We start from the raw sequence: 70,415 nt of genomic DNA on the forward strand, positions 1-70,415 counted from the left end.
CCAACTTGATTAACCTTAATATTGATCAACTTAGATGTAAAGTGTAATTATCCATAGTTGAGATTGTGATTAGGTCAGTGTTAATTAAAAGTTCACTATATAACTTATAAATACATGTTTAAAATACAGATGATTTTATATATTAATATAATTAATTTAGACATCATTTTATAAACTAAAATTTATTGATATCTAAAATAATCATTATTGATTAAAAAAATTATAATTAATTTTATAATTAGAGTCTAAATTAATTTTTAACATTACCAATGTTTTAGTTACTTGGTTTCTATTTTTAAATTATAGTCTAACTTAGAATCAATAATAAATAATAAGTAGTTAAAACTTTAGTTGGAGACTAATATTTAAATTTTAATTCATAAATTAATTATAATTTTTATTAATAATAAATAAATAGATAATAATAATTTTTAGTTTATAAAATAGTATCTAACTTAATCAATATAATATGACTAATTATTTTTTGTTTCTAAATTTAGTTGCTATTTAATTATTTTATTGTAATGATTTAAATTAGTTTTTATTTTCTAGTAAATATTTCGTTAATACTTTTGAAAGTGAATAAATTCAATTAAAGTGTATACTTTTACTTCTCTACAATAATGTTAGTCAAACAAACTTCCAAAGTCAACTTTACGCATGTATGGACCAAATACAGTATTTAATGAAATTAATGGTAGGATTTTCCGAATGAAATTCTAAGCTAGGGATAATCACCTAACCATTAATCGATAATAAGAATCACATAGAGAAAGCCTGAAATAATAATATAAGAGTCAATCATGATTATCTTAAAAAATTAAAACTTATTCCATTAATATATTTTATTCGATCATCGTCTCATTAATTAAGAAATATTGTTAATTTAACTATTTTTATTTTACGAAGATGTTGAATGGTATGTTATCGTGGCATTTTCTTTTAATTTATGCTTCATATTAATTTGAATTATCATGAATGTTTTGAATATATAAGTTAACTTCAATAAACCAATTTTGAATATATTTTTTATTTTATATATTTAACCTCCTCCAATGAAAATCATTGACTCCATTACTAGATAATGAAATAAATTTCAAAATTCCAGCTTGAAAGTGAAGGAATGACAATCGAGAGTCTTCCAAAAGTGCAAAGCACATACATAGGTTGACAATTCTTAGTCCTAAAATTCCACTATGAAATGATTATTAGTTCTATTTCTAACTATATCTTTATCTTTATTATTTTAAATTATTATTATATGGATGTATTATATTATAACTTTTTATTTAAAAATAAATAAATAAGTCAACTATGCATATCCTATCCACGAAACAACCTTTAAAGTTCTAAATTTCTCATGTACAAATGTTGGCTATCCTAAATCTTAAATAAATCTTATCATGTAATCAACTTGGCAATAATAATTACAATAATAGTAATAATATTGCTCACATACAATATCTAAACTATTATTTATATCAATTATCAGTACGATATATTTTTTTAAAATTATTCAATATTACACATGTTAATTATTAGGTTTATATACTGATTGACAAGCAATTACAATATTTAATCAAATTATTTTCAAACTAAGAATAATTTTAATATTTAATCTAAACACAAACTACTAACAGTGATATCTGTCTTTTTTTATCACGAAAGATATATTACAATTTGTAAATCTGACAATAAAATTAGGAAAATCGAAGCTACAGTGTCTCTATTAAATTAAAATCCAACCCTTTTAACCATTATTATCTCAACGAATTTAAAACTTATTACATACGTGTATATTTATATTTTATTTTGTCATATTGTAGTTACTTGAGAAAAAACTATTTGATTTAAGTAATTTATTTCAATACTCATTTTTTTCCCTTTAATTTAAGCTTTATATTATTTTGGATCATTATAAATATTTTAAATACTATTTAAATCCAGTATAATTAGAATTTTTAATATATTTTTCATCTTATACATTGAACATCAGATGAAAATTACTACCTACACACCCCTAGACAGTTCATGTGGATGTAAATTTGCAATGAAATAATGGTGTCAAAGCAGAAAATTGAGAGCCTTCCAAAGTGCAAAGCATAGGATTAAAATATAAATCTATATTAAAATATCTTTGTATTAATAGAGATTTCTCGTAGAAGAAAAATTATGATTATAATTATATTCATTTAAATTTTAAAATAACATTATTTATCATTTAAAGTATATCTTTACATTTATAGATTTATTTAATTTTAAATTAGTTAAGACATTTGTTGTACTTTAATTTTTTTTCTTATATTTTAAAGTCAAAAAAGAGAAAACTTAATAAGTCAACGATGCCATGAAGCTTATGTCCTTTTAAGGCTCCAAAATTTCCATGGACATCATATAATACAGACCAGAAAGACATCCTAAGTTCTAACATGTAATCATGGTTTCCATTAACAATAATAATAATAATAAATAAACAAAGTCAACAAAATTATATTAACTTTGAACTTAAGGAATTTTTGTAACTGGAATTATGAATCATATTTAAATTTCATTTTACAAAGTTTTCATATGCAAAATGTCTTTGGTCCATTATTTTCTCAAACTTCCATGTCACTCTAATAACAGAGTGCAAATGCAATAATCACTTTAAATAAATAGCATAGGCATGTTTGCAAGAATAATGAAATTAATATGTAATATAAATTATATTGTAAAAATAATTATACGTAGCATTGTAGTTACATAATGGCAGCTGTCCTAATTTTTATAAAAAGGTATTTTAATCAATAAAAGGAAAATTAATTGATATTTTAATATGATTATGAATAATCCAAAACTAGATATTTTGCTTGGTTGAATTCGAAAACTAAAACAACAACAGGTGTCTTATGTTTAAGATTGAATTAGATTTTTGTTTATTTTTCTAATAAGAAATTAGGGTTTACTCTTTCTAATTTCTGCTTTGCTTTGGGTTATATATTTTTTTAAGATAACTCGTTCATATGTGAAGTAAAATTAATCAAAAAGAAGGATCAATACTCTAAAATTGATAGTAATTTGCATATTTTAATAAATACAAATTACAATTACAATACATCCTACTCTTTTAACGAATTAAATAATAATAATCATACAGAGTTTCTCTCTTATCATTGTTTAATCTCTCTAACAACTAAAAAATAAAAACTCACCGAAAATCATTAATTAGGATAAAAATTACAAATCCCAAAAAAAGAGTAGTTAGTGAACAATGAATATTGTATTTTCAGGACCGAGTCAACTCAGCAGATCAGTTCATCACGAAGCAACGGCCACGATTCAGAGTTGCCACTCGAGACATCCACGTGGCACCGTCTCCTCAAATCCTCGAGCGTGTACAATCCGGGTACGGGTCGGTCCACGACCCGAAGAAGCTCTTCGAACAGAGACTCGTCACAAGGAATAGCGAGAGGACCGTGGTTGCAGAAACCATATTCCTCTTCCGCTTTCGCGAGAAGCGTCTTGAAGATCGGATGATTAAGGTATGTGGCGCGGACGATGAATCTCCTCCGGCTGGGCCCCACGCACACCGCCACGTGTCCCGCCGGAACGTCCGACGCCGCCAACCGCGCCTTCCTCCGCCACCGGAGAAGCATTTGCCGCACGCGCACAATGCGCCGGATTTTGCTGCAGTTCCCAGTCGTCGACGGCGACATTCTCTAAAAGTCTGAACAAAGAAAGTAACGGAGTTTGAGTGCGTTTTGTTTTGGAGTTCGGATTTTGAAAGTGTGAAAGTGGGTAGAGTGGAAGATGCGAACGGGCGCGTGGGGTATATATGGGTTGGGCAATTCGAAATGGCACTAAAGTTGGAGATAATTACGAGATTGTGCCTGTTGCCTCCATCGTAGTCAAGCCCATGTGGAACCCAGTGGGGTGACTCATGTGGGCTTGGCCTTAGCCCACTAGCCCTGCTTTCTTATCTTGCATTGCAATTTTTCTATGCATTGTACTAGGTCTCCTTTTAGAAAGCTAAATCTATATCTCCACTTTTTATCCCTAACACCACCTTTTTCTCTTCTCATCAACCTTTTACATATCTCTTTATTTTAATCTCATACCTTTTTTTCTCCAAATCAATTTTTAATTCGCTCACTTCAAACAATTTTGGAAACTAAGATTTTTAAAAAATATATATATAATGTTGAGGTCTAAAAAGTAATGTACCTATCTAGAGACTAATCAAATAATGAAAATTATTTTTTGAGTTGTCTTGTTTTAGTGGGGTTCAAGCCACTGCGTTAAAAGTGAAGATGACTGTGATGAGATGAGTCGGAGCTGAGCAATGCTTCAAAAGACAATGCAACTGTCGTGGAGATTTTTTGAAGAGCTGATTTTGTCAACAATTTTTAATTGTACGTGTTCTGTCTATCGAAAGAGATGTTTAAAAAGAGATACAAACACTAATAAGATTTGAATTCAACTACATAAGGTGTTAGAAGTGGAGTATACATTTCGAGTGTAGGATTAGACTTTTTAATGGGTGGTCCGATAGTGGTCTGAGACTTGTAAGATGAAGTTTGCTACTCACTTATATACACTTAAATGTCCTCATCTCTGATCAATGTGGGACTTCCAACATAAGAAATTGACGTCACTTTCTATCTAAAACCTTAAAGTAATAGATTAATGAATCTTTTATTTTTATATAATATTCTATATTTTTATTTTTATTTAATATGAAACTTAGAGTCACATTTAAATTTCCAATCTAATCGTATAGAGTTGAATTCATGTGAGAAACCGAAAAAGCAAGAAGTGCCTCTTACTGAGTCATGTGTTGTTTCTTTAATGAAAGAAATGGCAGAAACGTAGATGTTGTGAATCAAAATGTGTCTTATTTTTTTATTTTGAAGTTGGAATAACAAGTAAGAACAATTAAGGCTTAACTTTGTTTGTAGTTTGAGTTACTGAACATGCTCACGTTACATGTGCTTGTCTTAATTAATTATTATGTTTCCCTCATATCTAACATTGAGATTATGGGAACTGAAAACCTGATCTTTGTCTTCTAACTGCATTAGATCCCAACTACATAATCCTGTTACAAAGTTCGTAGCTTTCATTATCGTGCGAATCAGTCATATATTTTACTCATAATGTTGTCCATTACCAATCAAGTGCACAAAAAAATGGAACTCAATGCGAATCTATATCGTTACATTAATAATGCGAGACACAACACAACATCGACCAACAAGAAAACTCGTTTTTTTCTTTGATATAATAAATTATTTGCTTTTAGAAACCATGATTTTGATTCCAAATGATAAGAGGGAGGTTTATAGTGTAATTAACAAAAATAATGTAATTAACTTCTCATGAAATGGAGAGATGAAAAGAAGAATGGTAGGAGGCAAAAGAAGACAAAAGATATATAGGCGATGAGATTCGGTGATAGGAGTGAGGTCAAATCAAATCAAATTAATAGATAGTTAGTTTTTTATTAGTAATATTAACAAAGGATTTTGAAGAAAGAGACAAACATTAAGGGACAGAATCACTGCGTTTCACTTTGTAATGTTTCATTTTCTTAATCCCATGATTTTCCTGTCCCCAGAATCGTTTAAACATAGTAATCCTGATTAGAACGCCGGCATGACTGATTATTTTCGAATATATATGCTGCCTCTTGCATTAACAATGAACAGAAAAAAAGAAAGGGAGCAACAGTGGAGAGAGAACGTTCACGTTTTGCATTTCTTTTTCTGCTAAATGTCACACACAGGATCCAAATTCTCCGGCCTTTTTTTATCGATTTTGTAAATTTCTTTTTCGAAATACCACTTAGTATTATTATTTTGTTAGTTGGGATTGGGAGGAACGAGTAGTTAGTTACTGGTAAAAAAATAGTTAAACAAACATTAAATGAAATATTACACTTCCTTATCATAAGAGACTGTAAGTTGAACCATGAAAAAAAAAATAATAAAAGAAAATAATTACAATTAACCTTATGTTAGGATTATTGTCATAGTTAAGTCACATTAATCACAAATTCATATATATTTATAAATATATATATATATATATATATATATATATATATATATATATATATATTTTGATAATTTATTATCTTTTTATTACGCATTTATTATTATAATTGAACAAACACTAATTTAGCCATTAGTGCTTTTTTGTAGATAATACTCGATTTGACCAAACGGTAGAGAGAGGATTGAAGATAAAACTCTAATGTAAGCTTGAAAATTTGAGAATCTTTGTAAAAGAAGACTTAATCTCCACCCGTATAAAATAAAATAATAATAATCATTTTAACAATAATAAAAATAAGATTAGTATTGTCATTAGAATAGTACTTTTATTATTATCATAGTATTATGATTATTATTGCAAGACTGAAGTTCAAATTTGTTGTAATAATTATAATAATAAAACTAAAAAGTATTTTGAACTATGAGTTCAATTTAATTTATATAATAATATAATTATTGTAAAATTTATTTTTATATTTTTTTAAAAAGTTAATATAAAAAGTTTCAAACTACACCAATTTAGTAAAAGAAGGAATTCATCCTTAATTTCTTTATCTTTTACCGAGTAAATATTTTGAGTTAAATTTTGTAGTCGGAGAAAACCCATTTAGACATGTACAAGTTCGTGTGGTGTTGACAACATTAATCTCTCACCAAAATCAAATCATGGGCTTCGTAATAACGACAAATATGAATCACGGGCCTGGCTAACTATAGTAAAAAACAAATAAGAGTCCCTTATTCTGGTTCCTCCTGTTCTTACAAGAAAAGAGTGTTATTTCTTTGAGGTGGAAAAATAGTTTGAGAATTGTTCATTGAGTACAAAGAGAAATTCATCTAAAGAACATTCTTTAATATTCAAGTGGTTACAAAAGTTATGAAATATTTAGCTATTAAATAAGTGAGAGAATTGAGTAAGTACTACAGATAATAAAATATAAATAAGGTAATTGTCCAGTTTTGAATTTAGAACTCAATTTATAATTTTGTTATTAGAAAACGTCTCAAAGAGTCATAGAATAATGTATATTTAAATTATCATTAACCTTGAGTTTTAAAATAATATGGAATTATTGAATATACTTTAACAAGATAGTATAAAGAGAATAAGAGTTTATCTTTGAAATCATTATAAGGATTTGTCTTCATAATCTCATAAGAAGTCATCTTTAAATTAAATTTTCATTTCCCCCTAATTGATTTAGGACTAAGATAACAATGATTCTTGGTATCAATGTTCTAACTTCTGGTCAACAAAAATAACTATCAAAATCAATTACCATATCTGAATTATCGTCAATTGTAGAACTCAAAGTTTCATTACAAATCTGTTATTAAAAAACATTGTCTATTGTAGAACTCAAAATTTCATCACAAATTTATTCTTAAAAAACATTTCGGATAATTATGAAGTATTATCCATCATAAAATTCAAAGCTTTATCACAAATTTGTTCTTAAAAAGTATTCCGGATAATTCCAAATAAATGTATATTTAAATTGTCTTTCAGGGTCCCTAAATGATCTATACATACATCCATAAAAGGTACATAAAGAAGAAAAGGTGGTTTTTGAACTAATCACTCGTGATACGTTTTAGATCTAAATTATGAAACCCGAAATCATTTCAAATTTACCAAAACGAAATGATTCAAAGTAGATTTAAGATTTCAGATAGAACTACCCAAAAACATATTAAGAATTAGGTAATCCCAAAATATATTTTAACTAAGAATATTTTATAAATTATTTACATTTTAATATTATAAGATTTAAAATACAATTTTGGATATAACAACAAATACATAAACAAGCTGATTAACTAGAATAAAAAAATTAAAATATATGATAATAAATGGCTTCTGGATATTAGTAAGCATTCTCCAACCGAATAATATGATGTCCCCAATGCTCCCCCACTCTTGTAGTCAAACACATACCAAAATAATACAAATATCTTAACAAATTGAGGATTGCCTAAAGAAATCAATTTCAAAGTCAAAATTGATATGATCAATCACAGATTAAACGCATACTAAGTGTTTTATAATTGCTTAAACGGAATCCCTCAATCGTTCCCGCTATACAACAGCCCATTGGAGAAGAATGGAGAAGTTCTTACAAATAAAAGAGATTGAGGCAGCATGGTAATTTTAAAATTAGGGGCCGCATGGTAGATCACGCGGGTGAAGGAAGAGCATAAAGAAGAACGGGCATTTCAGGCAGCTGAGAAATAAATAGAGGTTAGCAGAAGTGTGTGAAAGACTTTCATAATAAAAGTAATTCTGTACTGATGCTTTTGGCTATACCCAACAAGCATATTAAATAGAAATGATGAGATAATCCATTCAGTTACCTTTCATTCATTCATTTGTAAAAGCAATTCAGCGGAAATTTATTTGAGGAATCCGCAAATTCACACCCCTAGTGTCAACAAAACGATGGCACTTCCAATTTTAACTTCTAAATCACTCAAATATTGGTCAAGCCTACTTCCGATTGTATTAGCAAATGAACAACTGTGGAGAAAGATAACGGCTATACAAACCACCATTAATAAAGCACGTGGTTCAAATCAACTACTTTGTAATAAATATACTAGGCTAGCCACCTAAATAAAAGTGGAACGTTTCACATAAGACTGCTATAACTTATCGTTCCAGAAGAACACTATTCAAACTCGAACTTGAACACAAGAGCATGATCGGAAGTAGATAAACTATTTTACTCTTTTCAACTGTATAAATTATAGAAACATACCATGTAATTACAATACCAAACACGGTATGACTTAATGTGTGATACATCCCAAAAACAAGTACACTTATATATATATATATATATATATATATATATATATATATATATATATATATATCCGAGAAGGAAGGAGAGAAGTAACTTTTCGGAACACATTAAGTGTTCTGGAACAAGATCTAACAAAAGACCCAAGCTCATTTCCCTCGCACCCATTTCAATCAATCACACCAATCAAAGAAAAGCGAGATGGAAGAATACACTTTAAACTTCCATACACAGCACATGAAAACAATGAGCGACTTAATTTAAGAATAAATTGGAAAATTTTTCAAAATGCATAACTATTAAGCAAATAAGACATTGTAAGCATTTTGCAATCTTGCAATATAAACATGTAAAAAAAGACATCGTATTTATTATAACAAGGCAAAATCTTGAATATTTTCATAATGCATTAAACTCAATGCTTCAAGATTGTCAAAGCTTGAACCAGAAAAAAAATAAATGGGAGAAGACATGGTACAGTTTCTTGTCATGAATTATTTCAGTTATCTACTCCATCCTCAGAAAGATAACAACCCAGGAATCTCTCTCCTTTTCAGTGATGAGCCTTCTCCTGAGCTTTTTTATGAGACTTGGCTTTTGCCTGAAAGTAAAACAAATATGACTAAAGACCATTGCCGACAAAGAAGTTCTACAGAGCACAGTATAATCATAAAACCTAGATGTCGGAGCAAGATAAAGCATCCCAAATTCAAGAAATGGAAAATGTAAAAATGGGCGGCATTCAGCGAATAGAAGGCAATAGAAATACAACGCAAGGCACAGCACAACAATGCATGCCACTGAAATTGCACAAATATTACAAAATTATATAACAAAACCAGAACAGATTTCAACCATTAAGAATATAAAGCCTTTTCGAAACATGGGGAGACTGTTCACAATTTATCAAGATCTTTACCAAAACATCAGCAAGCCGCTTAACAAATTGACTCGGTAAAAGGGCTTAATTCAAGTTAAGGCTGTAGATCTGGACTGAAACTAGAACTGGTCAGGAAAGGATCAGTAAGCTGAGGCTTTGATTAATCAAATCAACAACAACAAATCTATAATCTTCAGTCCAAAAAATTAAAACCACTTAAACAGTATAGTTTTTAAAATCACACAAACAACTGGTTAACCCCACTGAACATGAATGTAGTGTTTAAAATCAACACGTGGACGGCAATCCAGAATTTCAGATAAACCCATATTAATAAATATTTTTAATGAAAATCCAGTCACGGATTTCTCTGGATCGCCAAATTACGGTTTCGGAAATGCATATCAACTCACAAAAAGAGGAGTCAATGATCGGATGAATTAAAAAATAAAATAGAGATTCGTTAAAATACCTTAAGGTACTTGAGCTTGATGCTTCCATAAACAACACCGAAGGAGAAAGCTGAAGCTCTAGCGACCTACCAATGCATTAGATTTTAGAGAAAAACAGAAAAATTGTTGTCACTGACTTTAGTACCTCGTTTTCACGAGAAAATAAGAGAAAAGGGTAATTAGCGGCATACCAAAGCTAGGGTGCTGGCACCGGAATAAGGTCCTGGAGGAGGTGCCATTAGATTGAGTGATGTCGGCGCAGTTGTGGTGGAAGAGAGATACGAACGATGGAAGGTTACAACTCCAAATGCAGATGATGAACAAAATAGTGCTTCACAATTGTCGATTATGGAGCCCTAGCCAAGGTAGGACCGAAAACAGAGGGTGACTCGTTAACAGCACAATGTTCGCTCAATGGGCTCAGCCTGAGTTCCTGCACCCATAGCCCAATAGGCCCACAAATACTTAATCAGCCCAATTTGAATTGAGAATCCAAACCCTTAATTAATAAAACACAGGTAGCAAAAATAAAAAAATAAAATAAATGTCAGAAGTGGGATTTGAACCCACGCCCTCTTTCGAAGACCAGAACTTGAGTCTGGCGCCTTAGACCACTCGGCCATCCTGACTTATGTTTTAGCTTTTGCGATAATACATATTAATAATATTCAATAATTATCTTTGTTGGGCCTTCATTAATACTATAAATGTACGTAAGAGATATTTTATGATTTAAAAAAAAAAACTGGATTTTTTACAAACTACATTTTCCACTGCTTTTTTTCTTAGAAATGGTAATAAAAGAACTGATTTTTCATATACAACAAACATCATTGTTTCTACAATTCATAAAAAAAAATGTTTATAAAATTCACTTTTATCATTTTTTTTTAAAGATAAAAACTAAGTTTTCACCTCAAAAAAATAAGTAAACGGAGAATTTTACAATTATTTATAATAAACCATCAGATATAAGGTCATAAATCAGACTCACGGATATAAAATTCTCTGTCCAATCAAGTCAAAACATAATAGAAAATAAATTGAGTATATAGGTTTTATAAAAAATTACTTAAGCTTATATAAAATTTTATTTAGACAAATAAGTTAGTCTAGTATTTTTCAATTAGAATGAAATAGTATGACCCAAATTTGTACATTGAAAATAATGTTAAGACATTAGCCAAATAGATAATTAGTATGTTTCTTTAGGACTATCACAAGAGAATTGATAACTTAAATTTACTACGTTTTCAAAGTTAGATTCCTCGTTATTGAGTTATTTTAAATCGAAAAAATTAACTCTATTTAATGTGATGAATTATGTATATATAGGTTATACTTTGATTGAATGATTCAAATTTAGAGAAATATTATAAATCGGAAACTATAATTAATGTAGGCTAAATTTTGGAATATGATTTTTTTTTTATCTAAATCTAAAATTCTTTAAAAGCCTATAATGGATACAAATGTGAGTTGTGGTTTTATAATTGTATATATAAACCCTCCAAATTAATATGTTTTCAAAAAATTGTATCGTTGTATATTTAGATTTTACACTTAAGTGAGAGGAGGTAATTTTTTGTTTAAAACAACAAAGACTTTTATTATCTTTTATATTTAATAATATTAAATAATGTCACTCAAGTGATGTTCTCCTGTTTATACGTCATGTTTATTTATTTTAAGTGTCTTTAAATGTTATTATATGTAATTACATTGTTATTGTTTAAAAAAAAAAAATCAAAGCTTTGCGTAGTGATTGATGATTTGAAATTAAAATATGAATACTCGGTAGTAATTTATTTGTGTTTGAGATTAATGTGAATATCACGTATTTGAACCAATGCTCCTATAAATCATTTGAGCATCACAAATAACTCAAATAATGTGTATAAGTATACTAAGTTGTTAAAAGTTGATTACGATTTTTTCATAATATTGTTTATGTTTTTTTATAGTTTATGTTTGAAAATCTATTATGTGGGTTGAGATAGTGAAAAAGGAAAGCAAATAAGAGAAAGAGTGAAAAGGAATGTTGTTTTGATCAAAGGAAAAAAATTATGGAAAATGAAAGGAACCGAAGAGAAAATTTGTGAATGATTTAATTGAAATAATAAATTTAAAGAATGTTATAAAATTATATACTCATAAAATGATCAAATTAAATTTACCAATATAAATTAATTATAATTATAAATTAAATTGTATTATTATCATTTCCTAAATGTATTTTAAATTTTATTCCTAGTTTTTTTTGTTACATGATTTTATTATTATTGTTATTTTATAAATTTTGTTATTAATGTTATTGTTATTATTTTAAATTTTTCATCTTTATTATTACTATTATATTATTTTTTATTATTATAATTATCATCTTATCAATTTATTTTTATTATTATAAATATTATCTTATAAATTTATTTTTATTGTCACTGATATTGTTCAAATTTCACTATTATTGATATTTTATCAAATTGTTTGTAACTTTATTAGTGTTATAGTTATAATATTAGTATACCTTTTAAAATATTTATTATTATTTAAACCTATTACTTTTATCAGTATTTTACTTTTACATTATTAATATTATTTTAATTAATTTCTATTTTATTGTTTTAAATCATTTTTTAGTAATACCTATTATTATTTTAATGTTGATGTTGTTAACCTATAATTGATTATATTTACGATCATGTTAGATAACATAATTTATTGTCGTCTTCAATGAATGCATATCAGCAACCCATTCTGAAAGTTGTTATAAAAAATCAATTAAGACTTCTAAAAGTTTAATATATATTTGTTGGAGTTTTTCTTACACAAGCCATGTTCACATCTAATGAAAAATGTCAATGAAAATTCGTAAGTTGGCATTCCTATCCGCAGAAACAGTATTTTCTCAAAATTTTCACAATATTTTTTTTATAACATTTTAATATTATCTGTGTGTTATATTGTAATTAGTCCAAAATTACTCTACAGTAAATAATAATAATCATAAACAACAATATGAAACAAAATGACATTAAAATATTGTTAAAAAATATTATCAAATATCATTATTCTTTCCAAAAACAACATAGCATTAGTGAAAGTGAGGTTTGAGATTGAGTCTTTGAAAGAGTAGGATTTATGTTCTCAAACTTTAAAAATATAAAGTTTAATGTATGTATAGATAATATTGGTTTCATTGAAATTTATTTTGTTTTTCTTAACTTAGTATCATGTATATTTTGATATGTGCGATTAACGTATTTTAAAACGTAAGCAACGTATGTTCAGGGCAAATACAAAGTTAAATATAGATATTGTTTTGTAAATGTATTGTATATTTTGTATATAAGGATTTTTATTTTTTAATATTTTCAAATAGTTTATGTAATATTATTTTATAAACTCATTCTGTTTGTATATATTACTAATATTATTATTATTACATATACACATGTGTAAGTTTATGTTTTATAATTATTATTTTTTAGTTTAAAGTAGTTATTATATATTCGTCTCAGGTTTAAGAGTACCTTTAATATCTATAACTTGTTCTACATAGTTTTTTCTTTTCCTTAGTCTTTTAGTTGATTAACCTATTTAAAGTTAAAATAATTCCTTAAATAGATTTGTAAATCAAATCAAACTTTTAGAAAATTAAGTTCAACCAGAAAAGCCATGATAAATAATGAAACAAATTTAGCCAATTTTGATAAAACTAATCAGAACTATTAAATTTTTATTTGTACCCATCCATTTCTATTATTAAAATAATACTTTAGATCACAATGTTGGCACATCAATATTTTTAAAAAGCACACCCATACACTAGTTTCTTTTGTGTATATAAAAATATTTGTAGAATTATGAATGTTTTAAATAGATAGTTTTCAAGAGTTACTTTGATTCAATACAGAAAAGTAGAACGAGAAAGATACTTAAATTATAAGACAGTTTTCCATTAAATGCATTGATGAAAAAAATTCACTACAAGGCTTTTTTAATATAGCACATATTAATTAGTTAATAGTAGTATTAGTATAATAATGATGATGATGATAATAATAATAATTTATAATACTACACGATGAAATTCTCCTATGGTTTACGCATCATATTTCTATTTTTATTTTTATTTATAAAAGAAAGGCAAAAAAAAAAAGTGAGTATAGATGTAGAAGATGAAACCTATTACGAAATCATATTCTGACGTGTTGTTTAAGGTTTTAAATTTCAAAATTAAATTGTTTTACTTAAAAATATATAAATAAATTTAATACAAAATGTAAAATGATAACTCATTAAAATAAAATAAGATAATAAAAAAACATAGCCACAAATGCGTATCATTATTATACAATAAAAAATCATTATCTTCTAAGCATTTTATATTTAAAATTAAAGACCTTCTCGCGATTTATTGAGTAAAAAAGAGATTTTGTTATGCATGGGGTCACATTGCTTTTTTCATAATCAATAAAAAAAGAAACTATGTTTGTCCAATTTCATAACACGGGTTTTGGTAAGTCAACCGAACCTAGGCTTGTCCAGAGATATGTAAAATCTCCCAAAATCTATGTTCAACGATCTTTTACACAAAATCCTGTTCAATTAACTTTATTCTTATCATTGTTTTACGAATATCCACAATTGCGCAAATATCGAGTTAAGCTTACGACATTTTTATCAGGAAAGTGCACAGTGTAGAATGGAAAGATGTCGGTAAGGCTTCCATGATTTTGACTTCGAGATGATAAATTGAACAATCTAGATGTAGGACAGGAATTAGAACAGATCCATGACAGAATGGTCATTCTTTACAAAAAGAAAGTCTGAACAGTGTTTCTAAATGTCATCATAAAACAAATCATGTCCAAATAATGCTTACAATTTAATAATATATATTTTATATATATATACTGAAATTAAATATGCTCTATAATTCAGATATAGGAGAGGAATTAGAACTTGTATATGAACTTTCTGTCCGAGTTGGACAGGTAAAGCGAATCAAACTTAATACCATAGCAATTAAGGAAAACTTTCTGTAAATATGCGAAAATGAGTGCAATTAAATAGCAGCGAATATATAACGAACCAACCATACAGCTGCAGGACCTCCTTCCCAAGCTATTGTTTTATGTCGGAATTGGAGTTGCCATTACCATTCTGGTGCTGCTGCTGTTGCTGTTGATGTTGAAGATGAATGTTTTGTTGGGATGCAGTGGGAGCCTGCTGCTGTTGCTGAAACATCAGAGGGTTGACAGAATGCTGAGGAATCAAACAGCTGGAACCATGTGAATCCCCACTCAGTTCAGCTGTAGCAAGCTTTAGTCTTTGAACCTCAGCAGTAAGCGCCTCATTTAGAGCTATTGAAAGAAAATACAGGGTAAAGAATTAATCAGAAGGAATCAATGGACGATTCTGCTACTCTCCAAACCAAAGCACACATAGTGAAGACGTGTCACTTTCAAAAACAGTCATTCTTGCAAGAAATTTACATAATGAACTTCTATGGAAAGGAATGCAGAAGCACATTCTTATCCAGCTTGATGAGTGCATATCAGGCAGACCCTAAAATGGGATTGCTTCAATAATACTCGTGTTAACTTCAACAAATATCTTGTGTAAAGAGAACGTAATTGACTTGCTTATGGCTCACACAGCATTTCTCAACTCCTCCCGAGAAATTTGGACATAAATAACTGAGTAGGTCACCTAAACATCAGCAAAGAATCGGTCATCCCTCGGCATCCTACTATATAATTCCTACGTGCCATTCCTATAATTCCATTTACTTTAGAAGCACTTCAACCGAGTTGTTCAATAGAAAGGCCTTAATACGATGAATATAAAGCATTTCGGATTCAGTTGGCCTACTATTGTTAGAAAAATGATTAGATGATGCATTTACAATAAGTAGAGCATAAAGTATCCGAGCCATAAAGTTTCATTTATTTGAGAAAATTTAATAAATGGATCAGCAATAAACGAATTATTATCCCAAAAAAGTTAGTTGACGAAGGCTAACGAATGATTTTTATATACGACCTTGCCCAGGAATCCCCTTTAACGACAGTGACAAGAATGAGACTCATAGTAAGCTATGGTATCATATAAAGAACCAACTCGCCTAAGAGTTTAAACAGTTAGGTGAAAAAGTCATGATAGATTATTATTTCTGAAAGGTTCCTAACATTTTATAAAAATATTACTAACAACAAAACCCGTCATCAGAAGAAGTAATAACGGAATGAGATCGCGTAAAAGCCTGGTTTTCATGCATAAAATTTACTGGAATAAAATAAAATTGAGTAGCTAACGTAAACTAAAATCCCAAATTATATTGGTTAAAAAATCTACCGCAAGAACTTGAAGGAGCTACGCGAACGAGTTCTATACACTACTGTCTATACTTAATACCTTCTCAGTCTTAAGTATCATACAAGTAAACAATGGCAATTTTATTGAAAAATGCATGTTGTTTCCTCCACTTTACAAGCCATCTGCAGAATTCTTTCACCCCTACTCTTGCACTCTTTAGCAAGAAGTATTCACCATGCACGTTGAGATGAAATATAATCTAAAATTTGAAGACTAGATCAACCAATACTATAAGTGAAAAATTAACTACTGATACCTAGCACAGATCAATAAAACAAAATGGAGAGAAAAACTGAAAAAATACGAATGAAAGGGCCGTAATACCATCTCGGAGCTTTGCTTGTTGTTCCATGGATTGAAGGCGAAACTTCAACTCGCTATTCTGGTTAGTGAGTCCGGCAGAATCTCTCTGCACATAATAAGGACGAATTCAATCAAATTAGAAAGTAAAGCCACGACGGTCACAGTACTAATCATTAAATTACCAACACAAACAGGTTAGACTCCCACCTGTAAAAGAGTAAGTTGTGCAGATAGTGTGGTGGCTTCCGTCTGAAGTGTCTGAACCTTATGTTCTAGCTCTGATATGTACCGCATCTTCCGCTCTTTGGATCGTGCAGCCGATTGTCGGTTGGCCAAAATCCTGAAAATCACCCCAAAACCTAATCAATCAGTGAACTGGTGACATGGACCATTTATGTTAGTATGTTTACTAGCTAATGGTTCAACATCAACACCTTTTTGCACGCTTTGGATCGGTCAGGGCAATCTCAGCAAGTTTTTCATTGGCCATAATTTTCTTCAATTCAGGTCCACTAAACTCCCCATTTCCAAACTCCAAGCTGAAGGCCGATGAATTGCCATCAACTCCACCAGCAGGCGAAATCAAACCAGTTTTCGGCCCCGGCGACGGTGGCAGCTTCGGCGACTCATCACCAAAGTTCAACTTCGAAATGAAACTATCCATGGACACACTCCTATAGTGCCTGGTGGTGGGTGCAATCTCCCCACCCGCACTCCTCTTCATCCCTTCCCTCTTCTCACTCCCTCCCTGCCTCACCGCACCATCCCCACTCTCATTAACACTACTCTCAGCTTCATTATCACTGCTGTCACCACCATTAGTCTTGGTCCCACTCGCTCTACTATCCAAATCATCACGATTTTCAGTCCCGTTCTTGTCATCGGTTCCAGAAGAGTTCAACGCATCAAAGCTATCTAAATTCATGTAAGCAGAGAAAAGATCATCCACAACTTCCCCTTCCGGGGATTTCTTCTCCCCAGATCCCTCTACATTACTGTGGTCAACACCCCTGTCCCACGGTGTTTCTCTTTTGACCAATTGAGCAGGTTTCGCCAAAACGGGGTTTTCTCTGCCCCGGAGAGGAATAAGCGGTGGCGAAGATTGCAAAACGGTGGAAAACCCAAACGGAATATCACTGTTAGAGCGCCTATGAGCTTTGCGAGGGGGTAAAGGTAAATTGCTGTTGGTTGAGGTGTTGAGTGTTCTGGCGAAAGGTGAGGGTGGCAAGAGAGAATGAGAAGTGACGTCACGGTCTTCCATGGAGACGTCAGCAGCTTCTGAGACAGACGTAGAGGAGGAGTCTCGGAAGGGGGAAGGGCTGAGGGGAGGGAGGGAATCGAGGGAGAAAAAGGAAGGTTGCGAGAGTGATCGCGTGTGGGAGGGTGTAGGGGAAATGTTGTGCGACCCCATTTGCTGCTGACGCGTCACCGGGATCTGAGAGTAGGGCGAAATGGGCGGGATCTGGTGCGGGTGGGAAGGTGGTATACCCGCGCGCTTGTTACTGTTCCCACCGTCGAACTGATGCTGATGCCTGGCGCGCATTTGAGAGGGATTGAACTGCGGGATGCTGAGTTGCTCCATGTTCAACGGCTGTTTCAGAAACGAAGAAGAACAGTGAAGCCTCTGCATCATGTCATTGGTAGCTTCTTCATTTTCACCCATTCTGCTTCACCTTCAAATTCCACTTCCAATCAAAATCTGCAACCGCACACCACAACAACAACAATCATCATCACAATTGAAGTAACCGAGATAGACCGAGTTGCGAAATTATCATCATCGTCATCGAGATTCACTGATTCATTACCTTGGCAGTGTTCATCTGGAATATGAAATGGTGAAGAGGCGAATTCAATTGAATTGATTAATAATAGCAGCGTCGGTCTTGGAAGTGTTAACTTTGTCTGACGGAAATGCCGAAGGAGCAGGCGCTTATCTCTCCAAGATTCACTCTCTCTCTCTCTCTCCAACAAGAGCAACAACGAGAAGAAAAAAAAAAAGCTCTGTTTCTCTCTATGCTTTCTCTCTCTACATCCACGACGATGACTACTACACGGATTTCATGACTCCTACGCGTGAATTTAATTTAATAAGAATTTCATTTCGCCCCAATTTGCATTTCGCCCGCATTTCAATTTCATTCCGACCTCATTTGTTTTCTCATACACCAGGTTTTTCTTCCCTTGTCTCCGCAGCTCATTTAGCCACTCTACCCAATCCACGATGTCTTTTTTCTTTTTTTTTCTTCCTTAAAATCCGTTTGAAGACATAAAACAACATTTGATTGAACTCGTCTTTTAATAATTCTTTTTTCCCTTTCCTTTTCATTAAACTATTGAAAATATTCAGATATTTGCCTGAATTCACGTTTTACTTAATGAGGCTGCTAAACAACGCAAAAGGAAAGCGCGCACGGTATTTGTTTGTTTATTAAATCATCCCTTTTATTCTTTTATTTAAAAAATACTTTATTCTTTTTCCGGAAAGAGTTTAATGACACTACTCTTCCTTCATTCGGGGCTTTAATTTGCAATTTTAAGATGAGATTTTGATGTTTTTTATATATATTCCACATAAATCAACAAAAGTATCTAATTTGACATGGACGGGGCATAAAGATTTGTTCAGATTCTCATTCCTACGATTCTGTCTGATCTCAACAAAAACACTCTTTAAGTTTACATAACTAGTTGGGATATAAATATATGATGGTCGCCGAGGACGACAACAACAACAAAACAAGTTGTGTGGACACTGAAAAAAGATCAAAATTCGATGGCAATTTCTGGTATCAATATAAATCATGGGTGTAGGATTTTCTACCCTGTCCAATATCAGTGGTACAAAATTGCTAAATAGTGAGATATAAAATAGACATTGAAAAAAGATATATACTTGTACATCATGGGCCACAATCATGGACTGTTTGACAGCCCATTATTACCGAGCTCGTCTGTACCTTCCATATAACATCATCATTGCCCTAGACGAGGATTCTTGTAAAAATTTGGATTTCTTGAACGGTGGATCAGTCTTAGCCATGGAGGTAATCAGAAACTTCAGATTATTTTATTTTATTTTTTTAGCCACGGAGGTTGTAACGTCCACAACTCACTGTTAATTGTCTTCACACGTCAGCACAAAATTTTCCAGTATGTTTTGTATTCACTTATATATTTTTTAAAAAAATTTATTCGTGTCTTTTACATCAGTGATGACTTCCCACCTTCATCAGTGTCTGGATATCACAGAGGTAAAGGAAAAATTTGAAAATTCTATCTCCATCTATTATAGAAATGTACTTTTCTATAAATAAAACAAATTTTATTTGATCTGATTCTGTGATATGAATTAAATTCAAAATAAATATCAAAGCGATTGGACGATGGTAATAATTTATTAAATTAGTAAGAAGGAAGAGATAAATGACACGTGTGAGAAAAAGAAAAAGAAAAGCAGACAATAGTAGAATTTTGCAGGAGAAGTGAGGAATAAGTGAATGAGATTTGATGATTTGAAGGTTGGAAGAATGGAGGAATGAAAGAATGAGTCGACGATAGGTTGATAAGTGTAGAGTGTAAATTTAAGCCATTGTAATGATGAAACCAATCTTTTCTTAATCATTAACCTTTATGCTGCCTTTTGGTAAGTGGCCAAGATTCATTCCAAACACCACCAAAAATCATTTCTAAAATCAATTTCCTACTTTGCTTCTTTCTTTCTTTCTCTTCATTCAGCTCACCAATCTACGATTGGATTCTCTTTTAAGTCTTTTTTATTATCTATTTTCAAAATATATTGATTAAGATATTTTAAAATATATTAAACATAATTATATATGCATTTTTAATGTTCAGTCATTATAAAATAACTGATAAAAAATCTAACCGACTTAATTTTGATATTTTTCATGAGTTAGTTTTGTTGGTATGCAAATTTGTGAATCAATATGTATAAATACAATTAATTTTTTATATAAATATAATAATGGATTAAATATATTTTTGGTCTCTTAATTTTTAGTCAAAATTAGAATTAGTTTCTCTTTGAAACTTTAGACTAATTTAGTCCCTTATCTTTAAAATTGCATGATTTTAGTCCTTTTAATCAAGATGTGTTAATTTTATTTGAGGTTTCAAATGCATTTCTCAATTAATATTGAAGAAAAAATATGCTAAGGTAAATAACTCAAATGCTATCATAAAATACTTTTAAAATATTAAATAAACTTAGCAAAATATCGTTAAAAGAACTAAATCTACATATTTCTAAAGTTGAGGAACTAAATTGAGTCAAAGTTTTGAAGAAAGACTGATTTTAATTTTCAGTGAAAATTAAGCGATCAAAAACATATTTAATTCTATAATAATTGTTTTCATAATTTATATTTTTGTTATATTTTTTGTGAATTTATTATTAATAATAAAATTAAAATAAACTGATTAAATATATGAATATAATTAACGTCAAATAAATATGTTAAAATTGAATCCAAAAATATAAAAAAAAAGAATTTATTGTTTAGGTTACAAAATAATTATAACAATTAATCCCTACAAATTATATTCATCATATTTTGCACTCTTTTCTTATTTAAAAAAAATATTTTTTTAAAACTTTTATCAATAATAGACTCATTTAATAGAAAATAAATAATACGAGCCAAGTGTTAATATGTGATTATTTTTATTTATTTTTTCTTAATTTAAAAATATTTATTCATAAGATTAATAATGTTTCAATATTTATGTCAGTGTTATTTGTTAAGTCTGTATCTACGTGTTGGGTTAGTTTTAGTATTAGTTTTTTATATCTATTGTTATTTTTCTTTTTAATTTAGTCAATTTTGTTTTTAATATTATTCAATCCTAATTTTGTATATTTTTAATTTATAACTAAATTTAATTTTTATGAAAATTCACATTTTTATTTAAATATTTCTTTTATAAATTTTAAACTAACTATAAATATATTATTAAAATATAATTATTAGATTTATGAAAATATATGATTAAAGTTAGTTTAAAAATAACAGAGTTTTTTTTCTGATTTAACAAAAATAAAGATTTTTAATTATAATTTTAAAAATAATAAAAAAGTTTCTTTCTATTTTTTTTTCTTATTTTCTCGTATATTTTTTCTTTTAATGAAGTGTTAGGATTTTATGAACAATGTTAAACAGCAACATAAACGGTTTATATGTGTTTAGATTATCTTTTTATATCTTAACATCATGTATGATTTTTGTAAGAAGAATGATAATGACAAGAACTATTATTGTTATTAGGAAACAGAATGAATATTACAAAGTCTCATTTCACTTAAAATATGATTAAAATAATATATGTAAACATACTTTGTTGACTATAGATTCTAGTTGAATGAATCATAGTTATGAGTTTAGAGATTCAATAACCAATTTATTTGTGTGTAACTTGTTTTTTTTATTAAATTATTCAATACGAGAATGCTTCTTTTATATATATATATATAAAAGAAGACATTGACGGGATGATAATAGATCGGTCGGGCACAGATATCGATGGAAATGTCTCTTATATATGTAAAAAGATATCGATCCGTCGGATAAAATTTTGTCTGCGACCCGACTCGTTACCTGTTGAGTATTCGTTTAAAAAATATCTGCAGGTATTTTAAAACTCGCGGATATCCATGGATATTCGAAAAAAAAATATTTTATACATTTTAAAATAAAATTTAAATAAAATTACAAAAAATATATATAATATAATATAAATTAAGTTAAATATAAATTAATATTTAATTTTAATTAAATTTAACCTAATAAAATATTATTTTTATTTTATTTTTAACTAAGTTTAATTAAAAATATATATAAATTATTATTTTTTATTATTTTTGCGAGTAACAGATACCTACAAGTTGAATAATATACTACCCGTACCCAATCCGTTGCAGATATTAAATATCTGCAGACAGTAAATACTCACGAATTTTACCTGTGGATACCGTATCCGCATATTTTTTTTTCATTATAGACGATACGGGAGTTATTAAAGAAAATACATAATTTAGTGTGGATAACATATCGAGTATTTACTACTCACTATTAATAGTTGATCTTACCTATTTAATACTGTGATTTTCAATATTCAGTTGGGTTAAGTCATTTCTCATAAAGTATCCTATATACGAAATATAAATATAAGTTACTGATATTAAATAGCGATAAGTAATATCATATTATTGTTTTAATAACTCAGTTTAAAACTGTAATTAGTAGGGTTTAGAGATCCTTGTTTCTTCAGATAAGGTACAATTATAATTTTTAAAAAAATATTTTTCTTTTATTCAAACACCTTTGTTGGCGGCAGAGTTAAGTTGTAGCTGTGAATCAATTAGAAATCAGGTAATAACAATCATGGCCGCAGAGTTAGAAAAGAACAATTAATGCTTTTCAAGGCATTATGGGTGACGGAGTTTAGTTGAAATAATTACTGGGGTCACGATTTAAAACTAATTTAATTATATTCTATTAATATTTATTATTACATCTAAAACTGACATTTTCTAAAACTCTAGAGAATAATTTCAAAATAACTCATCATAAAATGGTTTCATTTACTAAAATTAAGGGTTTAAAGAAGTTTTGAATCTTCCATCTTTACCATCTTAACTTTTGATAATGTTAGTCTCTCTGTAATTACTTTATTTACATTTTTTTTAATTGAAAGGGACACAATGGAAGCAAAACACTTAGATAATCAAAACTTATAGTAACAACAACACCGCATTGTTATTTGGTTTGTATGAAAATTTAATATATTTTTACCAACCCTTCTTTTTACTATTTTTAGGAATCATAATATTCAAAATCATAGTTTAAAAATATGAAAATAAACCTTTACTTACATCAAACTTTGTCAGTGATTTTTTATATTTATAAGATTTGAATATGAAATACCATTTTTTAAAAATACTATTTTTTTCTCTATTCTAGTAAGTTAATGATTTTATATACACATGATGGTAAAAAAAAAGTTAACTTTAAATTAAAAAAAAATCTACATAAGTAAAAAACAAAAGGAGTAGGCCATTAAATGGTGGCATAACGAAGGGTATAAATTTTCCTTCGTCCATGTGATGCATCGTATTCGTATTGTTCGTATTTATCACTATCCCACCACGTCCTGTTAGTAAAGTATAAATAGTATATTGTGACGTGTCATCTTATATTGCTTTCCCTCCACATCACGTGACCCTGGCCCATGCTAATAGCAATAATAATAACCGGGCCCGCAACTCAAACAGCCCATGCCAGAGAAAAACGGAGAATTCAAAAAGGGCCTTATCCACTTTTTAAAATCAAAGGGCCCAACAATGACCCATCGGAATAGCAATCCTTTATCCATCTTATTTGAAAATGATACCTTCCTTTGTACCCAGCAAACTAAACCTGCCGTTTCAAATACGACGTCGCACTAAGTGTACTTGTATCTTCTAGTTGTGATGTAGACCCAAATAATGAGATTGTTGAATTTTGTATAACTGGTTTAAATCTAAATTATTTTTAATTAGTTAATATAGTACCTAGTAGTACTCTGTGTTATAATAATTAAACATTACTTGTTTAAAAAAAAATTAACAGATAAAATGCAATTAAAGAAATGATTAAAAAATAAACAATTCAGGACGTTCGTGTCAAGCTAGGGAAAGGCTTCTGCGATGAGTTTTCACTCACCGTTCTGATGGTGCCATTGCCATAGCTCAACACCGTTTCTTCAATCTCTCTGGCGCTTATTATATCATCGTATTCTTCATAGTTACTATTCATTCAACAAGAGGAAAGAAAACGAAATTGAAATTGAAATTGAAATGAAACATTGTAGCGAGATCCCTAACCCTTCCCTTCACGCACCGTAGATTTTTGATGAATCTTCACCCACGCTTCGTATCTATCTCGCATTATAAATCGACAGAGAAACCATGTTTCTGCAGAACCAATCAATGGAGGAGCTTCTCGTTCAATTTCTGAGAGCTTCATGGCTCGCTGCAACGTTACCAATCGTCATCGCGTCGTTTTCGATTCCCAGTCTAAGCTTCCTCCGCCGCACCTTGCTTGGCCTCGCCGGGCGAGGCAAAATCATGCAATCCTCCTCCCAAGTAATGCTACTTTTATTCGGTTTCCATTTTCATCCCACGCTCTCGAAATTTCTCATCACCAACTCAATTTTCTTTGTCAGCAGAAATTCACGATTCCTCAGAGGCTGTTTTTTCACTTCTATCTGGTGGCTTTTTTGTGGACCACGCTGCTGCTTGTCGCGACTTGGGCGTACGCGTACCGCATGGTTCCGGTTGTAGCGGAACCGTTTTCGTATTCTACTATCACCAGCTTCTTGACGGGTGGTTCCACCATAAGAACCGATTCTCATAAACTGAGGCAGGGGTATGCGGCGTGGGAATCGGTTTCACTTCTTTTGCTGATGGCATTTCACGTCCTCCGCCGACTCTATGAAACCATTCATGTCTTTGACTACAGCCCTTCTGCTCGCATGCACGTCATTGGTTATCTCACTGGATTGTTGTGAGTTTTTTTTTTTTTTTTTTTGGTGTTTCACTTGCATTTGTTTCTTTTGAAGTTTGGAAGTTTTTTTACCGTTCTGAATTGAGAATTTCTGTGAAGTCTGTTCACTTCGTGGGATGAATAATTCTTGATTGTTGATTGATTGGTCTAAAATTGCAAGGGGGACTTGTAAACTTAGTCCATTCAGCTAATACAATTCCTGAAGTGCATAGGTAGTGAATTATTTGTCAAGAAATATGAGTAATTCACTCTTTAAATTTATCTTTCTGACACTTTCTCCATAGGTGAAATTCAGGCGGGTCTCACTAAATATGCGGTTTCCATTCCCGGTTTTGGGCTCCCATTTCTAAATTAGTAGGACCATGTGAGTTTCATCTTATAAGAGTGTCTCAATGGAAATGTTATGAAGATGAGCTGAGAAAAGCAGTACATGCATATTTAAATACTTCTTCATCATAGAAGACTTTGTTTAAAACCGTCATTTACTTTTTTCTGAACTTTTTTTGTTGTGTTACATAAACTTGTAAAAATTATTTCCTGAAAAGATTTCCCCATTTTTATTTGGAAAAACTTGTATCTTGTATATCTGAAGTTATAAAGATATCTTTCATGTCCAATACAACATTTATGATTGTTTTAACAGAACAGGTCTAATCGACATTTGGACTGTCTGTGTATTTATTTGAATTTTGATGACAAATATAGTCTGATCATTAAATCTTTAATTCATACATTTAATCTACCATAATGCTTTGAAATAAAAACAAGAGCAAGGTGTGGAAAGTAGCTGATGGTTTCAATTGAGAGTGACTAATCATTTATTTTCTCACTTGAGAATTAAATGTTAGCTATATATCGCATGTCCTAGATTGATTTGAAGTACTGGTATTACTTGTTGATGTGCAATCTAAAATAAATTGATTCTTTCTGGTTATTTGAAGTGAGAAGGTCCACACCTATGTTCTTAGAACACTATATACATAAAAATTTATTGCGTAATTTCCTGTATTTTTACCTTTTAGTATCACTTGTTGTTCTCCAGAAAATAATTAAATAAAGAGGATTGATTTATTATTTTTCTGAAGCTAGTTTCTACATAGCAGCACCACTATCGCTGTGTGGTGATTGTGCAGTTGAGGTGTTTAACTTCGTAGCAAATCTAGTGACCGAGTTCATTGTCAAGGGCAAGAATCAGATGCAAGTAACAGAGTTAGACATCTGGCAGGTTTTAACTCCTCTTATCAGGCTTGGGTGGAAGCATTGGATTGCTGTAGCTGTTTTCTTATGGGGTTGGATTCATCAATACCACTGCCATAAGATTCTTGTATGCATCTACTTGTTTGACCTCTAAATCCTAGATTTTGAGACTTTTTATCTTCATGGCTTCTAGTTGCTATTTATTTTCATCTCACTGATATTGAATTATACTAATGCTACCAAGTTACAATAGATGATAAATTTGGCGTCAGAAATTAAATATCTATAGCTTTTTTCATTTGCTCTGCTTTGTTTGACATTTTTGTGAACTAATATATAAATGATTCTTTAAAATGAAATTTTGGAGTTTGAAGCAAATATGTCAGTTTTGTAACGATGTAGACTAGGTTATCTTAATATTGTTACATTCAATTATCGTGAGGTAATGAGTTTTATAATTTTGGCAGGGTTCTCTACGACATTCAACAGACGCAGAGGAATACGTAATTCCTCATGGTGATTGGTTTGAAATCGTCTCCTCTCCACATTATCTCTCTGAGATTGTAAGCCTCTTTCCGTCTCTTATAACTTGTGCTTATGTGACTGATATGAAAAGCCTAATATTTGATAATGATGAAGGTTATATATGCTAGTTTTGTGGTCGCAACTGGAGGATCCAACCTAACAATCTGGTTACTCTTTGCTTTTGTGGTAATATTTCTTTTTGCAGTTTTTGCAAGGTTTTAATACTTTAAACAAATTATCTTCTGTTTTTTCATTTGCTTTTGGCATATTTCTTTTATAGGTGGCAAATCTGTCATTCGCAGCTGTGGAAACACATAAATGGTATCGTCAAAAATTTAAAGATTATCCAAGTAATCGATTTGCTATAATTCCATTTCTTCTGTGAGACTATGAGCAATGTGTAATTATCACAATTGATCTCAGCAAAGAACTTTACTATTTCTCCAGTTGTACTTGTTTAGATCATGTTTTTTAGTGTAGGTAAGCTTATACTGAAATTACCGAGATAACTTTTGGCTCTCTTTTTGGTGTAAAAATCAGACATTCAGAGTCAGAGTCGATCCTATTTTACTTTTACCCACCAAAATAAACCCTAAATAGATATCGTTGCATTCATTGTGGAAATTTTAGAAAATTCTGGCCATGTAAAATACTCATCGGTTGCTGATAACTTTCGCGGTGACAATATTATTGGTTGAAGTATTATTTTCTATGATTATCAAATTACAAATCTCTGGAGGAAAACTTGCATAACTCTTTATACAAATATAATATTTGATCCTGAAATAACCATGGTTAATACTATTATGGTTGTGTGGTTAGCCAAGTTATTCAATCAATACATCATTGTCATGGTAATTAATTACAACTAGGAGTGCGAATTTAGACTTAGACAATTTTCCTTTCAATTAAAAGTTAATAGCCTTCAACCTTCCTTGATGGCATCATTAGCCCTCTTCAAAGTAAATTTATAGCTGGTGGGAGTATTACCGATGATCTTATTTTGGCTCAGGAGATTTTTTACTTCATGCACAAAAGTAAGAGCAATAACGGTTTTGCAGTCATCAAAATTAATCTTGATGAAACTTATAACATTGTACAGTGGGATTTCTTAGAAGTTGGTGTTAGAAAGGGTTTCGTTTTGTTTTTCTTATATATTACCATTTAGCTCATCATGTGGGGGTATTGGGTCAATTCTGCCTCTTTTGAATGGATCTAGACTGGAGCTCATCAAACCTATTAAAGGACTTAGAAGAGGATCCTCTTGCTCCTTATCTTTTTTATTGTGTATGGAGAAGCTATCTCTTTACATTCAGGAGTTGGTAGATGAAGTTGCATGGCAAATCTATTTCTAGTGGAATGGTCCTGCTATTTCTCATTTTTATTTTTTTTACTGATGGCGTCTTTTTATTTTGCAAAGCCAGATGATCTCAGTTTCGTTTGCATTCTTCCATGTTGAGACATTTTATGGGAAATTCGAATTGAAGGTGAATCTTTATAAATCTAAATTCATGTGTTCGTGTGGTGTAGAAAGGAGGGTTAGGATGCTTCGGCAGGCATTTTATATTTGAGGTTAGGGATCTTGGCAAATATCTACCCTTGTTAAACATAAATTGGAAGTGTCACATTGATGGAAATATGGAAATAAAAAAGATGAACAGAAGAACGATAAACATTATACAAATTTTTAAAAGTGATGTCTTACGAGACTGACTTAGTGATAAAAAAATTTCAGTTATTTCTTCGTTGAAGTATCGTAATTAACAAAATTTACCAATTTTTTATCATTGTATTTTCTATATTTCAGAAACTTATCAATTAAAAGTTCACATCTCGAAAGATGAGGACTCTCAAATAGAACGGAAAATAAAAAGGAAGAGAGAAAATGGGCAAAAAAATTAACTAAATATTCAAAAATCACCCTTTTATTCAGTCCACGAAATTTTCTATGGGCTAAAAAGATAATATTTAAACCATCGAAAAGAAGAGATTGGATGATCAAATCAATGGACTACCACGGAGACCGAAGCTTATACCATCTATGAATGTTAAGACAAGTCTCAAGATCCAACGGCCAGTATGTTTTTGCATATTTGAAGATCATGATACATTCTTAGAAACGGCATTCTCATGCATACAGATTTATACCCCAAAACACAGCTGGTTGATTAGTTCGATATGCTTTATCTAGATTTCCAATGAGCTTCAGGTCCTCTTTAGACAACTCGAAATCAAACACCTGAAAGTTTTCTTTCAGCCTCTCCAGTTTTGACGATTTGGGAATGACCACAGTGTTCCTCTGAATGCCCCAGCGAAGAGCAATCTGGGCGGTAGTCTTTTTGTATTTTTCAGCCAGACCCTGAAATCAAAGAAAATGGTACAACCTCCTCAAATTAATCTACTCTGAAACTGTTTTTTCATACACAATTGCAGGCAGTTATGGTAGTTTGCTAATATCATTGTGCTCGGAAACTAGTATTGACCACTCACTTTGAAAACTTGGTCATCCAAACATGAAACTGTACCAAACCATTCAGTATTTGCTGCACCACCTCCTAATGGAGTGTGTGCAGTGACACAAATCCCATGCTTCTGACAAAACTTGACGAGAGACTCACGCTGGAAGTATGGATGGGTTTCAATCTGATTTACAGCAGGTTTTATCTTGGAATATGCTAAGCAATCTCTTGTCAGATAGATATCATAGTTGCTGCAAATAACATTTTTGTAAGAATGCAATTTCAATAAAAAGAATCAACCATTTCTCAAGTTAATACTAGGAACATCTAGACCATTAAATCAAACATAGATGGGTTATCCAATACTTTCCTCTTCATCATGGAACAAGAGTCTAACAGAAATCAATTTAAATAAAGGGTTACCTGAAACCTGAGGCAAGGGTGAACAAACCAGAATGATGGAGATCCAAAAATCAGATTCATATCACAGCATATAAAGATGGATAATGCAAAGAGACTTGGCTGCAAGTCTTTAATCATCCCCCAACAATATAAACTTTCATGTAGGAGCTGGAAAGTGCATTTAAAATCATGTGACTAATGACTAATGACTAATGAGAAGTTGTCAAGATGTCAATCTTCGTGAACTTGACAGGACTGTTTGTTTTATCTTTCTTCATTCTGGATTTTACTGTTCTAAATAACTGGACAAAACTTGCCCATAAAGGGGAGTAAAAAATTTTTTTTTTTGGGCATCTACTTGAACATAGCAAAAATGGTTTGCATAACCAAATTGCACCTGATCCCTATGCTGCGAACTAAGCCGGATGAAACAAGATCCTCCATCGCATGCCAGGTAGTTTCCAGGGATATGGTGGTATCTATATCCAGGACTCCATCATCATTCAAAGGACTAGAAGTATTACCAACACCTGCATGCGTGAAATATGCGAAAATTATATTAAAAGGCATTCAAATGTGCATGAATTCACTGTTAAAAATCCCAAACAAAATGTCATGATTTGAGCTAATTTTGTAAAGTAGCCAGCATATAAAATATACATTATCGCAGAATAACAAAGCAGAAGTATTCATATATATGACTGATCTCGTTTGTATGGAATTGAAGCTCAACTGTGTTTTCAGTGTAATGTTCAAAGATGCTCGGTTAGATGACTCCTTTAACAGTGATAGTTATAGTTGTAACCATAATGCACTGAAAGATAAATTAAAGGAAACAGACATACCAGTATGCCTTACGGCAACAGGAAAATGAACAAGATACAAGTCTAGATAAGTTAACTGAAGCTTCTTGAGACTGTCTTTACATGCCTCAAGAACGTGCCCATGATCGGAATTCCAAAGCTAAAAGCACATTCAAAAGCAAAGTGTAAGACTGTAATTATCTGAATCAGAACAATTATCATTACCATCTTCACCTACATATATCACGAACAGGAATTACTATGAAACTAACCTTTGTGGTAATGAAAAGGTCCTCCCTCTTCACAAGGCCACTATCAAAAGCCTCCTTAAGCGCCTCTCCAACTTCTGCTTCGTTCTTGTAGTCAGCTGCAACAACACATCCAAATCTCGTCAACCACCTTATGCTAATCCACGCATCACTAAGTAAACGCATCAACTAAAACTTATGCTTTGACATTAATTAATCAACAGGTTTTGGTGGGGTTAATCTAACAGTATAAAAGGGATAAAAGGAGGCATCAGAATATTCAGAAAAAAGACAGTAACTTTTAATCGTTTTAATACTTTAAACTGCACAAAAAAGAACACCGACCGCGTGCATCAACTAAGGTAAATTATTTTGTTTTAATCAGGGATTTTGGATTCAATTCGAATGATGTTCATACCGTAAAAAAATGCCTAAGAAGGTAGAAGATTGCAATCTAGATTAAGAAGCGCAAGATATATGCTAAATTTGGAACACTAGAATACCAGCACAATCAAAATGGCGATAACCAATTTTGATGGAATTGAGAATTATGTCTTTGATTGCTTTTCCTTCCATGCGCCACACACCCAGTCCAATGATGGGCATCTTGAAGCCATTGTTGAGCGTAATTGCCATGCTTTTCTTCTCTTCCTCCTCCACTCACCTCTGCTACTGCATGCTTTTGACCATGATCTCTTATGCTACATGTTTGGGCCACAATGCGGGTAGAAGAGCCCAAGCCTATCATAAAACAAAGGAAATTACTTCCTGCACCCCATTAATTTCTTCTGCACTCCTTAAGAGAGAAAACACATTGTAAAAAAAGGTTCATCCCAAAAAACTCTTTTCAGAATACAGTTAAATATATTATGAAAAACTAGTTTTAGAAAACTCAATTTAAAAAAACTTATTTCAGAAGTTATTGTATGTATACGTTCTGAAAACTTGTTCCTGAAATTCGATTCTAAAAATTTCTTTCTCTAGAAATAGTTTTTCGAAAACTTGTTCTAAAATGCATCGAAGAGTGACTTTTACAAAGAGTAAAATGTTTATTTTAAAAAATGATGGGGTGAGCCAAGAACTTTTGGAGGTGTGGAAGACAAAACCAAATAAGGGCATGATGTTATGACAACTGGACTGTACCGGTTAAATTCGGGTCGGGTTATATTTACCGGTCCAGTTGGGGGCACGGAAGGTAATTGACCAACTATAAAATAAGGGAAAAGGTTCCTTCCCCTCCACACTGTACGGTAACAGAGATCGGAACGTGGAACCTCTCTGTGGGGAAACCGGAATATCTCACTTCTCAGATCAGATCTGTTCGACGTCGTTGCAGTGATTATGGCTTCCTTCAGTGGCGATGAGACGGCACCGTTTTTCGGCTTCCTTGGGGCCGCAGCTGCACTCGTCTTCTCCTGTAATTCAATACCTATTTTCTCGATTAGATCTATGTTCGTAGTAGCTACATGATCTCTTTCGAGATTGTATTAGGAAATTTTATTTTCCTGTGCGCAATTTGATCCCTGCATGAAAGAAAAAAAGGCAAATATGTTATTGTTGGTTGATTCAGTTATTCTTTGGTAGTTTCTGCGGTTCAATTGTTTTGTTGGATTCAATTGCGTAGCTGCAAATCGTAGATTTATTTTGGCATATAAGGACTGATTTTTTCTCGTAGATATAGGTTGATGACTGATACGAATAGTTTTGGTTAGAATTTTCGTTGCTTTGGTTGGTTCTCAGTTGACAAAATTAGTCTATTGAAATTGCTTCCCGTTGTTTTTATTCTTGAAATTGATTGGTACAAGAGCTTGAATGTTGTGTATTTAAACATAGAAAGAGGAATTGTGAGGTTCTTTGTTAGCTCTTCATTTTCTGTAGATTTATCTTACTAAGAGTTACTTGAAATGACGGAGGAAGGTATGGGAGCTGCCTATGGCACAGCAAAGAGTGGTGTGGGCGTGGCTTCGATGGGTGTGATGAGACCGGAGCTGGTGATGAAGTCTATTGTTCCTGTTGTTATGGCTGGAGTTTTGGGTATTTATGGTCTTATTATTGCTGTCATCATCAGTACTGGCATTAATCCCAAGGCCAAATCTTATTACCTCTTTGATGGTTATGCACATCTCTCCTCTGGTCTTGCCTGTGGGCTGGCTGGGCTCTCTGCTGGCATGGCTATTGGTATTGTTGGTGATGCTGGTGTTAGGTATTATTCTTCTGCCTTGGCATCTCATCTTATGATTAATGTGGATACTCATTTGATCACCTTTTTTATTCAACCTGTTTTGATCATATTCTGAAGTCTATAGATTTCACGGTGATACTTAATGCAATCGCTATGCTTTCAATCAATGGACATGTTATCATGTTATCCTTGATGAAATGTAGATTTTGCTGTTAGTTTGATACAGGGATATAGCTTTTATAATGAGTCCTATTAAAATCCTTGCTTTAAACAATGAATCTTCGTCCACAGAGCCAATGCACAGCAGCCAAAGCTTTTCGTTGGAATGATTCTCATCCTCATCTTTGCCGAAGCTCTTGCCCTGTATGGTCTCATTGTTGGTATCATCCTGTCTTCTCGTGCCGGTCAGTCTAGAGCTGATTAAGAAGTATGTGCTGCAAAATATTCTTTGATCTCCCTTCTGCTTTCAACCTTCTTATTATGAGGGCGAGGGGGTAAATTGTTAATTGTGGAGGTTAGTAATGTTGGGACGGCACTTTCAGGATTTAACACATACTTATGTGAAAGCAGTAGCTGCACCAGTCATTTTTGTGTTTGTATAAGTGTAGTCTTTCTTTGCTTAATAAAGCTTCTTAAGCTTCTTTTTTCCTTGTATTAATGAGTCTTTTAATATTGGATGCTAGTGTGGCTAAACGTTGCCTTGTGTTTTGATCACTTAGTTGTATAATCTGAATCCACATGGACGTTCTCAATAAAAGAACTTTTTGAGCACTCTAATATTATTCTGAATCGTGTTATTGTTGATGCAAGAACGAAATGTGAAATGAACTTGATTGAGTTGAATAGGCTAACTTGTAAGTGTACTAATTTTGAATGTGGTATTATTTTTCCCTACTAAAAATGCAACGGAATTACTAGATGAGCTGTAATATTAGAGTTTTGTTATTTGTAGATTAAAGTCAGATTATTATATGTATCTTTGCATACTTATTTTTAAATTTCAATGTTTTTTTTTTTCATTTAAATATGTTATGTTAAATTGTTGTACAGACAAATACACCAATAGTATAAAGGTAAAAAATTGAAGAATGGTGTGAATAATCAGAGAGAAGCAGTGATCTTGAGAAATCAGATTGAATTGATGTGTTTCAACGTGCTTCTTCACCTCATCAAAATCATTCATTTATGAGTCTTCATCTAACCTGTTTTTTTCTGAACCTCTCACTCGTGCATGACTAACGCGGCGCTACAAGATCCATGAGTTAGGTTAAGGATATTTTCTTATTTTCTTACAATAACGCACTCTAGTCACGTGTAGCAAATTTGATACGATATTTTTCTCTACTTCGGAACTGTCAACGTTCATCACATGGTCCTTGGCTGCCATTTCTTGTCAAGGAGAATAGTAGGTTTGTATTATTTTCCCTTTCAGTAACTTTACTTTCAATTGATCTTTGTATCTCAAGCTCAAATTTAAAACCCTGTTTTTTCTTTACATTCAATTGATCTTTGTATGTTTAACTCAAATTTAAGCCTTTTAGACAAATTAAACATATTGTCCGAGTTATCCATTCGGTTCGTTTCATAGTTGTTTGCGGTTGCTACTATTACTTTTCTTCGCTTGAGCCTGATTGAATAGAAATTATGTTTTACCGTCGACTATTGTCAATACTGAGAGAAAAGTACTTCACTTTCATTGTTTCTGGTAGGTTTGGAATAATAAAAGAAACGCATCAACAAGAAAACTACATGCTCTAAGATAATCTGCCATAAAATATTTACAGGATATCAAATAAAACTTTATATATATAGGCATCAAATTTAACAGAAAGATTTAAAACATTAAATAATATACTATTTATGCACCACTGAATGACCACTAAATGGTGTAACCTATAAATGGTCTAGTAAACAGTCTTAATCTACTATCCAATCTCTAGTAAATGGTTTAATAGATAATCTAGTAATTATTAAACGGTTTAATAGATAATCTAGCAGATCGGTTTAATGAGTTTTTCTTCATATGGTTTCATTTACAACCATCTTCATAATTCTCCATATTGACTATATAAATCACAAAAGAACTTTCTTCCATAATTGTTCTTTATTCTTAGATGAAAAATTAATCAACTCTAAACAAAGATTAAATGTAAGACACCTTAACTATCCTGATAAATAATTACACAAAATCTCATTTACCCCTTATGTGAGTATGGTATACTCTATATGGGTAGTAAGTAAAACCACCACAAAATTGTAATTTTTTTTTCCATCAAATTAAATTATAGTCTTAACAATGTGAACATGTGCTTTGAAAGTCACTTTCTTGTATAATGTGCATCTAAATAACTTGTAACAGCTTCTTTGTTATAAATAGATTGTCTATCTATTTCAAGTCACCTTGCAAAACCAAAATTTTTCATATCAAATTCAGGGTTTAATATTTCTTTGAACTTTAAGTTTCATCTTTATATTGATTGTATACAAAGATAACTTCTGCATATAAACAAAATCAATTCACATTATTCTCTTTTCAAAATATAAACATAATTATCATATCTGATTGTAAACATAGTTATCAAAACTACATCTAAAATAGTTGAACATCTTGCACCGCTAACGTGAACTCTATCCTAGGTTCTACATTTATTTTCTCAAGAAATGAAAATTTTCCTTATTTTTAACAAAATTTCTCAAATTGAAATTTGTAAATATCTCCAAATCTCCATGTAAGGAAGTTGTTTTGACTTCCAATTGTCCTAACTCAAAACTACGTCAAAATTTGTGTCAAATACTGTTTTATTATAGGTGAGAAAACCTCCTTGTATTCAATTTCCTCTTCTTGAGTAAAACATTTCACCAATGATTTTGTCTTATAAACTTTATTTTTTCCACTTAGTATTATTTCATTGTTTTAATATCTACTTACATTCAATTACCTTCTGGCTTTTATATAAACCAATTAGTGATCACGTGTGACTCTTTAAAAATCCAAGTTCCTCCTCCATTTGTTTCTCTCTTCTTATCCTTCCACATTGAGATAGTCATATCAAATTCATTATCATTTTTCATAAATTCTTGAAATTTCATATAGCTTTTTAGTCCAAATTGAGATTTTAACCTCCTTTAGGATAATAATTTATTCTTTCTTGAACCAAAAAATAAAAATTCAAATGTTCATACGTTTTAGGATATGCATTAAAATCATTATTATCTAAGTTTCATTTCAATATTTTCAAAATCTTGTGAAATTATCTCTCTTACTCCATAATAATTCTTGATTGTTTTGTTTTAAATAAGTATAGGTATTTTTTTTTTCAAAAGGATTCTATGTGCTAATGATTTTGAAAGATACCATAATTCGAGATTTATTCACATAGTTGTAAAAGTTTAGTACTTCATGACTTTCCTTCCAAAAAATCACGAGATTACGACACTTTATTTTTATATTTTTATCATGTCACTCTTCTCTTTTTTTGTGAAAAAGAAGATGACACATTCCTCTCACTCTTTATTACTTCGATATAGTTTCATATCAAGACAATCACCATTTTGATCCTCTATAACACTCAGGAAGAAAGATAATAAAAAGAAAGCACTATTATATTTAATGATAAAAAAAGTCACACACGAAAATCATATATTATAAATCGTCCCTAGAGTATCAAACGAGATTCTTAATTTAAAAAAAAACAACATTTTTTCTTAATAATATTTTTTTAATAATTTTTTAATAATATTTTTTAACAATTTTTTGAAAATTTATTTATAATAATTTGTGATTAGTTCGTTATAAATATTTATTTAAATGTAAATTCAAAGTAATCACACGTCCCATTATAAAAATAGTTTGACAAAAATATCATCTCCTCTAAAACTCTATATATCAGGATTTGTCCTTCTGATAATGTATATAAACTCTAACCAGAAGAAATTATGTTTTTGAAGAGTTAAAAAGAAAAAATGGATGGTCCAATCAGAAAAGTGGAAGCGAGGGATGGATATGAGCACGTAGTTGGTGTGGCTCCAAATAAACCACGGCGAGAATAAGAATGCATAGTTAGTTAACACTCACTCACTCTGTGTCTTCCAAATTGTGGTGAGTCCTAATGGAAATGTGTGGAGCGACTGCTTTGACATGGTCTCACACAATCTCTCCGTCGCTTCATCTTCCTCGATCTCTCTCTGTAAGTTCATTCATCTAACCAACCTTTTCGTTTCTCACCTTTCTGCATTCTCCACTTTCTACCAATGCACGTTCCTTCCGTTTTACCAGACCAGAGAGACCAGGAGCTTTAGGGTTTGGTGCGTCACCAATCAAGATCCCAAGGTATTGCTTATCCGTTCTGTTATTATTATTATTATTATTGTTATAGGCAAATGTTAGTTGTTAGAGACAAATGATTTTGGATGCTAATAATCATATTAAGTTTGTCTTCATCTCGCCTTAGGAAACCTTATTCGGTTAGGATCGGTAGCTCTTTTGGTTCTAAATAAGAGTGCCAGCTGTGATTATCAGTGTCAAAGTTATACCTGTCTTTGGCTTGGCAGGTTGTATTACAATCTTTTAAGATTTCCACCTCTCAACCTCACAAGCCAAAAATTGAAGAGGGATGAGCTATGCAACTTTGTATGCCTTGTTAAGTGTTGCTTATAACTGATATTTACTTTAAGATTCACGAGACTGCTTCTATATGTCTAGGAACCATGCTTTTTGTTGAATTGCATTGTTAATTTGCATATTGAGAAGGTCATGTTAACTGTTATCAGTTTCCTTCTCTAACTGGTCATTTAGTTTGGGTTTCACATTATCAGCTAAAAGTGTTTTTGCAGGGAAGTAAAATGATCATATCTGTAACCGGAGCAACGGGTTTTATTGGTAGAAGGTTGGTGCAAAGACTGCATGCAGGTTATGCCACCCTCTTGCTTAATGCGCACATTTGTTTATGTTTTATGATATGAAATGCAGCATTTTCCTGGTGATCTATTGTACATCTGATTTCGGCCATTTTTAATCCTGCATAGATTTCACTCTAAAATGCATTGTGGTTGTATTTTCCTAATGCTCTCTTGTACATCTATATTGCACACAGTGATACTGTTGTTTTGCAAAATATGAACTAAACGAACATAAACAGTTGCATCCTTCGTGATGATGAATCCGTATAACCGCTGGATTTTTAGACTCTTGGTTGGCTATTTTTAATCAATTAAATTCTAAGCTTCTGTGGGTATATGTGTAAACATTTAAGCTAACTTGCATCTCAATAACAATATTTGCAGACAATCACAGTGTTCACGTCTTGACGCGATCTAAATCTAAAGCAGAAACAATTTTTCCGGGTAAGAAGGTAATAAATTAATGCTTGGAATGTGCACTAACACTCACACTTTACAAAAGAATACCGACAAACTTATTCACAGCTGCAAACCTTTTCAAGAGACCAAAGTGACACATCAACTTCAATTACAGCATAATAGCTTCAATTTTTAAATTATAAGTAATATACATTTGTTGGTTTTAATTCATGCATTTATTTTTCTCAGTAGAGAAAAATAACAATTTTCTGCTCAACCTGACTCTTTCAGACATATACTGTAAGGTGGAATAATTGGTTAATTTTGCCTTGGTATCTACAGCAAAAGATTTTCCAGGAATCAAAATTGCACAAGAGCCAGAATGGAAAGATAGCATTCAGGGCTCAACGGGGGTTGTGAATTTGGCTGGACTGCCCATAAGTACCCGATGGTCTCCTGAGGTTATTGCCGTTCTTATTACTTCCACTACTTAGATGATTTAGTCTTCAACTTACACCTATTTGGTGTGGTTATCAAGACATATTAGGTATCTTTCTAATGATGTTTTGATATTGTCTCTGTTCAGGATAATTTGATTTGTATTTTATCACTGCAGTATGTGTTTCTTTTCTAGTTGCGCTGGAAAGGCCTCATTTTCATTTGTTATAAATTTTATTGTAATAAGAAAATTTACATAAGACATTTTTATATCCAGAATTCTGAAATTATAAATAATATATTGATGTATAATTTCAGAAACTTTTTCTAAATTGGACACTGATGTAAGTTGAAAACTGTTGGACATTATTTTTTAGAGGAACTAACTGACTATACATACACATAAACTGTCTATTTTTCTGTCTCATCTTCCTCTAACCTTTTTTGTGCCGGTAAAATTAGCACATGCACAATTCCAAGGGAGTAACATACATTTTAACGCTGCAGATAAAGAAGGAAATCAAGCAGAGCAGGATTAGAGTGACTTCAAAGGTAAGCATACATTTCCCATTGACAAAAATGAAAACAAATATGTTCTTTATTATTTTCTCTTGGTAAAAATATGGGCCTCCGCAGAATTTTCCGCTATCTGCATAAATGATTGCTTATTCTTCCTGACCTATTTATTTCGTAGCAAAGGTTGTAGAATTGATAAACAGTGCACCAGATGAAATTCGACCTAAAGTTCTAGTTAGTGCAACAGCTGTTGGTTATTATGGTATGTATGTTTGTATGCAAAAAATGATTCAATACCTAATTGGTCATTGTCTTGCTTGGAGATTAATATTATCATTGGTTGTTTAATGCATTGGCTAGCAAATATAATTATTTTTGGAGCACGTGTTATATTCACTGACTGGTTAATAACTATGCGTGCACAGCAAGTTTTTTCATTTTCCTTCCACTTTAATACGTTCAGGTACCAATGAGACACAAGTCTTTGATGAACAAAGTCCATCAGGAAATGATTATTTGGCCGAGGTAAGGAAAAAAATACATGCTTTTGTTACTACTGTACAGAAAAATAAGATTTTAAAATGTGATGAGAAAGTAGAAAATAAAAAAAATTCTTTGCTTTGTGAATGGATGGAATATTTAAAGAGTATTACTCATGAATTCAAAAGGATATTGATCTTTCTTATTTAACATTTCATATGATGATTTTTTTAATCTCATAGCTTTCTGTTTTTCTACTTAGTTGATGGTGTTTAAGAATATTGGTCATAATTGATATATCTTATAAATAGCTTTTGTCTATTTTTCCTTTGAAAGTGTGTTTATGATCATTCAGTTCTACGAATCCGATATTTTCGAGTCAACTAAAGGTATTAAAACTAATCTGACTCTGGTTTTGGGCATTTGAGTCATTTGAAAACCAACATTTATTATTTTGTTGAAAGTGCAAAAAGAACCCAGTTTCCTAATTTGAAATTTGATCTCGAGACTGAATTTTTAAAGTGTCTAATACAAAATATACAAGTTAAATGAAGTTATTGATTATGAAAAATAGGAGCTACTTCTGTCTAACTTTCTGTCCCTTGAGATGTTATTAAAAAATATGGAAACATGTCCAACTGTAGCTTCTAGATTGCACTGACCAAGAATGCCCCTTCTGTACAGGTTTGTAGGGAGTGGGAATCAACAGCCCTAAAGGTAAACGGAGATGTTAGACTGACTCTAATTCGCATTGGTGTTGTTCTTGGTAAAGATGGTGGAGCACTAGGTTTGACTTCTAAAGTGCAAATTATGGACTTGAGTATAGTATTTGATATCTTATACTATTATTGTCCACTTATGCCCTTAGGCTTATATTCGTGATTCTATTAAATATGATCTTAAAACAAAATATATTTTGTGATACAAGTATTTTTCTTGTTTAATGTCATGAAAAAATTACATCTTATAAAAAAACTATTGAAAATTCATGATATTGTTGGGTTTAACTGATAATAACACCTGACTCTCCGCAGCTAAAATGATACCTCTCTTCAATTTGTTTGCTGGTGGACCTCTCGGTTCTGGAAAACAATGGTATTTCACACAGTGTCTTTCGCTTGTAAGAGATGTACATCGTAGTATTTTTAGCCCATTCTAAAACACTGTCGATGAAGCAAAAACAGCCCTTTTTACGGATTGATTGCTGCCAATAAGATGTTTAGTTTGTATTAATTTCATGGTAGATGTCATAGTTGAGTACTTGAGTTCTTTTTATTCTTTCGTACAGGTTCTCTTGGATTCACTTGGATGACATTGTCAATTTGATATATGAAGCGCTATCAAATCCATCTTACAAAGGTGAATTATTCACTGCCATATCCCCAAAACGAATTTTATCAAAATTCTTCCAAAAAAAAAAAATGCAAATGAATAATGGATAGCCAGAAGGTTAAATTATGTTATTCCTTTTGAGATTACCCCTAGCCACTCTAGAAATTTTCAAGGCAAAATATTTACAGTTAGTTCGTTGCATTATCGTGAATGATGTTTGTTTAGGTGTTATCAATGGAACTGCACCGAATCCTGTGCGATTGGCAGAATTGTGTGATCAGCTGGGACATGTATTGGCTCGTCCCTCATGGCTGCCGGTACCGGATTTTGCACTCAAGGCTGTCCTTGGAGAAGGTGCTTCTGTGGTAAGGAATAATCTCTGCTTAATTTGTCCTCACTCTACTTAACGGCTGCCTTTTAACTTCTTCTCTTTGTAGGTTTTAGAAGGGCAGAAAGTGCTTCCTACTCAAGCTAAGAAGTTGGGTTTCACCTTCAAATATTCTTACGTCAAGGATGCCCTTAAAGCAATTCTTTCTTGAAGCAATTTTTCCCTCGTAACTGCCATATTCTTTATTCTTTCTAATCATGCATGCATGCATGCATCATCATCATCATCATCATCATCAACCTTTTAAGGACTTTAGCAGTTGCCATTCACCGTATTGAGATTTTGGAAAGCGGTATACGTTTGAAAATGTGGTTGTGCTTGCATTGTAGTCAATATTATTTTTTGGTAATGTATCAGAACATGTACTACAGCACATTTCATTGCATTTTCTCTACAAATTGTTAACATTTTTTAACTCTTTCAAATTATTATTTTTTAGCCATTCGAAAAACATTAAGTATTTTACACCAAGATAACTTTAAAAAATATTATTCTTTTACCTTATCTATATAATTTTTTTAATAAAAAGTAGTATGGGACGGATGATATATTTTTAAAATAATTAAAACTCGTTATGCTGTTTTGAAAACGTTCTTTTTAAAACGCGACTGACCCGTTCAGTTAAAAAGAAAAAAGTGTTTATATATTTTTTAACACTTCCTTCCAAAATGACAGAGATCTTAAACTAATTAGAAATTATAATTCAAATAAAGTAAGAGAAACAACTAGGTCCTGTTTTTAAGTGAGTTGATGGATTGTTTTGTTGAACTAAATTCCTTTGTAGATCGTTTTATCGTAATTATCCAATTACATATATCCTAACGTATCATAAGTTTAGATAAATATATTTAAAGTCATACTAATCATAATATCTCATTAACTAGTAGTGTCAATTTACAGTGATAGTTTATAACTATCAATCAAATTCTTTTTGTAATTGTCAATTCATTCAAATCATATGATTATCTTAATAGTTTTACTCATTATATTTATGAATTTGAAAAAGACTATATTATAGCTATATACATAATATTTATTTTATACAATAAGTTAATGAAGCACTCTTATAATTTATGGCCTGAGAGATGAAAATACAGCTCATTTGCCAAGCACATATCATAAAGATACTCAGGAAGAAAAAAATATTAGAAGATACCTTATTATCCTAATCAACGTTTGTGGAGGTTTTAAGACTGCTCGTTAATGGGATATCGCCGTAGTGTCATGAAGTCCTTTGGGTTTAGGGTTCCTCCAAAAATGACCGAAAGAGCCTTCAATTTCCTCAAGAGTCTTCCCACGTGTTTCGGGGAGCATGGTGTAGTGAAAAATCCACGCAGCAACAGCGACGGCGGCGAAGAGAAAAAAAGCACCCCCGGTTGAAATGGCCTTACAGAGGGACAGAAAAGTCATTGCGATCACTCCACTCGTCACCCTATTCACAATGGCTCCAATAGCCACGCCCTGAGCGCGCAACCTAAGCGGGAAAATCTCTGAGCTATACACCCACGTGATGGGCCCCGACCCAATCGAGAATGTAGCTACATAGGCCAACACCGCAGCGATGCTAAGCCCAATGGCCCACGTCAGCGTAGACCTAGAATGGCCCACCACGGTGAGACTCACACCCAGTGTCACAAGCGAAAATATCAGTCCACTGACGCTGCACAAAAGCAACACGCGCCGCCCGGCCCGGTCCAACAAAAACGTGGCAACCAAAATGGAAACGGTTTTCACGAACCCAACCGCCACCGTCGCCAGCAGAAGGTAGTTATCGGATTTGATTCCGGCGCTCTTGAAGATTCTCGGGCTGTACAAAACGACGGCGTCGATGCCCGTGGCTTGCGCGAAGAAGTGAATCCCAAGCGACGCGATGAAGATGTGGAGAACCGGGCGCGTGGGGTGGAGGAAAAGCTCTTTCCATACACCTTGCCCGTGACTTTGCTTGTTCACTAATACGACGTCGTCGTCGCAGTTCTGAGGGATCCCAGCCGTCTCTTTTATGTCGGCTAGCCTTAGCCGAGCCTCTTCCTCGGAGTCGGAGATTTTGTACAGAATTTTTTTGGCTTCGCCTAATCGACCTTGCGCCACCAGCCACCTCGGTGACTCCGGCATGACTAGCACTACCACGGCGAGAAACATGGCCGGAACGGCTCCCACTCCAAGCATGAGCCGCCATCCCAGCCGAAGCGACATCTTCGAAAATCCATAGTTTGAAATGTATCCTATCAGAATCCCTCCGTTCAGGAATATCTGAAAAAACAAAAATAGCTACATTGAATAGTCGTTTCATCTTATTAACTAATCGAAATGCATGACAGAACCAAACTGATCTTAGCCATGCCAACTAAACAATTTTTCAAAGAAACAAATAGTTTGTTATAGAGTTCAGCTCAGTTCGAGCGCATAGTATAGTTTATTTCTATTTGGATAAAAACAATTTTCACTCGATTAAAAAAACCAGTTCAATATTTCACAACACGACTGAACGTAACTTTCGAAATGAAAATTTGAAATTCTTATGTATGCAGCTTCGAACTCGGTAGTTTGAAGTAATTATTGAAACATGATTGGAAGGAGAGAGAAATAGGAACCTCTGGCAAGGATGTGAGGAGGCCACGAGAGGAAGTAGGGGAGATTTCGGAGGTGTAGACAGGGGCGATGAGGAAGGCGAAGCCGATGCCAACGCCGGCGAAGAAGCGGCCAAACATGAGAAAGGCGTAGTTAGGAGAGAATCCCATGAGGATTGCTCCGGCGAAGAAGATGATGCCGGCAAGCGCAATGGTGTAGCGGCGACCTATCCAGTCTGAGGTTCTGCCGGCGATGAAAGAACCAACCGGCGAGTAGAGGTTGATGATACCATTCAGGATTTCGATTTTCACATCCGACACTCTAAGATCGCGTTGTATGTACAAAGCTGCTCCACTCATCACTCCAATATCTGTAGTAATTAATATAGTTATAGTATTTTTAAGAAAATCATGGACTGAGAAAAATCAACGAAGGAATACAAAATATATAAGTAGCAGTGTAATACTCACCATAACCTAGTAAGATTGAAGTCATGGAAGCTAAAATGGCACAAGCTAAAGCAAACTTGTTTCTTTTGGGTTTGTTTTGAGGATTCAAATCTTGTTTCATAGATACAGCTTCCTCCGTAGCCATCTTTGTTTTGAGGATTATATGCAGTTTTGAGAAGAACACTGACCATATATAATTGGAATTAGGAAGAATCACGTTCCCTGTTCTTATCTTATCTCACACTTCTGCCATTTTCTCTCACTCTTCACTCTCTAGTCAAACAAACGTGCAATAATTTGCTACTAGAAGTTGATCAAATGTAACTTTTCATTTTAATAATTTAATAATATTATTAAAGTAAAAATCACAAAATTAATAATTAAGAAAAATAATTCAACTATTTAAAAAAAATTATATTATAGCTTTTTTATACAATACAAAAAACAATAATTAAAGAAAAGAATCTCCGTTTTTCAAAAGTTCTATAAACTTAAAAACAAGAGAGTATACTTAAACAATAAAATTTTGATCATAACATATAAATAAGTATTTTAAGACCAGCAAATATTCCTAAACAAGATGATAAAAATAAATAGAATTTAAAAAAAAAAAACTAAGAAAAAAAAACGTAACTGTACACGAAACAAATACTTCACTAACCATTATCTTTGCTAACAAACTCTATTTCATCACGGGTTTTACGGTATCGGATTGTTTCGGTAGTTGAGATTCACTTATTCGTGCGCCACATGATAAATACATAATTGTAATTATTAATTAAAATTTAATAATTGAGGTTATATTTAAATAAACTTATATTATTAATAAATAATAAATATATAATTAAACTAATGTAAATAAATCAAGAAAAAAAATGTATTTCTAACTTCAAGTAGAAACAACAAAGTGATTATTATTATCAACATTTCTTACTCTTGATAATAAAAAGTTTTAATAAAATCTTATCATGGATCTGATCATAACCGAAATAATACCTAGTTCTTCAATTAATGTAGAAAAATATCTTATTATATTTAGAGGTGAAATATGTTTCTAATCATTACACTTAAATTTAAAATTAAAATTCATTATTATCTCAAGTTTTGGTATTTTTTTTGTTTATATATATATATATATATATATATATATATATATATATATATATAGTTATTTTAACTAATAATATTAATCAATTTTTTATGTGTTAAATGATGTTTAAATTGACATTTGAATGGAAACTTATGAAATAATATTAACATTTCAAATCTTAATTTCAAACCCAAAGTAAAAAAATTGAAGATTGAAATGATTAAATTTATTTAATTTAAAATTTAAGACTAAATTATATCAAAATTTAAAATAATAACAAATTTTATTTTTATATCCAAATTTACCGACTAGAAAAATATTTATTTATTTATCTTAAAAATTTTCGACCACCTTTAAATTAATGTAATGAGATATCTACAAATCATCACAATAATAATAATAAAATTAAAGTTACAATACTCAAAATAAATTTTAAGGTCTTTAAAAATAGAAGCTTTACAAGTTCATTATTTAAAAAAAAAAAAAGGTATTTACACATTTTATGATGATAGAGTTTTTATATTCCTACAATGAATGTGTGTTATAAAGAAACAAAAGTAGTTTGTAACCACAAATAAATAAATCATGAAAAACCGAACAACTTAAAAGATCATGCTAAAATACAATGCCAGTGGCACTTTCAAAACCATTTTCAAATCATACAAGACAGACTCACCTGAATTCTCAACGTAATTTGAATAATTTCCTTTTAAAATCATACAAAAACCATTTTAAAAATCATGCAAAACAATTTAAGAGAATTGCTTTTCCTTTTTGAATAATTTCCAAAGAGGTCAAGAAAAGAATATTATGAGTGTGCATCCGTACTTTGAAAACAGATAAATTTACGTAAATCACAAATTATAGATTTTATAAAAATAAATAAATTTAAAAAATCATAATTATAAATAAATCAGACTAAATAAAATTGAAATCGCGTTGGAACAGTGTGGCAATATGGCTGGAGTTTACTTTGAACTCTGATAGTCACTGGAATTGTTCCTAAGGCAGACAGAATAATGGAGTTTGTGGAGAAAAGGAATGAGGATAGCTTGCATCTCTATATCTTTTCTAATCAAACAAACCACTAGACACGAAAAATTAACTGATGTAATTTGTGCGTGATTATTAACAGTATTTATTACTATTAATATTCTAGAAATTATTGAGTACTGTTAAGGGAAAGGTTCTAAATTGAAGATATCTGCTATGCTGGCATTACTTTAATTTGAATAAAATACAACTAAATAAATTAACACAAAATTAAGTCATTTTAATATAAGATGGTTTCGTTTTCAATACCAAAATCGTGCTTCCTCCGGTTTCATTAAAAGAAACTCTGCCTGGTTACGAAATTATGTCTATTTAGTACGACTTACTCATAATTAATGTTGGCTATAAATTGTATTTTTTTAAATTTAGATTTAATAAAAATAGATTGAATTTATAATTTATATTTATTTTATTGTTTCTGGTCTGTATTCGACCCACGTCGACTTCGGTTGATTTTTGCCTTATTTGAGTTGGGACTCGAGTTAACATTTGATCGATCTTAATTGATTCAACTTGATCATCGATCTTGATTCGATCTTGACTGACTTAAATCAATTCTTCGATTGAACGAACTTCACTCGAAACTGTATGAGTTGCGTGTAGCAATTGTCACGAAATAGACTATCATACTAGTTATACCTTAAAAACAGACCATTACTAGCTTTACTCGAAATAAAATTATTTGGCTTGTCGTTGGTCTCTATAAAGTGATAGAAATAAAAATAAAAATAGAGCAGAAATAAAACTTCAGCAACCAGAGAAACTAAAAACAAGTCCACCACAGTTATGTAAAATAATCTATACTGATCTACGCTGCCTCGTGGCACAATTCGGTCGTCTAAGTGTAATATACAAAAGTACTTGACTTCCTTCAAAGTGAGAGAAATTAAAGTAGTTTACAATGAAACAAACACAGCAAACCTTGCACCAAGAGAAGAGAAAATTTTAAACTCGTTAGATGATACACCAAAATGGTAAAAAAAAGAAAAGACAACCACCCAAAGTGGCTTAATCAATACCTCACATCCCTCATCTCAATGAAGCTGCAATCCTCACGTTTCTATGGTTGAAAGAATGCAGAACAAGTTGAAAGAGTGTGATCAATAAGAAACACGGATAAAACTCTCTAACACTGTACACGCGAGGGCCAAAACAATAAAAAGGACTATAAAAGAGATGCTGAGCTATTTTTCCACGAAAAAGATGATCTCCGCCCCGGGATTTGGGGTGAGAAGCTAAGCCCAAACATCTCCTTGAGGGCCTTGCCCCTCTCCCAAAACCTAACTAACTTGGCAACTATTGTAGCACTTTGCATTACGTGGTTAATATCATTTTCGCTCCACAAACGGTTCACTAGCTGCATTCTCCTGCGCTTTGAATCCAATGAAATGCCCCACTCCTCGAACAGCCTTATTCTCTCCTTATCGGAAAGCCTCCTCTGCATAAGCTTCACAAGCATTCCTCTTTCTCGCCGAAGTGCTTTCACGCTGTATCCCCAACCAAGCACATACATGAAATGAAATACCCTAGTTAACAAGTTAACCTCCGTGGTGCAAGGAAAATCAATAAACTAAATCAACCATAAACAGGCAATAGCTTTTTGTAGGGGATTATGTGTGGATAAATAATCATATGATCTATTTCTCAACGTAAGTATCACAATGTTTAATGTAGAAATTTTTCGTTGGTCGTATTGGCCAATATGCACATTTGGATTCCGAATAATACAGGAAACTGAGATACATGCAGAAGTGACAGAAAGAGAGAACAGAACCTTGAAGCTAGTGTGATTGTCTGACTATTTCTCACAGACTGGTTTCCATCAGAAAATGTTTCTTTTAGGAAGGATAGTCTTCTAAGCTCTACTTCCATGTAAATGGAGTCTGTTGGATCACCCCTGAACAAAAGAAAGAAGTAGGTCCTGTGGGACAATGGTACACAGCATGATTGCCACAGTTCAATTATCTCCTTTTGCTGACTCATGAATTGCAGAGACCAATCTAAAGGAGTACCAGGTGTCTCTAACATCGGATCCACACCAACATCTTTCACGTTCCTCTTTCTTCCTGCCTCGTGGTCCTACAATTCAGAAAAGCGTATTTTTTTTCAAAAGCATCGAGATTAAAATAATGACCTTCAAAAATTCAGAAATTTTAATCATCAAATGGAAAGTTGTGTGAAATTATGAACAGCAGTAGCACATGTAATTTGCAGCACGTAGATATAATCATGTTAACTCTTTCTTTATCCATGCCTGTTAGTATATATACAAATCTTGTTACAGTGGAAGCTGGAGGTTCTACTACCACTTTCTATTGAAAAGGCAGAACCTTCCATAATTAAATGACAGATAAGGAAATTCCTACTAGAGTATTTGTTGTAAACACTACAATCTAAAAGTCATATATTTGCCCTGATAAAGATTATCAGTTTATCTGTTATCTGCATGATTGTGAGTGATCAATATTGCATAAATAGTAAACAGTCTCCCATACTTAGGAAGAGAAAATTAAAAGATGTGTAATACTAAGGAAAATAAGGACTTATTCTCACCTGACCATCAACAAGCTGCTTTTCATATTCTTGTTTGACCATTTCTTTCATCCCAGCAACAAAAGTCTGGATGCTAGCAATATCCTCATCAGCAGATGTTCTGATGCTGCTTGCTCTAAGATCATCCACAGAAAGACTTCCCATCGAAGACTGAGAACCATTCCTTAACAATTTTATGGAACCATCATAATTTAATGGAGGAAACTTCCTCCGCAAACCATCTGGCCTTCCAGGGAATCCTTTGTCATATCCATTGGCCGGAGTCCTCTGTATTTCTCCCATTGACTCCGGAGAACCAGTCATGTGATACTCCGTACAACTCCAGCTTCTAGTTAATTGAAGATTCCTATGATTTGACATATTTTCTGACATGACCCTTGGAGATTGTTCATCAGGGGAAGGACATACGAGAGAATCAATGGTTGACTGTACATCATGCAGCCTCTGCTCCAGAAGTGCTGAATTTTCTTGGATCTGACTGTCTCCAGCATCTTCATTCAAATGTGAAGATATTTCCTGGCTTGTTCCACTTTCCTCTCCAGATATTGCTGAAGTTAACTCCCCATTGTCAACACATCGAACTTCCTTGCAGTAATCTTCAGTGTCTTCTGTACAACCAAAAATAGGTAACAAATTATTGGATCTGATGCAGTTCCACCAAAGAATCTCATCATTATTATCAAACTATGTACACTACAGGCATAGATATGCATGCAAGAACCTACCATCAGGATTACTTCCACTGTCTCCGTCATTATAATGAGGGTCGTTGAACTCTCTGATGTGTGTATTAGGACGATGAGGACCACAAATGCTCGATGACTCTGATACTGAACAGTCATCATCCCATATATCTTCCCCTTCCTGCACATTCAGATTAATGATTAATAATGCTGGCCCGAAAAATGCAATCTCAATTCAGAGGCACGACATCAAACATGTAACAAATCACGAAATAGACACTACTTTTTCCGATATCTGCTCCTTTCCGACCATGCGCAGCAAATCTTCAACCCTTGATTGAGCCAGGTCACGTTGCTTAGTTAGCTCCCTAATTTCCTTCTCCATCTGAATAATTGAAATTTCATTATTTCATTTAATATGAACATGCAAGGAGCAGAGAAAACACAGAAATATTAACAAGCATTAGCCTAAAAAATATTTCATTTAGTATCAATAAAACTATATCAAAGATATCGATTTTTTTCCCAAAAAACAAGGCTACTAACCTATATAAAATGGCTAAATTCAAGTGTTATCAGGGAGAGTGTGACACATGTTGAAAACATGAACAGTAAGATATATTTAAGAAAACCCCTGCTCTATCGAAAAAAAAAAAAAAAAAACTACTGAGGCAAACAAATCCATTTGAGGTCTATTCTAAGGTTTTGCAATCCTTCTTAAAGATAGGATACATAAATTCACAGGGCGGTATTGGTCAAGAACACAAGTAGCCAGAAAAGAGAGGTGAATACACAAGATATGCCCACAATCAATACAAACATTATAGCACAAGAATTCAAACAGTAAGTAAATTATACAACCTTCTCTATCTGGAGATCTTTCTTTCTCAACAATGTTGCATAATCACAATTGGCAGTAACGGGACCAGGAGTTTTCAACTCACTCTCCAATCTAGCCACCTCTTTCTGCAAATGCTTTACCAAGGCCTTATCAGACATCACAACATTAACCTGTGCTTTAGTGGTAACTTCTTTTGCACAACAAGCAAAAAGAAGTGTGTTTCTGGTCTGATCAACATGACTTCGTGCAGGGCTCAAAGTGCAAATGATAGCCGTCCTAGCATTTCCACCCAAGCAAGGCTGCAGTATACGTGTCAACTTGGAATCTCTGTAATTGATGTGTCCATGTCTTCCGTTACTGCATTATTCACATCGAGTCAATGGATTTATTAAACAGTTATGGGATAGCTCCTGCATCAAAGTTCTGAACATACAGAAGATCTCTAGTGTAAAGATACCTACAATTAGCCACAGATACAAAATAATCTGCCTTCCTTTTTCTCACAATTTCTCAACGATGAATGAAATAAACATAATATTAACAAGACGATGAATGAAATAAACATAATATTAACTAGATTTCATCTCTCTAACGGAAGAGTTTCATATGTATAAATTAACTAAAGAGGCTACCCTAATTCTTTATATATAGAAACGCTATCCTACTATGACATTATAATAGTCTAAGTTCCATATAGAAAACCAGACACCTTATAACCAGAAGGTTATAAAGAAAAACTAGAATAATATGATTAAGCAATAATAAAATTAAAAGTCATGGGAAGAGGTGAAATTAAATAAATTTGATGTAGATTTTCTAACTATATTAGAAACTGCATAAATAAGGAAAGCCCCATAAACTGAGGAGTGAGTAGACAACCTAAGCTTGCGAATAACTGTTCCAAGAGTAAGTAAACTCCGGTTTATATGGCAACCTTCTTTTAGTCTCATCCCAGCTGATGATGCCTGAGATGCACGCTCACTCCCTGCCAAATCAACAAAATTCTGCAGAGAAACAAAAAAAAAATAACTATAAAAGCTTTGATAATGACCACAATAGGAGGGGTATTTTAAAGAATGTAAATCATACCACACTAGCTACTAGGGTGGCTGAGTTTCCTTTGCCTAGGAATTCCCTGGCAGAACTTTCCATTGTCTGAAATGTTGCAACTCCGTTAATGGAAGTCTATCAGCAAAAAATATTAAGCACAATATTTTAAGCATGCAAGGGGAAGGCACATACCAATCTGATAATTTGGTGAGATCTAGAACTCTTCTCATTTAAGTATGTCTCTCCCACCTGCCTCTGAGCTGCAAGAATAAATAAAGTAAGCAATACAATAATGCCTACTATTGACTACCCTGTAACAAGAAAACTAAGCAAAGTCTTTTACTTTTACCTTCACTGAAGGCTATAAGCTCTTTTAAATGTCCCCAGTCTCGAAGAGTCTCCTCTGTGAGTTTCTCTAAAATGGGGCCTCTCTGATTTGAAAATAATGAATCATTAAAACAACAGTTGATTATGCAATATTTTTTATGACACTTTTATCCAATATAAAGGCATTATTCACCTCTGGATCATCACGTAGCCTAAGAGGAGTGTTGTCCGTACTGAGGAGGTCCCGAACAATTTCATTGTAAATTTCAATTGCTGAGAACTTCAATATAAATGCTCTTTCTTCATGCTAAAAAGGTTAAAATTATCTTGTCAACAGCACTTATTAATAATATTATAGGCTCTGGTGGAGAATGATAGCCAATAATTAAACAAGAATATATATCAATATAATAGTATAGTTACCCTCTTTATATAGTCAAAAATATCAGCAACAGCGTATTCGGTTATTCCAACCATCGTATATGTCTTTCCACTACTTGTTTGCCCATATGCAAAAATACTGGCTGAAAGAATATATAATACCTATATTAATCAAGATGGGCAATGAGTATAAGAAACTAGCCATCGTGAGAATATATACTCACAGTTAATTCCACCAACAACTGAAAGAGCGACTTCTTTGGCTCCTTCCTCATATACCTGCCTTGTGGCACAATCACCCCGAAATACTTTGTCTATCACCAATAATAAAAGCCGATCAAAAAAAAAAAATCACCAATGATAAAAAAAGAAAAGTTTAGAAACATTCCGCCCATAATCAATGGATTTCCAGTTCGATATCTTTATTAAAAATTAAAACTTGTAAAGTATATATCATACGACAAAAACTTGGCAAAATGCAATTCAAGCATAGTAATACTACATTTAAAAATTAAAGTTTAAACAAAAGTGGGATTGACAGTTAGCAAGCGGTGCTAATTCATCCACCAAATATTTGCATCAAAATTAATTATTTTCCAAAGTCGGGCCACGCAAATTAGGAAAAAAGTGCATTACCTCAGAATTGAGTCGACGCAATGCAATCCTAAACTAATCGAAATGTAAAAATAACTAAATGTCTTTCTTCAGGTAAGGGAAACAGATCCCTATGGAGTTTAGGACTGCATATTTACCAAATTTAACCCGAGTTAAGTCCTCAGTACTTTGTTAATGTCAATATAAACCTGAAACTGAATAACTCAGTTTCAATGGCAACAAAAAAATCCAAATAATAAAGCAACATTTAGATTAAAAAAAAGGGATTTGCTTACCAAATGTGTAGGCACTTGGAAATGTGGATCCCTCACGAAGTGTGTTCCGATACAAGATGGTAGTATCATTGATGCATTCCCAGTCTGCTGATTCATTAGCAGTAATCTCCTTCTCGTTCAGAGGCCTCAGCCTTATTGACACAAGAATCTTCTCTTCGCGGCCACTCACTCCTTGCATCTTCTCCCATTTCAGCAGCTCTTCTCCAGCGATAGCTCCCATGTCTCGCTGTACCCAATGTTTTCTCCGACCCAATTAACAAGCTAAGAAGACCTCAGAAAAAGCTCATGACTCCTAAAAGTGGACAAGTGGGGTGGTTGATTATTAAAGCTATTGATTATTTCCCAAAGTGCAAGCATATAAAAGAAAAGAACAGAGAGTTTACAAAAAATACTAAGCCCCTAATTAAATGTAAGAAGATAATCACAATTCATAATCATGAAATGACCAAACTCAGAAAAGGTAGCCACCCGTTAATTTCGGTTGATAAATAAATACTCGATAACAGCAATAGCGAGCTAACTATAGATTATATTTATATCCAACCAACGAAAAAAAGACCAAGACAATACAGAATGCTAACTAATTACGCTTTAATCATCAGTAAACTATCGGCGGTTGGCAACATATCACGACCTAAAAGACTTCTGTTTAAAGAGAGATGATCAATCATGACTTTAATTTAGTCCGATTAAAGGACATACGGGTCTTTTACTTTTATTCTTTGGTACTAAGCTTCATAGGGAGAGAAGAATAAAGAAGAAGGAGCGAGGGAAAAGAAAAATTAAAAAGAAAAAAGGGCTGGCTGGGGCCAAACAAAGCATAAAAAGCGAGGTTCCCTTTTTTATTAATCCTTCCTTCAACAATGAACCAATTGTAATGTAACAATAGAAAACTTTCAACAGCAGCGACCCTGATAACGCTTGAGAACGAAGTAACAGAGTTTTACATAATAATAAATATGAAATTGACCCTGAACTGGTAGTTTTGCACAGCACAACACAACCTGGTCCCCAACCAACAGGAAAACGAGGCCATCCTTCCTTTTCAGTTTTTTTAATCCTTCTATTTATTTTCACTTCTGGCCAATTAACAAAAGCATCACAAACACTCACTCTCCCACTCAGTCTCATACACATCATATTTTGCAAACCAAGGGATTTTCACCTCTCAACCTCTCCGTCTTTTTCGCCACACCGTAACACCGATAACCTAATTCACATTCACAGCACAACGTAGCTTATTTACGAATCTGCAACAACCTCTACTATTTTTTGCAGCTGCTTTATCTGTAATCACAATTCAGAAATAGGATACGAACCAAAATAGAAACAATTTATCATCTCCGCTTCTATCAAACAAATGCCACGTTGATTCACAACAAAGTGCTCCAAATCACCTCGAGTGAACATTTTGGAACTTAGCAAGTATATTCTTCTTCATTCGCCGGCACAAGCCACAACGTAGCGTTAGTAACAATCAGATTCTGTTAAAAAAAAAAAAAAAAACACAGCGAGAATAGTAATCGAGAAGAAGAAACATACTCGGTGCGGAATAGAACAGTGTGAATCCGTAACAACTTCACTTTACGAATCACGAACCGCGATCTGAAACAGAGCACAATGCGACTTACAGAGAGTATTCGGTTGCTTCCTCTCTCTCTCCCAGAGTCTGAAGCTCACACGCATCATAGTTGAGACTGGACCAGCGGGCGCGTAAATCTGATGCGGTGTCAATTTCTTCCATCTCTCTATTTTTTTCTTTTTTTCTTCCTATTTTTTTAATTTGACTTTTAGTTATTTTTGCTTACTGTGGTGGGAAGAGAATGTAAATGACGAACGTGTCCCTGCTTTTTGGTCATGAATTCTTGTACCCCACTCACGTGTGAGAGGGGCATTGGAGTATTTAAGAGTGAGGGCGTGAGCGGTTGTCACCCAAACGCCGCCTAGGCACGTGCGGAGTGTGGAGAAAGCGGTTGCGATTCTACCCACTAGCGTTAATGTCTTAATGACTGTCTTTGAGAAACCGTCCACACGGATAAAGATCCAATCGCGAGAATCCACACGTTTGGAAGTTTGTGTCTAACGGTCACTACAGTGAATAAATAAACTACTGTAGCACTTGCTCCGTTTGTTTATTTACGAATGAGTTTTCTATTTTATCTGTAATCACTGTTTAATTAATAATAATTTTGATTAGCACCACGAGTTGGTCTTCATTTATGGCAGATCGATACTCATAAATCCAATATATTTTCAACGGAAAACATTTATCACGAATAAAGGAAGACTTCTGTTTGAAGAGATATATTGCACCCATTTTTATATATTTAATTATAATCAAACTAATTCGTATTGATTAAATATAGTAATTAAGTTTGTTTCATATTTTTGTTTTCATAATGATGTATAGTATGAGTCTCGCCCGGTTCAATATAAATTCGTTGGATTAACTCTCGTTTAGATTATTTAATAGATTCAACAGAATAATTTGTAAAATAAATAAAGTTGTATAATCTTATTAAAGAATATGAAAAATATTCAACTGTAATTAATCAATAATAAATAAAATATCATTATAGTTTGTATAAATTAAGAGTTTATATAAGATAATAATGATCATTAATTGTTGAATTTAATACCATAATGACTTAATATTTTCAGAATTATCTTTTACATATCATTTGAACCTTTGCTAACGAAAAAATAGTACTCAATCGATCCAATAAACAAATAATATTCAGAAACACATAATTCTTTTCTGAAATTATATTTATTGGTTGAGAATGGAATATTTTCAATATATTAATTGTTAATAAGATTTAAATTTTGAAAATTAGTTACCTTTGAGTTTATAAAATGATTTTTTTATCATATTTAAGATCTGAAAGAGTTTTGATAATTTATCTCATACAACATCAAGTCTTTGTTTGTTTTAATTATGTATAATTTTGGTTTTAACTTTTTGGTTGTTGAATCGTGGATATGAAATATCTATGGTTTCATTAATAACGAGATAAGATTTTTCAAGTGTTTTTTCTTATTTAATAGTTATATTAACGACTAAATATCTTAACATCATCTCAACAAACATATTATTTTCACTAGCAAAATCAGATATCGGTTCAACTCTTCTTACGATAATAAAAGTTAATAAAATTATTATTATTATAAATTAAATATAATTAATTTTTCTAAATTTATCGTAAATAAATTTTATTTGTTTTATTGGTAAATAATAAAATTATTTTTATTATAAATAGTTTTTATTTATTTTTATTTATAATTAAAAAATGATTAGATTTAGAAAAAACAATCAAATTGAAAAAAAGAAAGTTTAAGTTGAAACAAACAATAAAATTGATAAAATAAATATTTTAATTTTAAAATATTTTATTTAAAGATTAAATTTGATTATTTTAATTTATTTTTTTTTGTAAAATAAATAGAAACAAAACATAATATATATATATATATATATATATATATATATATATAATGTAATAAACATACATGATACTCTTTATGACTTACCTAATAATTTTTTTTCATAATGTAAATTAGACTTTCTTCAACTCTCACAAATAATACTTTTATTTGTGTGATTTTAATATTAGTAAAACAAGGATATCACTTTCATGAATCTTAAATTGAAAACACAACCTAAATATTTCATCATCATATTTAAACCTTAGAAATAATTATGTTTACAATTCATCATATGTTATATCACAATCATATCATCATATACTTTCATATATATCATCATACACTTTCATACATATGCATTAATGTCAATTTAAATGTTAATAAAGTACAATTAATTATTCATTATACTATGATAACATTCAAGTTCAATATATTAATAAAGTAATGAAACATAAATAATAACATTTAAAGTCTTGTTTTTTCAATGCATACATTAAATTAAAAACAAGTTACAAGTCGTAGTTTACCCAATAACATATGCTTATCCAACCAAAGATGTTAAAATTTTCGAGGAATTTTGGCTCGTTAAGCGAAAAAATTATTTAACCAGTAAAAAAGCTTTGGAAGTTTCAACAAAGTAATTAATCCAACAACTAAAACTCTGAAAATTTCAATAAATTGAATTTCGTCTATGGAGAGTTTTGATCACCAAAAAACTTTACATAATTCAAGATTTCTATAGAATGTAAAACGGATCTAACTAGTTCAAACTATTTTTTTTTTCTAATTTCTTATCAATTACATGGACCATTTTATTTCAAAATAACATAAAATTGAATAAATATAACTCGATCAAAATGTTTTGACTTTTTACTACAGAATATATAATGTATATGTTTCTGTTACATTAATATATATGAGGGTGGGTCGTCCTTTCTTGTTCTGCTCTTTTTTTTATTTTCAATTTTTTTTTAAAACACAATCAACTCTGATGAGTTGTTGACCTGCAGAAGACACTTTAATGCTCAAGTCATATATGTTTCATAAAAAAGTTTATATTTTATCAATAGAAAATTATAGAAAAAGATGATTGTACTTGAACATCAATAATATATTTATAGGACTTGACAATTGTCCATGAATTCTGATAAGTATATTTCATATATAATATGATATTCAAACAATTTTAATATATTTAAACAACACAATTCTTTTATAAAATCAAACACTGTGATCACGTCACTTTTCTTTTTCATCTAAATCATATGCCTTAAGATATTATGAGAATTTAACTAGTTTCTCTTACTTTTTACTTTTTAAGATCGGTTTGTCAAAGTTTTAGTTTCAAACTCAATTTAAGAAAAAAAAAAAAAAGAAGCTAAATCTATACACAATATTCTATAATCAATAGTCTGGAAATACCTTTATAATTATAAACAGATAAATAAAAGTGCAAACTTGTATTTTTTATGTGTACAAAACTCCTCTAACTTATAACGATAACTTACTTTAAAACATAATCTTATGAAATAGATTTGCTTTGTTCTTCCTGACAATTCTCATGAAAATCTTTGTTTTTTTAAATAATGAGATTAGCTCGATTTTAGAACTCCAAAGAAAAGACACAGAAGATAAGAAAAAAGTATACCCAACATTGGTTAAATTAAAAGAAAAAAATGACAAAATGCATCATTCACAATTTTTCTTAATATAATACTTTTAAAAAGAATTAGTATTATTTCAAATATAGCCAACATTGGTTAATGAACTTGATAAAGTCTGTTTCACAATATGTTTAGATTTGGAAATCAATGGACGAAGCCAATTAAACGAAATCATAATTTAACCATTACTGAAAAACAAAAAAAGTTCGTGTTTTCATATATTTTTTAAAATAAAAAATATGGCAATGCTGTTAGATAATAACTGATTTTATGTGTAATATTAAAAAATGCTAACGATTGTAAAAGTATAAACAAAATTGAAAAAGATAAATAATAACAATAGTTAGATCGTATTCCTAAAAGAAAGTATACATCCCATAGTTATAGATTATGTTTTTCATTCTTTGATTTTAGAAAAAAAAAAAATATATTTTTAATAACTTTTTTTATAATTGTTTGTGTGACAGTTTGTGATTGGTTCTAAATATACGAATCAATAAAACAATAATACATAATCTTTAATCTAAAAAGTATTAAAACATCATGTCCTCAATAAATCTCTCATCCTTAAAATTTTTTTCCACGTGATGAGATTTACTCTTAACTAAAAAATCACTTTTTTTTCTATTTTGATTTAAAAACACAAAAAAATTATTATTATTATCATCATTATGTATATTTTTATTTAAAATAAAAAACCTATTTCAAAGAAACTCTGCCACCACTCACAAGTTAAAGTAGAATGAAAAATATTTGACACTTTCAAGACGTACATATAGTTACCTCTTTAAAAATGATTTTAAATATATATATTTTTAAAAAATTGATTTGAAAGAAAAAGATTATTTTCTCTCTATTTATGTTTTATAATATCTTTGCATTTTTAATGATGAATTTGAAGAAGAATGACTAAAATAATTTGATCAGATAGAGAGAAAAAAGTAAGATTGTTTGTTTTATGAAACGGAGAGATAAAAAGGAAAAAAAGTAAAATTATTTGTTGTAAGGGATGAAGAGATAAATGGAAAGAAACTTGAAAGTAAAATTTGTAAAAATTTATAAATAATTTGTGTGATGAAATAAAAAATATTTTAATGAATAAAATGGTTAGATTTTAATTTTAATTTTATGGATTAAAATTAATATAAAATAAAATGCTTGATAAATATTACATCTGTTGAAGCAAACACAACATTAGTATTTTATCTCATTCATATTAATTATTTAAAATGCTTGATAAATTTAAGAAAGTTAACATATAAAATAATAAATGCTTAGTTTATTATGATTATCATTATATTGATTACCAGGTAGAAAATCACACCTTGATTACAGGAAGTTTGGATTATTCGTGAATCTGTACAATATTACAAAGTCAATGTTAGTAATAATTGCCGTTTTCTCTCTCCAAAGGACTGCTTCAAACCTTCATAATTTTCTCCATTTCGTGTTTGGAACTTACAACATCGTTAAGCACACGTAAATGATGTCCCTTTCTAAAAAAACCATTAATCATATAATTACAAAGAGTACCCTTCTATTTTCATTCGAATCGTGGACTTAATTACATTGATTATTCATTGTGTCTTTTTCATGTTTCTATGTGTAAGTTTTCAGCCTCTACAAATCAATGAAATTTGGAAAATATGCCGCTAGCAGTTAAATTAATTTATTATTTCTTGGATTGCAAGTTAGAGTTTACGTATTTATATGATAGGAACAATTATTAAGAAAAGTACACTTATACGAAAATATTTGGCTTTATATCTATGATTTTTTTATCAGCAAAAAATAAAACTAATAGAAAATATTTGGGGTTGCTCTAACTCTTTAACATAAAGGTAAAGTTCATATTTCTTAAAATCCTTTAGAAACTCTCTAAGGTAATATAACATTGGATAATGATACTCAGATAACATTTTCTTGACAACATTTTAACATTATTTATGTGTCATTATGTGATTGGTCTACAATTACTATACGATTAATAATAATAATCATAAATACTACCATGAACTAATCACATAATGACACGTAGATGATATTCAAGTGTTGTAAAAAAATATTGTCTAAGTATCATTATAAACCAAAACTCTACAATAAATTGTACAACAAATTTTTACCAAAAATACTAGGTTCTTTGTTTGGATATTTCCTAAAATGGAAGAAATTCTATCTCAGATGAAAAGAAAAAACTTAAAACTAAAACATTATTTCAAATATTTTTTAATATTAATCTTTTTCTCTAGTATTGTGTATTTCTCAACATATATTATTATATACTCTTGTATAAAAATTGTTTTGGTTGTAGGTCTGACACAGTTGACACTCCAATTTTTCCTTCAATCCACTGATGTTCCACCGTTTGCTGAAGATCTCTTCCGTAACACCGAACAGTTGTGACCTGTAAGAAATACTCCGACGCTCAAGTCAGATTGGTCTTAAGGAGGTCAAAGTGAATAATATCAGAAAAAAAGTTTACCTAGTCATCAACACTATATTTATAGACATTATTCTCAGTAATTAACATTAACTGCTCATGAATACCATATCTTCCCTTTCTCCTTATGTAAAGTCGTTTATGTTGTTTCTGATGCCATCAATTACCTTTTAAAACTCCCTTTAATGCTCTTTCGCTGTCAACATTTCAATCAAACTCCCTCAACTTGATTGACCGGGGTCACCTTTCAATCTTCGCTCCACACCAAACTGTGTTCATGATCAGCCCGCTATTCACTATATTACAAAAATGATTATCAACCACCAAATAAAAAAGATTAGGTAATATAAACAATATCCATAGTTTCTCTATGTATATATAAGTAATTACTTAAAGTATATAAAATAAAAAATATATATAAATAGAAAATAAATTATAAACTTAAATATAAAACTAAATTACTAGTTAAACCGTATAAATATTTGTCCATCCAACCCTTAATGATACTATTCTCTTGTTATAGAATATGTATTTTATGTTCATTCTTTTTATGAGCAATCTTCACTACTTTTCGGCTTAGGTTCATTTGATTGATTTCCAATTTCACCCGCAAATTAAGTCCACCTTCCACACAATGACAAGGAGACCACAACTACATTTGATTTAACTTGAAAAGCGATTCTCAAAGAATTCATTATTATATGACTTAACATAATCAATTGACCTATAATTATTAAATGACATTAATGTCCAAACAAAAGCAACCTAAAAACTTGTGGGTTAAAGCTTTCAGGGAGAGGAAGAAAAAAAGAGAGAGGTGTTTGGCATTTGGTGACATAATGATAGGTGGAACATAACATGGCATTGATTATAAGCACGTTGCAAAGTGGCAACAAAAGCCGAAAAAGAAGACTGCAAAAGATTGGTACGGTGTTGGATTTGCGAGAAGAGTCAAAGACAACTCTTCTATTTTGGTCTTGCCTTGCACGCGTTTCTATCATTTTATGGGCCCTTTGCGTTTTATATTCTCTCAACAATTTTCTCCTTTCCTTCAAATCATTATTTATATATTTATTTTTAGTAATAATATCATCATACATTTTTTATATTTATTTAACAAAATAATTATAACAATATAAATTTTTATGTTTAAAAATGTACTATAGGATATCGTCGAACGGTCGGGATCAGCAAACACTTAGAGACTATCGGTAGTCAACAAGGAAGGAATGACTGTTATACATTCATTAGAATTAATGGGTATTAAAGGTGAGTAATTACTAGGATTACATGTATTACAGTAATGACCAATTAACCAGTGATATTAGTCAGATTACAAGACTAGCAAGTAATGAAGTGCATAATACGTTACATTAAATGACATTCAATGCACTGAACAAATACAGAACTTATAAATATAAAGCCAGTGACTAGATAAAGCTGATTTTTCTAAGATTACATTAAAACATTGGAAAACATCCTACTCACTTGAACGTCCTAGTGTCTTCTTATAAGTCAACCCATCATTCAACCGAATCAAACAAGGGAAGAACTGAATCATTCATCAAGAAGCGATTACAGCAAAGTGTGGAACGTTTACCTTATATCCTTACTAAATCTAAACAAAAAAATAAATAAAATAAATAATGTGAAATGAATATAAAAATGTAAATCTGTCAAAAGAATATTTTTCTCTATTTTCTTTTTCACACATTTACAAACAAAGTTCAATTTATGATGTTTTGTTTATTGACCGAGTTAAATTGTTCGGGAAAGAATCTTGGATCGATAAAACCACTCATAAATCTTAAATTAACGATAAACCACTCATAAATCCATAACTAAGACCTTTTACATCAGCACATGCAAAAGAAAGTGTTAAAGGACATAAACAGAATAAAACTTAGATTAAAGTGGAAAGAAATTTCCTTTAATAAAGACTGTGTTGCATGTGTTTTTGTGCGGTGGTTGTTCATGTTTTTGTCAGATGCAGCCTTTTCTCTTACATCATCAAAATGCTGCAACATTTCGCAATTTCCCCTCTTTTCTTTCAGATCTTGGAATCAATCTCAGCCTCTCAGTAAAGTGATGCATATATAACACCTTCGATTATAACTTCATATCTAGTTTATTTTAGAAAAATGTAAAAGATAAATAAAACCAGAGTTTTATCTACTTTAATTTCAATATCGATATTAAAATCAATTACTACATCTCAAAATATCATATGATTCCACTTCAAATATATAATAAATTAAGGGTGAAATATATTTTTAATAGTTTAACTTTTAATAAAAAAGTAGAGTTAGTTTATATTTGAAATTTTGATTCAATTATTCATTCAATTTAAAAAATATGTGGATTTAATTTTTTTAAACAAATTTTATTAAGTTTTTTAACATATTTCGTAATAATATTTGAATTATTTATATATTTTTTTTAACATTAATTAAAAAATATATTTGAAACTTTAAATAAATTTTATAAATTTTGATTAAAATAACTAAATTTACACTGTTATAAAAATAATAAACTAAATTAGTTAAAATTTAGAACATTATAAATATAAAAATATATTATTTTTTTAACATTTATATTTAATCATCAAATATAAATATTATTCATTTTAAAACAAAATTCCATCATGATTTTCCTAATTTAATGTGCTTTCAATAGTTTTCTTTTCCACTGGATCCATAAGTTAGAAACCCACAAGTAAAAATGGTTACAACTTTTCTTTCTGCAACCGCACAATTTTTCTCTCACTCCTTAATATATACAGAACGCATCATAGTCAATTGAAAATCATATTTTGGAACTTATAATCCAAGACATTTTCAGATTGAAACTATCTAGAATATATTATTAATCATATAATTCGAGATAATCATATTCTGAATAAAGTAGTTCAATACCATATTTCAAATTATGCAGTACATAATTACATAATTTTAATGTAAATTATGAAATTTGAAATATTGTTCTGGATTATTTAATTTGAAAACATATTTAAATATGTTTTTAGTCCCTATACTTTGTGGCGATTTTGGTTTTAGTTCCTCTTTCAAACTATGGTACAATTTAGTCCTCCAACTTTAGAAAACTCTGGTTTTAGTCCTTTTTACCAAATTTTTTTAACTTTATTTTTTGTTTCAAGCACATTACATTGTAGCATTTGGATTGTTTACACTGTTTGACACATTTTTGCTTCAATGTTAATTGAGAAATGTGTTTGAAACAGCAAATAAAGTTAAAAAAAATTGGTAAAAAGGACCAAAACCAGAGTTTTCTAAAGTTGAAGACTAAATTGTACCATAGTTTGAAAGAGGGACTAAAATCAAAATCACTCCAAATAGAAATTAAAAACATATTTAACCCTTATATTTTAAACTGTGTAATCTTATTTTAAAGTGCTTAACCACGTTCCAGATTTCGCAATCATATTCTATACTATGGAATCTATAATAATGTTCGAGATTATGTTATCCAACGTATTTTGAACAATAGAATCTTGTTTCCAATTACTCAATCCTAAACTATATTATGAAATATGCAACATTTATACGTATTGTACAATATATTTTGAATATGTTAGGATAAGGATAATGATATTTAAATAATATTTTTTTTTTAACATTTGAATATTGATTACGTGTCAATTTATGATTAGTCAAAAATTACTTCACAATCAATAATAATAATAATAAACATTATTGTGGAGTAATTTTTTGACCAATTACAGATTAACACGTAATCGATGTTTAAATATTGTTAAAAAAAGTTGTCTAAATATCATTATCCTCACAATATTGTATGTTATGGGGGTGTAAAAGAAAATATGGTGCTGGATGAAGAAATATCAAAAAGGCTATTTTTAAGCCCATATACAATTATTTTTGGGCGAGAGAAAAAAACCACAATTTCTTTTTGAAAAAACTCTTTTTAACCGTACCTTTTTTATAACTTTTTGATTATCGTTACAAATATTTTTTTATAATAAATTCAAACAGACCAATAAAATAGTAAAACATATCTTATTATAAAAAAATTGTTAAAATATCATTATTATTATTCCTTTTTTTACAATTTGAAATTCTAAACTTTACGTGCACCCCATATACCCCCATAAATTAGCTACAAGAAAGGATAAGTAAACTAAAGTACATATTCCAATCCAACTATCTCTCTTTATATATATAAACGATATATATTTTTTATATGTACACATTTATTTTTCAATTACACTCTTTAAATATATTTTTTAATTAAAATAAATATTTTATTAATTTTATCCTTTAAATAATTATTTTTTAAAATGTACCATTTTTTCGGATTCAACCATTTTTTAAAACTTAATTATATTTTAAAACAATAAAAATTATTTATAATTAGTTTTATAATTATAATAATAATAAGCCACATTTTTTGTGGTTTTGATTCACTTAATTTTCCATTTTCTTCGGTCAGAAACGATGATAGGAAGGCAGCAAGATGTGGCTGTGAATGGATTCACCTTTGAATATTTGTGGTTCCAACATCTTCTATCATCTTCCTTTTATTTTTCATTTTGTCCATTCCAATTGTCTCTTCTGTTTATAAATTCAAAAAACTTACTTCTCAATCATTCCCACTTTATTGGAATGTTTTTGTTTGTTTGGTGATAATTAATGAAAGAAAATAATATTTTGATATATATAAATTTTTTATATTTATGTAATATTGTTTATTCTTATTTTTTATTTTTAATATAAAAATTGATTTTTCTAAGGCTATTTTGTCTTTATATAGTATATATATTAAATGAACGTAAAAAGTGTGTTAATATATTATTTTTATTTTAGAAAAAAAAAAAAACTTGAAGATGGAATGTGACTACAGTGGTTTTGAAATTCTGAGTGATGTCATTTCTAGGCTATTTTATATGGTGCATATTGTCATTAAATATTACCAAACTAATCTCACATTTAACATAAAATTATAAATTTAAATAGTTTACATTAAAAAAATTATTCTATCAAATGTTTTTTCTTCTACCTACTCTATTCTACCATCTAATTCTGGTATTACCTTACTCTATTCTATCTTTTAACAAGATTACATGGTTATTACTTTTTTTTTTTAATCTCTAACTCATATGGTCTCTCATTATTTACCTCTTTAATATAATTTGTTGATCAATTTCCTATAAAAAATGAAATAAATATGTTGATAATCGAATTTAAGGGAACAAATAAAAGATTAAAAAACAAATGATTAATATAAATATAAAATTAATAAAAAAATAGACATTTAGAGACTTAAATTTTAAAACCTTCGTAAACTAACATTTTATCATAAAACAGGTAATTAAAATGATCTTTTATCGATATTATTAATGTGAAATATTTAGTTAAATTAAATTAATTTAAATGTGTGTTTCAATTATGGTTAACAGTGTAAATAATTTAAACGCAGATTTATAAAATCGTTTAAGACTCTTAATTTTGTTATTTAATTTATTTTATATTATTAAACATTAAAAAGTGTACTTTAAATCTAATTTAATATTATAAATTTAATTATAAGATGAGATTTCTAATTACTTATATATTATAATTTTGTTTTATCATTAATATTGATAAGTATCCATATCAAACGTTAACTTGATAATATCTAATATCATAAAACACAATAAATATCATTAACAACAAATCTTTCAATAACATGTTATATTATAAACTCAATAAATAATAAATATTTCTTATAATAAATTTCATATAAATTTGATATAATATTAAAATAAAGTTTACATTCCTTACATATTCAATAGTTATAATTCAACTCATTTATCGAGAAAATGGTGTTCTACAAATTAAGTTAACTGTATCCTCTACATTATTTTATTTTACATAGCATTGTTTTTAGATAAACGAAAAGAAAAACAATTTAAGTGATTTATTGAACGTAGTATTTAAAAAAAATAAAACATCAAAAGTATACAAAAGAAAAACATAGGGGAAATTATGGAGGCAACCGAACCGAGCACAAAATCAGAGTGGGCCTGGGCATAGCAGACACTCAAATTTGAGGAAACTCTCAAATTAAAAATGTATGAAAAATAGCTTTTATATAAAATGTTTATTTTAATATTATGCCTAGTTAAATCCGAATTTATTTAAATAATTTTTTAACTGAGTCAAGCTTTTAGTACCTGACAAGCCATCATAGCTCTATTACTACTAATAATAAACTATTAAATAAATTTCGTATTTAGGTGTAATTTCGTATTAATTACAGATTATTGATTTCCGTGTTTGATATACATTGATTATTTTTTACTTGTCCATTTTTAACTCATTTACGTGACAATTTAGGTGTAATTCCTCTTTTCAATTTGCAATAATTTTTGGGTTAATATGGGTGGAAAGATAAGATGTTGGATGAGAGGAAATGAAATGGCGTGTGACAAACATTTAAAAGAGAAATTAGGTTTTGCTCTCACTCAAATAAAACTTCTTTTCCATTTGAGTTTTTCTTTGAAGCAATGCAAAATGGGTTTATAATATATCCGATTCAACGTCAGTCCAAAAAAAAAAACAACCTAAAAAATTATCAATGATATCTGTTTCGAGAGAGTTAATGTCACGTGGTTTTATTACATTTAAAAAAACTACTGAAATCCATGATCTCAAAGAGCTTGATGTTTGATACTATGTAGAGCCAATGTCATATCACCTTTATATGTATATTTGGAAGGAGATCAATGTGATATAGTTTTTAAACATTTAAAAAAGATAACAAAAAGGTGTAATGTTTGAAGACGAATCAACGTCTAATTATGTTTAAAATATTAAAATTTTTTATTAAAAAATATTTTTTTTTGTATAGTAGGAAGTCGAATTATCTTAGAAAAGTAAGGTATATCACTCGAGACGGACGATCCTGGAACAGTCACCACAACAGTACACTCTCTAGACTGACAAATAAAGTCAAACAACATCGTTTGACAACAAGTTTATTTTATGAGAATTAAGTGTATTGGGCTGAGATTGGACCAAAATTAATGTTTCACTAATCTTAAGCTCATGCCAATAGGTTAAGATCAAATGTAAGAAGTAAGTTTTTATAACTTATGTGCATTTAATACAATTGCTTTGACTTTCGTACATATAATTTGTTCGCATTAACCCTTATGAATAGTGAAGTGAAGACAAAGATTAGATAATTTCTTACCGAACAACACCAAAAAAGAAATTACTAAAGTGTTTGTAGTGACTCAACCGTATACCCAAAACATCAACCTTATTAGATGTATAAAGATCTATCACCCTTAATTATAGTTTTTGTACAAAGTTTATCTTAATTACTATGGTTGATATATTTGATTGTTTTACATCTTGTAATATAATTATATATATATATATATATATATATATATATATATATATATATATATATATATTATGAGTATTACATAAACACATCAAAAAATAAAGAAAAATTACACATAAGCTGCCACATAGGTTGGTTAAAAGTAATAAGTAAAAAATGGTTCAATGTATCATAGTAGATTATAAGAAAAGGTTACAAACAAGTAATTAATATATCTAATCAGTATAAAATATAAGACTCATCCGATTTATTAAAAAACTAGTTAAAAGTAATAAGTAATATGAAATTTTTAGATATATCCAAATAAGTCCTTCCATCAAGATTTGAAAAAAATACAAATTCTTATTCTTAACTTTTCACAATTACATAATATATATATATATATATATATATATATATATATATATAATTTATTGAAACTGATAATATAATATTATATTTTGATAAAATTATTTATAGTTTTAAAGAATGCAAATACATTAGAGAAACAATTATTTATTTAAATTAGAATAAATTAAATACAATCTAAATTTCTTTTATTTTTTGTTTGTTTTTCTAATTCATCAAAAAATTTGAACACACATTAAATAATTGATGGAGAAATGCACAATATAGAGTATAATAATATATTTCCGCTTTTGACTATTTTTTTGAATTTCATGTTATCAACATGTGATTAGTGGAGATCTCATCACAACTAACGCGAACAAAATTTAATTTAGAAAAAAAAAAGTTTCGCTGCTTATTTATGACTTGTTTCGAAGAGTTTTTGGATAGAAAATAAAAAATAAAATTTGTTCTACAAATAAAATATTTGAAAATTTCTCATTTTAATAGTAGATTAATTGATTTTAATTTTAAGAAAAGTTAATTATTCATATATTTGGTTTTCTAGTACTTAGTTTGGTTTGAAGTATTTTTCAGCTTCGCATTGGCGTGGTTGTCTTGTGTAAGAGATTTTCAGCTTATTAATAGAATTGTTCAGTAAACAGTTTAGAAACTAAGATGAAGTAAATGTTTTGAGGAATTGAAAGAAGAATCGAAGAAGAAAGGTCAAAGAGCACAGAAACAGAATAGATAATGCGAACCCTTTGCGACGTATGCGAGAGCGCCGCTGCCATTCTCTTCTGCGCCGCCGATGAGGCTGCTCTCTGCTCTGCTTGTGACCAAAAGGTTCCTTTTTTCTTTCCTTTCTCTTTCAATTTTATTCTAAGCAATTTCCAATTTCATCCATAAATTAAATACATAGAAAACAATTCTGTACACTTTGCTCTGCTTGCTTGATTAAATCTTAATTCACTTCTTAAATTACTGTAATTATTAATTTAATAATTTATGTTCAAGGAGTAAATGAATGTTGTTTCACTTTGATTTGATTTTGATGTTGGGTCTTGATATTGCTTTAGCTTTCCTATTTAGAGTAATGTATTTTCCATGAGTTCGGGCCTTGATTTTGAATATGTTTTGGTTTCAGTGTTTCATCTACCTATGTTCTTTCTTTCAAGTCCATATGCGAGCAGGATGCTCTTCTATTCGTATTCTTTTCTTAGTTTTTCATCCTGTTTTTAATTTGCATTTACTTCCATTTTAGATACACTTTGTTGTTGATGTAATTTCTTACTTACTTCCCTATAACCGAAACGAATGAGTCTCATGTAACTGGTTTCCAAGAGTATTAATCAAATTTGTTACCATACACCCTTGTTTTGATGAATATTAGCATAAGTACATTTAAGAAAAGAAAGTAAAAAGGAAAATAAGTTAACATTTTCATTATAAATTCTCCAAAAGCTCAAGGCTAAAAGTTGAGTTTAGCTTATGCGAGGAGTTTAATATGTTTTCGTGTTTGTGTAATAGTTTATCTAAGAGGGTTTATATCGTTTTAGGATATGTTTTTGCATCATTGGATCTGAAATGCCCTTGAAATATTATTGCA

At 30.7% G+C, this 70,415-nt stretch overlaps 10 protein-coding genes and 1 non-coding gene across 14 annotated transcripts in view; 4 read left to right on the plus strand and 7 right to left on the minus strand.

Annotated features, from left to right (window-relative positions):
• Positions 1-3,086: 3,086 nt before the first annotated feature.
• Positions 3,087-3,798, minus strand: LOC106780529 (indole-3-acetic acid-induced protein ARG7). The gene has a single exon (XM_014668829.2). It carries the CDS (start codon positions 3,693-3,695, stop codon positions 3,282-3,284), a length of 414 nt encoding a protein of 137 aa, XP_014524315.1. The 5' UTR covers positions 3,696-3,798; the 3' UTR covers positions 3,087-3,281.
• A 5,340-nt stretch (positions 3,799-9,138) lies between these two features.
• On the minus strand, positions 9,139-10,545 carry LOC106780522. Its single transcript, XM_014668824.2, has 3 exons — positions 10,363-10,545; positions 10,192-10,257; positions 9,139-9,440 (listed from the first exon to the last, which is right to left on the minus strand). The coding sequence occupies exons 1-3, from the start codon at positions 10,408-10,410 to the stop codon at positions 9,393-9,395; spliced, it is 162 nt and encodes a 53-aa protein (XP_014524310.1). The 5' UTR covers positions 10,411-10,545; the 3' UTR covers positions 9,139-9,392.
• A 171-nt stretch (positions 10,546-10,716) lies between these two features.
• Positions 10,717-10,800, minus strand: TRNAL-CAA. Its single transcript has one exon. It is a non-coding gene; the product is annotated as a tRNA-Leu (tRNA).
• Positions 10,801-15,121: 4,321 nt separating this feature from the next.
• On the minus strand, positions 15,122-19,049 carry LOC106780540 (probable transcription factor PosF21). Of its 2 annotated transcripts, XR_002666582.1 has the most exons (6): positions 18,667-19,049; positions 17,293-18,557; positions 17,066-17,198; positions 16,880-16,964; positions 15,673-15,889; positions 15,430-15,540 (listed from the first exon to the last, which is right to left on the minus strand). XR_002666582.1 is itself a non-coding variant. In XM_014668844.2 (5 exons), exons 2-5 carry the CDS (start codon positions 18,519-18,521, stop codon positions 15,302-15,304), a joined length of 1,686 nt encoding a protein of 561 aa, XP_014524330.1. In that variant the 5' UTR covers positions 18,522-18,557; positions 18,667-19,033; the 3' UTR covers positions 15,122-15,301. The 2 variants fall into 2 exon arrangements, 1 of the variants encoding a protein (XP_014524330.1); XM_014668844.2 differs by lacking the exon at positions 15,673-15,889 and having other exon boundaries at positions 15,122-15,540; positions 18,667-19,033.
• Positions 19,050-24,513: 5,464 nt separating this feature from the next.
• Positions 24,514-27,771, plus strand: LOC106780535 (polyprenol reductase 2). Of its 2 annotated transcripts, none has more exons than XM_022777029.1 (6): positions 24,514-25,004; positions 25,088-25,425; positions 26,515-26,749; positions 27,090-27,185; positions 27,276-27,333; positions 27,428-27,771. In XM_022777029.1, exons 1-6 carry the CDS (start codon positions 24,828-24,830, stop codon positions 27,463-27,465), a joined length of 942 nt encoding a protein of 313 aa, XP_022632750.1. In that variant the 5' UTR covers positions 24,514-24,827; the 3' UTR covers positions 27,466-27,771. The 2 variants fall into 2 exon arrangements, with proteins under 2 accessions (XP_022632750.1, XP_014524320.1); XM_014668834.2 differs by having other exon boundaries at positions 24,516-25,004; positions 27,262-27,333.
• A 1,274-nt stretch (positions 27,772-29,045) lies between these two features.
• LOC106780536 (NADP-dependent D-sorbitol-6-phosphate dehydrogenase) lies at positions 29,046-31,740 on the minus strand. Its single transcript, XM_014668835.2, has 6 exons — positions 31,563-31,740; positions 31,084-31,178; positions 30,854-30,971; positions 30,406-30,538; positions 29,638-29,857; positions 29,046-29,506 (listed from the first exon to the last, which is right to left on the minus strand). Exons 1-6 carry the CDS (start codon positions 31,693-31,695, stop codon positions 29,276-29,278), a joined length of 930 nt encoding a protein of 309 aa, XP_014524321.1. The 5' UTR covers positions 31,696-31,740; the 3' UTR covers positions 29,046-29,275.
• Positions 31,741-32,284: 544 nt separating this feature from the next.
• Positions 32,285-34,018, plus strand: LOC106780537 (V-type proton ATPase 16 kDa proteolipid subunit). Its single transcript, XM_014668836.2, has 3 exons — positions 32,285-32,476; positions 32,977-33,262; positions 33,533-34,018. Exons 1-3 carry the CDS (start codon positions 32,401-32,403, stop codon positions 33,663-33,665), a joined length of 495 nt encoding a protein of 164 aa, XP_014524322.1. The 5' UTR covers positions 32,285-32,400; the 3' UTR covers positions 33,666-34,018.
• Positions 34,019-37,198: 3,180 nt separating this feature from the next.
• On the plus strand, positions 37,199-42,100 carry LOC106780518 (epimerase family protein SDR39U1 homolog, chloroplastic). The gene is made up of 13 exons (XM_014668819.2): positions 37,199-37,428; positions 37,518-37,571; positions 38,075-38,150; positions 38,525-38,584; positions 38,882-39,000; positions 39,485-39,529; positions 39,677-39,755; positions 39,957-40,018; positions 40,658-40,760; positions 41,008-41,068; positions 41,262-41,332; positions 41,531-41,670; positions 41,743-42,100. The coding sequence occupies exons 1-13, from the start codon at positions 37,351-37,353 to the stop codon at positions 41,842-41,844; spliced, it is 1,050 nt and encodes a 349-aa protein (XP_014524305.1). The 5' UTR covers positions 37,199-37,350; the 3' UTR covers positions 41,845-42,100.
• A 643-nt stretch (positions 42,101-42,743) lies between these two features.
• LOC106780517 (polyol transporter 5) lies at positions 42,744-44,981 on the minus strand. 2 transcript variants are annotated; one of them, XM_022777028.1, is made up of 3 exons: positions 44,732-44,981; positions 44,285-44,622; positions 42,744-43,943 (listed from the first exon to the last, which is right to left on the minus strand). In XM_022777028.1, exons 1-3 carry the CDS (start codon positions 44,853-44,855, stop codon positions 42,894-42,896), a joined length of 1,512 nt encoding a protein of 503 aa, XP_022632749.1. In that variant the 5' UTR covers positions 44,856-44,981; the 3' UTR covers positions 42,744-42,893. The 2 variants fall into 2 exon arrangements, with proteins under 2 accessions (XP_022632749.1, XP_014524304.1); XM_014668818.2 differs by having other exon boundaries at positions 44,285-44,631; positions 44,732-44,980.
• Positions 44,982-47,637: 2,656 nt separating this feature from the next.
• Positions 47,638-55,631, minus strand: LOC106780538 (kinesin-like protein KIN-7E). Its single transcript, XM_014668837.2, is given in 16 exon segments — positions 47,638-48,114; positions 48,117-48,340; positions 48,628-48,932; positions 49,407-50,014; positions 50,132-50,270; positions 50,373-50,474; positions 50,951-51,287; positions 51,810-51,934; positions 52,020-52,085; positions 52,173-52,240; positions 52,330-52,411; positions 52,501-52,614; positions 52,731-52,831; positions 52,913-53,002; positions 53,579-53,870; positions 55,121-55,631. Coding segments are annotated over 15 exon segments (2,607 nt in total). The 5' UTR covers positions 53,799-53,870; positions 55,121-55,631; the 3' UTR covers positions 47,638-48,088.
• Positions 55,632-69,397: 13,766 nt separating this feature from the next.
• Positions 69,398-70,415, plus strand: part of LOC106780523 (B-box zinc finger protein 18) — a 2,582-nt gene continuing 1,564 nt past the window's right edge. The window contains exon 1 of the mRNA XM_014668825.2: positions 69,398-69,652. Within this exon, the coding sequence (XP_014524311.1) occupies positions 69,560-69,652 (93 nt within the window). The 5' untranslated portion in view covers positions 69,398-69,559. The remainder of the gene's footprint in view (positions 69,653-70,415) is intronic.

Source organism: Vigna radiata, unplaced genomic scaffold (genome assembly GCF_000741045.1).
Source record: "Vigna radiata var. radiata cultivar VC1973A unplaced genomic scaffold, Vradiata_ver6 scaffold_393, whole genome shotgun sequence".
Taxonomy (NCBI): Eukaryota; Viridiplantae; Streptophyta; class Magnoliopsida; order Fabales; family Fabaceae; genus Vigna; species Vigna radiata.

Bases quoted from the DNA above. Each gene is read 5' to 3' on its own strand.
- LOC106780529 (XM_014668829.2), bottom strand. From the start codon at position 3,695: ATGTCGCCGTCGACGACTGGGAACTGCAGCAAAATCCGGCGCATTGTG.
- LOC106780522 (XM_014668824.2), bottom strand. From the start codon at position 10,410: ATGGCACCTCCTCCAGGACCTTATTCCGGTGCCAGCACCCTAGCTTTG. The intron at 10,258-10,362 runs GTATGCCGCTAA...ATGCATTGGTAG, and splicing joins GTGCCAGCACCCTAGCTTTG to GTCGCTAGAGCTTCAGCTTT. The intron at 9,441-10,191 runs GTATTTTAACGA...TTTTACTTTCAG, and splicing joins TCAAGCTCAAGTACCTTAAG to GCAAAAGCCAAGTCTCATAA.
- LOC106780540 (XM_014668844.2), bottom strand. From the start codon at position 18,521: ATGGGTGAAAATGAAGAAGCTACCAATGACATGATGCAGAGGCTTCAC. The intron at 16,965-17,065 runs GTGGGAGTCTAA...TATTATGTGCAG, and splicing joins CACAACTTACTCTTTTACAG to AGAGATTCTGCCGGACTCAC. The intron at 15,541-16,879 runs GTATTACGGCCC...TTCTTTCAATAG, and splicing joins ACAAGCAAAGCTCCGAGATG to CTCTAAATGAGGCGCTTACT.
- LOC106780535 (XM_014668834.2), top strand. From the start codon at position 24,828: ATGTTTCTGCAGAACCAATCAATGGAGGAGCTTCTCGTTCAATTTCTG. The intron at 25,005-25,087 runs GTAATGCTACTT...CTTTGTCAGCAG, and splicing joins TCATGCAATCCTCCTCCCAA to AAATTCACGATTCCTCAGAG. The intron at 27,186-27,261 runs GTAAGCCTCTTT...ATAATGATGAAG, and splicing joins CACATTATCTCTCTGAGATT to GTTATATATGCTAGTTTTGT.
- LOC106780536 (XM_014668835.2), bottom strand. From the start codon at position 31,695: ATGGCAATTACGCTCAACAATGGCTTCAAGATGCCCATCATTGGACTG. The intron at 30,972-31,083 runs GTTAGTTTCATA...ATGTGCTTTTAG, and splicing joins ACCTTTTCATTACCACAAAG to CTTTGGAATTCCGATCATGG. The intron at 29,858-30,405 runs GTGCAATTTGGT...TGTTATTTGCAG, and splicing joins GTTCGCAGCATAGGGATCAG to CAACTATGATATCTATCTGA.
- LOC106780537 (XM_014668836.2), top strand. From the start codon at position 32,401: ATGGCTTCCTTCAGTGGCGATGAGACGGCACCGTTTTTCGGCTTCCTT. The intron at 32,477-32,976 runs GTAATTCAATAC...TGACGGAGGAAG, and splicing joins AGCTGCACTCGTCTTCTCCT to GTATGGGAGCTGCCTATGGC. The intron at 33,263-33,532 runs GTATTATTCTTC...CTTCGTCCACAG, and splicing joins GTTGGTGATGCTGGTGTTAG to AGCCAATGCACAGCAGCCAA.
- LOC106780518 (XM_014668819.2), top strand. From the start codon at position 37,351: ATGGAAATGTGTGGAGCGACTGCTTTGACATGGTCTCACACAATCTCT. The intron at 38,151-38,524 runs GTTATGCCACCC...CAATATTTGCAG, and splicing joins GGTGCAAAGACTGCATGCAG to ACAATCACAGTGTTCACGTC. The intron at 39,530-39,676 runs GTAAGCATACAT...TTCGTAGCAAAG, and splicing joins GGATTAGAGTGACTTCAAAG to GTTGTAGAATTGATAAACAG.
- LOC106780517 (XM_014668818.2), bottom strand. From the start codon at position 44,855: ATGGCTACGGAGGAAGCTGTATCTATGAAACAAGATTTGAATCCTCAA. The intron at 44,632-44,731 runs GTGAGTATTACA...TAATTACTACAG, and splicing joins TTCAATCTTACTAGGTTATG to ATATTGGAGTGATGAGTGGA. The intron at 43,944-44,284 runs GTTCCTATTTCT...TTGTTTTTTCAG, and splicing joins TCCTCACATCCTTGCCAGAG to ATATTCCTGAACGGAGGGAT.